Genomic DNA, 71,610 nt, shown 5'->3' with positions numbered 1-71,610 from the left:
CAACAGTCACCCCTGGCTCCTCAGGGCTGTGCCTTCCTAAGTGTCTTTAAGAGTTCTGAGAACAGTGTTTATTATTAGCAAAGCACTGACCCCCATCAGTGAGCTAACTCCAAGGCTCACCTGCTTGCTTCTCTAGAGGTTTTTTAATAGACAGAAATGTGTTAATGGCCTAGTACATCATCTGTCTGCGACAGTTTTGACAGGCAACATGGAAATGTGATCTTTTTTAAAGAAAAAATAATATTTTGATTTTATTCTTAAATAACCACAATTACTTGCTAATGGTACGTGTGTGTCTGTTGGGCACTGCACAGTCTCTCAAACCACGGAAACAAATTCAACGCTTCCATCCATGTTTCCTGTTCCATGTTGACTTTTGCACAGTATTTTTTATTTTTAAAATTTTAGTTATTTTTTCATTCATTTATTTATTTTTGGCCACACTGCGCAGCTTGCAAGATCTTAGTTCCCTGACCAGGGATTGAACCTGGGCCCACAGCAGTGAAAACGCCAAATCCTAACCACTGGACTGCCAGGGAATTCCCTTTATTTATTTTTAAAATATTTATTTATTTATTTGGCTGCGCCGAGTCTTAGTTGCGGCATGCGGGATCTTCGTTGCAGCACGTGGGATCTTTAGTTGCAGCATGCAAACTCTTAGTTGTGGCATGTGGGATCTAGTTCCGGGACCAGGGGTCGAACCCAGGCCCCCTGCATTGGGAGCTCAGAGTCTTAGCTGCTGGACCACCAGGGAAGTCCCTCCCTTTATTTTTAAATAAAAGAAAAAACAGATGAACACTTTGTTTTCAATATTGTACCAGTACTAACAATATCTCAAAGAATGTCTCGTACATATATTCTTATTCATGTGTGAGAGTAGAACTGCTGGCTCCCAGAGCATCTACATTGCCAATCTTAGCAGGTAACACTGAACTGTCCTCCATAGCCATTGTACTAATTTATGCCCCTAGCAGCACTGAAGAATTTCCCTTTTCTCCACATCCTTGATGAAATGAATATTATTAAACTTCTCCATTTCTGCCAATCTGATGGGTGTGAAATGCACCTCGTTTTTTAAAAATTATGGCAAAATACACATTTAAAACTTTACCTGGATCTCGCTTTTAATTTAAATTTTAATAGAGATAATTATAGATTCATATAAATTTGTAAAAAATAATACAGAGAGATCCCTTGTTCAATGAATGTTTATATATGAATACAGCAATGTAACTACCACCCAAATCAATATATAGAATATTTCCAACAACCCAGAAGGCTCCCTTGTGTCCTCGCCCATCAATACTCCATCAAAGGCAAGTTATAGTGGTTTACATCTTTATTTCATGATAAGAATATAGTGTATTCATTATAAAAGGGGGACTTGTATCCGGTGAGGTTGAGAACCATTGTGTCTAGAAGGACTTCCTATAGCTGGTGGGTTAGAGATAGCGGGAGATGCCCCTCCCATCCTTTACTTATTCCCATTGCCTGTCCTAGACTGTTGTCTCTGGCACTGTGCCCGGTAAGCACCATGTTAAAATGCAATGTTGAAGTGGGTTTTGACAATAATTGATGACGGCCTTGGAACCCCACCCTATCCCCACCACGACCACAATGCTGTTCCGCATTCACGCAGCTTTTGTGTTTCTACTGGGAAAGGAGACAGAGGAGGCGCGTGGTGGCCTGAGGAGGCCATCTCTGAGCACCAAGCAGCAGGCAGGCACCATGTGATAACACAGGGTGGCACAGAGGCTGTCTGCGGCCCAGGTCCAGCCAGCCTGTGTTCTCTGTATTGTGGTGTAGCAGGTTGGTCACTCTTGGTTAAAGAGAGAAGAGGTAACTACGGCTACGGAGAGAAGACTTTCTGGGAGTGAAAATGTAGAATTATGCACAGGGAGTTCTGCTGGACACCTTGTGTTGATTTCCTCATTTAATTCTCACAACTATAAAGCAGGTGTTACTATTCCCTTTCTCTGGGTAAAAGAAGAGCAGTTATTCTGAAATCAGGCAGACAGGGATTTGCATCCTAGCTCTGCCAGTTAACCAACCGTGCCTGTGACCTCAGCCGAGCCAGCCACCTTCCCCGAGACATGGCTCATTCACAACTCACCAAGTCGTCTCCCATCTCAAATTGGATAACAAATGTGAGGGGTTTTTACTCCATGAAGTGAATATATGTAATGTTATTAATCATTTATAAATATCTAAAACACAGCTTGCTAGAGGCCTAGCAAGGGCGTTTTGGGTTCTGGACTCAATATGTGAGCGGAATCCCTGGATCCAGAAAGCCTCCAGAGTTAGAAGCAACATGGGGCAAACCTGTCCTCACCAACACAACCTAAACGTGAAAAGAAACACTCTCTGCTGAGCAGAGCTGCCTCACCGGCAACCCCACCTTGGTGGCCCATCGCCACTGGCTGATGAGAAAGGCTGCATACTAACACTCCAGGTTTAGCTACACTTGGGGGGCCTGGTGCCCCCTTCCTCTGTGGATTCACCTCCAGCCCTGACTAGGTGTCCCTGATGGGGAGAGAGCATGTATGCAGTAGAAGTATCTTCAGAGCCAAACAGGACGAAATGAGCTTCCTCACCTCTGTCCATGACTCCCCTTCCCTCCCACTCTGCCCGCTCCCCCTGCTTGCTCTCTGGTGGCCCCGGGGCCCCCGAGTCAGAGGAGAATGTCCAAGCTCACTTTACATGAAAGGATTTTGGTCTCATCCCCTCAAGGACCTGCTCACTCTCCATTGGTTGGTTCATGTCACTCTTCCCTCTGTGCCCTCAGAGCCTTCTCTTAATTACAGTGCATTCTTCTCTCCCATGACCTAAAGCAGCTAGCCCTTAACCAGGGCCTCAAACTTTCACGTTAGCCCTTTGAGTTCACTGATAAAGGCACTCCCTCTGGGCACATGTAGCCCATTTGCTGTGGGACGTGCCTAGCGAAGCATCAACTGGATTTCAGCTTAAGCTCCTTCCCTTACTGGCATGTTTGGGCAGTGCACAACTTGTACAACCGTATGGGGAAGCCCTGTCACCAGCTGCTGTGTTTTACTCATCTCTGCATTTCCCACTGCCTACCATTCTGCTTGATCTCAGTGAACATTTGTTGACTGAATACGTGCATAAATTGATGACCTACTGAGTACCACTACTAGGCTTTGCCGGTCCACTCACTTTCTTATCCTCACAAGCATGGTTTTGAACCCTCTCTACTCTCCTCAGATTTCTTCACTCAGGAGGTGATCTTGCTCCTACTCTACAGAGAAATAGAAAGGGTTGAGACAGCAATTGCCCCCTCTTCTTCCTAATACCAGATGAAAGCCTGCCTTTTCTTCTCTGTGTTCTCTTGTTATGGCAGGGATGCCGTCCCTCCTACAAAAGCAAAGTCCTTCATTCCTGCCTTGAATCTTGGCCAAGAGTCCTTCGGAGGAACATAAAACTGTCCATTATCCCTTCTCTCTCCTGTTCTCAACCTCTGGCTTCTGGATCCTTCCTATTGATTCCATAACATACACAAGTCTTTTCCAACAAGAACAAAGCAACACACACACACACGCACACACACATACACACACCCTTACCACGTTATCTCCGCTCACTGTCTCGTGAATGAGACAGTGAGGTCAAGTACTGTACACTGGCTGCCTGGAGCCCACCCACATACAGCAACAGAGAGTTTGGGACCTGACCTTGGCTCCTAGACTGGGGAGTACCCCCCAAGCATCTGCTCTGCCAGGTAAAATCCAAGTTCCTTAGTTTGGAGTGAGAAACTTAGCACAATCTTATTCTACTCTATTTTCCCAGTTTCTCTCCTGTCTTCCTTCCCCACACACATACCCGCACCTAATAACCAACGTACCAATAGAGCTGGCCTTGCCATGTATACAGGCCTCTACAGATGCTAGTCACATTCTAGAATGTTCTTCCTCCTTTCCCACCTGACCAGCCTCAAGAAGCCGACTCAAATGTCATATTCTCATGAGTAAAAAATAAACTGGATTCTAAGTTGCATTTCACTGAGTTTTATCAACTCAGTTGTCATTGTGATAAGATTTTATCATCTCTGATGGGCAGTAATAGATATGTCTCACAAATATGAAATGTGCATAGTAAATTGCTATTAGTCACCACAAATTTCTATGAACCGGCATCCCTAAACCCCGACAGTGCAATTACCATTGACAGCAATGTAGAAGACACAAAAATTGTTTCTCGAATCCATTAAAAGTAAAGTTAGGTTGTATGAAAAAAACAGATGCTTTCTGACCAGACGGGTAGTTGCAACTCATTGCTAGCTGGGCACGCTGCTGCCTAGATAAAGACTACACTTCCCAGCCTTCCTTGCAGCTAGATGTGGCCACATGACTAGGTCCCTGCCCTGGAATGTGAATCAAAGGGTAGGTGCAGCTTCTGTGTTTCCTGCTTAAAAGGAAATTGCCTGCCCTCCTCTTTTGCTCTTCCCCTTTCCCGGGCTGAAGCTTGGATATTGTCATGACCCAGCTTTGACAGTGCAACTAAGGACAACATCCTACGGATGATGACGCACAACGAGATGGGAAGCAGCCAGATCCCCAGCTGACCAGTCTGGACCACTCTGGTTTCTGGTGTGAGAAATAAATAAATTTAATTTTCTTTAAGCCACCGTGTGTGTGTACGTCAGTGTAGATAGATGTCTCTTTAACATAGCAGCTTAGCCCTAAACTGTTTTCCTAGGTGGGGTAGGCAGTGAGCTTCTCCAGAGCAGAGATGAAATCTCTGTTATCTTTTTATTTCCAGGTCCCAGAAAAGCACCTGATAAAAAATCAAGTGTTCAATAAGCCTTTCCTGATTGATTGAATGGGTGCCTGAATTGGTAAGAACGAAAGCCATAAAAAGTGAATTGGATTAAATCTGAAGGGCCTGGGGTGTCCTGGATAGGAATTTGGAATTTGGACTTTACACTGCCCACATTAAGGCTCCATGGAAAGTTTTCAAGTAGAGAGAATGAACTTTGCGTTTTCTGGCTGCTCAGAATCGTGTTAGCTGGCGACGCCTGCTGGCCATTTGGAACACTGCAGCCTAGCGCAGGCTGTGACTCCAGGGAAGAAGAGATGAAGCAGTTGTTAAATACTGAAAGTTACAAATTAGAGGGCTAACACCTTGTGATAAATAACCCTTTGGAACTACTCTGGACCATTCAGTGTGATGGGTGCTGTAGTGGGGATGGAGCAAACTTTAGACATGGTTCCTGGTGTGGAAATTTTAGGTTTCTTTTTTTAGCGTTTCTGTCCCTTGCTCTTAAGTTTATAAAAAATGCCTCTTCAACAGCTGGCCCAGCTGACACAACAGCTGGCCCAGACAGAGCAACACCTGAACAGTCTGATGGCCCAGGTGGACCCCCGTTTTGAGCGTGTGACTACCCTGGCTGGAGCCCAGCAGGAGTTTCTGCACATTGAATCTGCAGAGCGAGCACCAGCTGCTAGAAGAGAGCAAGACAAAACAAGGGTGTGGAAGTTCCGGAGCCAGAGGCCAGCATACCCTTTCCTAAGGTCTTATGTATAGAGGAGGGCGAGGAAGGGGCTGGTGACAGTCAGACCCCAGAGGACCCCCTAACCTGGAGCACAGGGACAAGAAACCTAGCAACACCCAGGGAAATGGTGTGGGGGGCTAAGGAGCAAATGCAGGAAGGCGGCAGCAAGGGCCCCGTCACAGCCCCCAACTGGGAAGGAGGGACAACAGCTGAGGTTTAGTAAAACAATCTGTTCTTATGGAAAAAAAAAAAAAAAAAGCCTCTTGCACCCTCTGCTTCCTTCTGTAATTCTTTCTTGTCCATTTGCATCGACTTACGCTTTTCTCATTTCTACCAAAGGAGTAAGTTATTTGAGCCAACTTGTGATTTTGATTTTTTAAAAAAAGAACCACAACCAAACCAAAAACCGCACACTGTGTGCACCGCAACGAAGAGCAGCCCCGCTCACCGCAACTAGAGGAAGCCCGTGCGCAGCAGCGGAGACCCAACGCGGCCAAAACAAGCAAGCAAACAAGACCCCCCACTGTCATAAGAGATGAGCCATTTTCTCGGATGAGACGGTACACCGAGGTCTTTGGCTGGACCCGCTGGGGAGATTTTTCTCTGTTCTCAGTGTCGAGAGAATATGTTCTATTCCTAAAAACCAGTTAGATTGCACCTAAAGACGCTGTGCAGTCCCTGCAATGATCCTTTGCCCTTTAACTTTGGCCTCCGGAAAGAGACTTAGAGAAACTTTCTGGCCCCCTTTTAGCAACTGGATAAGACTGTGCTTTTCTCTGTGCCAATATCATACCTGAGTTTTAAAAATCTTCTTTACGTTTTTGTAAGCCACTACAGATCTCTAACACAACATATGACTAACCATCCGAATGACTGGCCCAGATAAAAAGCGTCTAGGAAACCACAGGACCGGAGAGGTGAAGGAGGAGGGCCTTAGGAGAGGGTCTGTACCTGGAGGGGCGGGGGGAGGAGGGCAAGGTTAAGCCTTGAAGGGAAGATGGTACATGGTAGGCTCTCTCCATTCCTAGCAATTCTCCCACCCTTTCCTTATAACTCTTGTCCTGGCTACTGCAGATGACAAAAGAGCCGGTTTCTGAGATGATTTTTAAAATACTTGATGAACTGGTAACTAGCCACTCCCATCCTCCGCCCTGAGTGGGCAGGTCTAAACGGGGCACCTGCGTCCTCCCCAGGTTGCCATCCGGACGCCCAGCAGTACTGGAAGCAAGAGGGTGGCCTTCCCTGAGCGGACTGTGCAGAGCTGCTTTTTGTGGGTTGTTGTTTTTTTTTTTTTTTTGCGTCGGGGGAACTCATGTGGGAGTTAAGTGAATTAAGTTACAAATAGCAGGCGGCTCCAGCAGAAAGGGGCCTTAGTTTTCTGCCAGCAAAGTGTTGCAATCTGTTTTGATGGCCGTGCATCTCTGTGCACGGAAAAGGTGCTTTTCCTTGCTTCCAGCTGCTAGAAAAAGGAGGGGAAGGAGCTGTCGGCCCTCGTTCCCGAGGCCAGGCTTTCAGACCTGGGCGGGAAGCAAGGCCAGGATAAGTCCTCCAGGTCTATGTCCCGCTCCTTTTGCGTCCTCCCAGACCGTTCCTGGGCCGGGCTCGCTGGGGTCCGAGGCTGCCCCACCGGCTCGGCCAGGCCTTCAGCTCATCACTGGCTCTGTGACCCCAACACCGGGCCACATCCCTCACCTCCCTCCCCACGGCGGCGAGAGGCTCCCCACTTCGCGCTGGCAGCCCCCTGATGCAGAAGACTGGCAGAATCGACTCTAAAGATTCAGAGTGACCGGTAATGAGAACAATGGACTTCTGCCTAGAGCAAAGTGTCTATCTCTGCCCTGAGGCCTAGCGAGCAGTGGGGCTGGGGGCTTGGGGTCGGGGAGGAGGCCCCTTGAGCCTTCCAAGGGCTCAGAGCAATGAGGCTGCAGAGCTGAGAGGGCTGTGGATTTGCATCTGAAGCTAGCATTGCCCCGGGTGGGCCTCCGTAGCCCCTAGCTACCTCACCCCGATGGACACTCAGAGGGTCGGGAAGGTGTAGGAGAGAATCAGGCCTGAGTGGGGGGCTTCTGGGTCCGGGCCTGGCGAGCAACCACTACTCCTCTCCTGAAGTCCTTACCCACATTAACTCCGAGGTAATAAACGTGTATCGTGTTAAGACAGTTTCGAAGTTACACGGCAGTTGATGACCAACACGTAAAATGAAGCTGGGACCTTCAGAGGACACGAAGGTGCCTCTCGGCAGGTGTGGCCCGCCTTCCTGTGGCGAACCACAGGAACTTTCTCTCCTGTCCACAAACCTCCCTCTGCCTCCGCATTTTCATTCACAGCAGCCCAGGGAGAGACTGAGATGTATTTCCTCCTGCCATTCTGACCCCATAGTTGTAGGAAAAGTCATCAAGCTCCTTCAAGACTCTGCTCTCCAGCACCACCCCTACCCCAGCCCTTCAGGAGGAATTTATTCCTCACCACACACCCACCTCAGGACCTCCTGGCAGCTCCTAGCCCCATAAAGACAGTTACTCCCTGGACCCCTGAGAGGTCCCCAGGTCTCGCACATTGAAAAGTTGTTGACAACATCCCGCTCACATTTTCCCCGCCAACCTTGAGCCTCAGCCTCTTATCTGAGGAGAATCTCTCCATCAGCAATCAGTTTTTTACGGCAGATACAACACCACTCTTTTAAAGGAGGTTTTATAAAAATATTTTCTGTATGAGAGTAATATAAGCTCAATTTCGAAAAAGTGGAGAATCCATAGAGCGATCACGGTTAAGGTGTGCGTGTGCTGTCAAAGCAAATTCACTATAAATAATGTATAAGAAACGAAGTGCTGAAGTAATTTATCTTGTTGTAGCCAAAGCTTTGAAATGAAACTGGTTTGCAACCTGGAGGCTTTGTGTATTGATATTTAAGGCATATTCTGGCAGACAGCTACTTATATCTTCCAGAAAAATAATGGATGCAGATATAAGGGAGGAAAGGGATTTTTGTGGGCCTCTTTCTGTCTGACCAGAGAGAAATGGCCACCAGGTGGGGAGGATGGTGGAGAAAGGAAATGACACAAAACACCTGTGTTTCAATTAGAACTTTGCTCAATGCCTGACACCTGTGATCTCTGTGGATCTCTCTCCCCCCCCACCAAATACCTCACTGCCCCTCACAGCGAGAGCCACTGTCCCTTCCCCCCACTCGAGTGCCAGAGCTCTGCCCATACCCGTGGCCCTCTGAGGCCACAGCTTCCTGTAATTAGTTTGCAAGCACTGCCGTAACAAACACCAGCACCTGGGTGGTTAAAACAACAGAAATTTACTCTCTTACCGTTGCGGAGACTAGAAGTCCCAAATGAAGGTGTCAGCAGGGTTCGTTCCTTCATGGGGGCTCCGGGAAGCATCTGTCCCAGGCCTCACTCCCAGCGGCTGCCAGCAGTCCCTGGCGTTCCTTGGCTTGTAGACGCATCCCTCCAATCTGTCTCCGCCCTCACGTGGCATTCTCCTCTCTGTGTATCTCTTTGTCTTCACGTGCCTTTCTTATAAGGACGACAGCGATTGGATTTAGGGCACACCTGATTCTAGTATGACCTCATCTTACCGAATTGCATCTGCAAAGACCCTGCTTTGAAATGAGGTCTTGTTCTGGGGTTCCAGGTGGATCTGAATTTGGGAGGGATGCTATTCAATCCCGTACATTAATGCCCAAACAGTCCACATTATAGTCATCAGCCATGACAGTGCCTGGGTTATCCCCAGTGGATTATAAATTGTGAGAAATAAAGGCAAAAGAAGAGATTGTGAAAAAGAAAGTCTTGAAACCCGAACTCTGCTGAAACATGTTGGACTAAACAAGTTTTCTGAAGGTCCCAGGAGAGTCTGGATGAAGATTTTGCTGTCTTCCTTGTTGCTTGGAGAAAGCAGGGAGCAGTTCTTTGCAGGAGGAAACTCTAAAACATGGGTAATGAAAGCAAATCTCCTGGAAACATAAGGGCTGGATCACAGCTACCTTAGGCAAGAAAACAGTGCAATGAATGTCACACAACCTATAAATTTGTCTTTAAGAAGAGTTCTTAAGGACATGGGAAAATGCTCATGCTGTAACGCTAAACAACAGAGCCAGGATTCAGAACTGCACTGCGGCGTGAGCTCGACTGTGCAATAAAGAGGAAGTACTTCCAGAAAATAAGGCTGGTGCCAACCGTGAGGTGAGGAGATGGAAGCAGGGAGCTATTGCCTTTTGTTTTACACACTTCCATGTTGTCCGAATTTTTTTTCCCAAAACATGGATGAAAATGATCAAAAGGTACAGACTTCCAGCTATATGATAAATAAGTACTAGAGATGTAATATAGCGTATGACTAATATAATTAACCCTGCTGTATGTTATATATGAAAGTTGTTCTATATGAACATTGTTAGGAGAGTACATCCTGAGTTCTCATCACAAGGAAAAAACTTTTTCTTTTGTATCTATATGAGTTGATGGATGTTCACTAAACTTACTGTGATAACTATTTCATGACATATGTAAGTCAAATCATTATGCTGTACACCTTAAACTTTTATAGTGCTGAATGTCAATTATATCTCAGTAAAACTGGAAGAAAAAATAAACTTTAAGTTTGAAAATAGGTTCAGATTTACAGAAAAGCTACAAAGATAATGAAGAGAGTTCCCATATGTCAAGTACCCAGTTTCCTCTATTGTTAGCTTATTTGTCACAATTAACCATTTTTATTAATGAACGTCCATTCCTTTATGGGATCTTTAAAGTTTTTAATCTAATGTCATTTTCCTTTTCCAGGAGCCCATCCAGGACACCGCATTATGTTTAATGATCGTGTCTCCCTAGGCTCCTCTAGACTGTTAGGCTAGGCTTTCCTTGTTTTTGATGATCTTGACAGTTTTGAGGAGTCTCGGTCAGATATTCTGTAGAGTATCCCTCAGTTTGGGTTTGTCTGAAGTCTACCCTCATGACTAGACTGAGATTATGAATTTTGGGGGAAAAGACCACAAAAGTTAAGTGCCATTCTCATCACATCATATCAAGAGATATATTACTTTAAAAAAAAGTATTTTTTTATTTATATAAAAATAAAATAAAATAAATAAAATATTTATTTATTTTATTTATATATATTTTAAAATTTATATAAAAATGAAATAAAATAAATTGTTTTTATTTATTTTTAATTTATTTTTTAATTTTTATTTTATTTTTTAATTTATTATTTGTTGCTTCATTTTTATTTTGGCTGTCCCACACGGCTTGCAGGATCTTCGTTCCCTGACCAAGGACTGAACCTGGGCCACGGCAGTGAGAGTGCCCAATCCTAACCACTAGACTGCCAGGGAAGTCCCTGTATTACTTTCTGAATGAAACATACAATAAAATATATTTTAAATAAGGATTATGCTAGAAAAATAGCGGTGTCTGAGTGTAGATCATGAGGGTTTTCTTAATATCTTTCTTTATAGTTCTCTATAAGAAGCATAAAATATATTTTATAATTAGAAAAAGGACAACAACAACAACAAATCCAACTGTAAATACACAGGAAGGGCGGCAGAGGTGCTTGGCTGTGAGGACAGGGTTAGGGAGCAGGAGTCGGGCCCGGGTCTGGTGCGGGAACAGTGTCAGCGTGATGGGGAACACGCCAGGCCTGGCTGCTGGGAGCAGTCAAGATTACTAATGGCAGGACAGACAGTAACAGCAACAAAAGGAGAGCGAGGTCCAGGGCTGGGAAGACAGCGCTAATGAGAACACTGAGAAACATTCCAGGCAAAAGGGTCACCCAAAAATGTAAGCAAGCCTAGAGCCAAGTTTAGTTATAGCCAAATAAGTCTCGCAGGATTCAGGGGTGCCGGCAGCTGGGTGAACGCTCGGGCACCTCTGCGTCTCTGAATCCGGCAACGCAATGCTTTGTGTAAATACTGACTTTTTAGGGAAGACAGAGAGGAGCCTCTTTCTTTTTCCACTGCAGGGATTAAGAAAAGTTTATTGATTTTTAAACAGGCTGTTTCTAATCTGGGCTTATTTTAGATCTAATAAGACTGTTATCATTTTTTAATTGGGTACAGGGAAGGGAATTCAACGTCAATCTGTGGGTAAAGTATTTTTAATTGCTTTGGAAGAGTTACATTAAAACTGAGATTGTAGGTCACACGCGAGTCCCAGGGCACTGGTCCCACAAGGATATTCTACTGGAAGCAGTACGTCGCCCCTGCTCTCAGCCCACCATTAAAATGGCTGGGCAGACGAGCTGGCAACCTTTGAAAGAGGCAACCTTTCAGTTATGCTGGGCAAACTTCTATTCCTCCTTCCAAGACCCAAGTCAAGTGTTGTATGACATCTTCTCAAATTCTCTCAGGCATCAAAATCTCTCTGAGGTGATAAAAATCACCTCCCTTTCTACCTCACAGGTTATTCTAAGGAATGAGCGAGCCCAGTTTTTATGGAAGTGCTTTGGAGTCTGCAAGGCACCATGTAAATGATGGATGATGTTATTATAAAGTATCTGCAGGGAATGCCCTGGCGGTCCCGTGGTTCGGACTCTGCGCTCTCACTGCCGAGGGCCCGGGTTCAATCCCTGGTTGGGGAACTAAGATCCCACAAGCTGTGAGGCACAGCCAAAATAAATAAATAAAAAATTTTTTAATAAAAAAAAATAAAAATATCTGCGAGTTAATGGTATGTGCCTGTCAGCGGGCTAGGTAGCTGTACCTTGGTGCAAAGACGCTTCTGGGAGGAAAAAAGTCGACCAACGTTGACGATGGATAATTCAACCTATTTAAATTCGGCAGGACATGTAGCTTGCATCCCATATTCCTGACTCTTTCTCCACCAGCTGCTCAGAGCTGGGACCGCTGGCTTCACTGATGCTCACCCCTCAGTGCAGGTTCCTTTGGCGCTCAGGCAGGAAAGGATTACAGAGCTTAAGCACCACCCCCCATACCTGTGGGTTTAGGGACCCTGGACCCCCAGCTGACCCCTGGGCTCACATCGTGGTCCCAGCTGTGCTTGGCGGCCAATCCCATGGGGTGTCCAGAGCCTCAGAGAAGCCCAGGGCTTTATCACCACTGGACAGGGCATCTGTGTGGCTCCAGTTGTAATTCTGGACAGGGCATCTAAGATCCAGACTCAGGACCGCCTGATCCCTGGATGTCCTGGGCTGCTTCCCCCTCTCCAGGTGGGAACTTGCTGCTACCACGGACCTAAATGAGGTTTGAGACCCGAGACTCTGTCAGTGGCCGGACGTGCCTTCCCTGTCCTGTTCCACGTGGCGGGCTGAGCTGGACCCCCCTCCTCCCCACCTGCCCTGTTTTGCCAAGGAAGCGCCCTGCTTAGTGCCGGTCTTAGGTTTTAACAAGTTTCTTAACTAATTTGTTGTTTGTCTCTACATATATTCAGGTGTGATCATCTCATTATGATCTCCCATTATACCTCTCCAAACTGCCAAACCTCTACCAATATTTGAATAGTGTCCTGCTCTAATTTAGAATCCCTGCTCTCATTTCAAATATACTGAGGACCCACATAACAATAACAACCACAACAATCAAATAGCGACTGTTTATAGCGCACATCCTATGTGCCTGGCACCAAGCTGAGTGCTGGACCCTCCCTGTGAGGTGTGTCATCGTCTCTTTACAGGTGAGGACCCTGAGCCCCAGGGTGGACAGCTGGTGGGTGACAGAATTGGGATTCCACCCAGAGCTGTGTGGTCCCAAAGCCTGTGCTCGTGGCCGTGATGTGACACAGGTGAGCAGACGACTCAGGTGCATAGACTGCATGGAATGGATAGAAACACAGCCGAGTTCCTGCAATGGACATAGGTTGTGGTACGTACTTTTGAAGGTTTTATTACATTTCCAAGTTACACGTTATTTTTTTCCTCTGGCAAATCCAAAGGGCCCACACGTCCATCCTATCCTGTCTTCTCCTCCAGCGCTTTGCCATTCATATCCAAAGCATCCTGCTAGGAGCTGTGGGAAACAGAAAGAGAAATCAGATGTAGCTTCCGCGTTCAAAAGGTTTTAATATAGGAGATAAATGGGAAACGACATGAGAGCTGAATGAAGCTTTAAGTCAGTCTCTTTTCTGTTTCCTTTCGGCTACCTAGAAATGGCTCGATTTCTTCTGTGGAATATCTCAAATTGGAGAAAGGCCTTGAATTCAACAGCGAATGGCTGAGTTTTAGGAGTCCAATTTTTATGTGTGCTTTAAGGGGCAAGGATAAGACTTGAAGGGTGAGGGTATGTGATACTGTCCATTGCTGTGAAAGGTTGCAGTCTGCCCAGGGATTCGGAGAGGGGAATCAATTTTACATTCGGTCACCCTGGAAGCCATTCCGTTTCCCAGTCCCTCCAGCCTGCCTTGAATTATGGTTGGGTTCAGTTAGCAAAGCTTTATTGACGGCCCACTCTGAACCAGATAGAGCGTGGGGAAAGCAGGGTGCTAAAGTTGCGAAGGACATGGTCTTTGACCCGGAAGGGTTTATCATCGAGATAGGAGGACAGATTTGTCAGTAAAAGCTGGTCAGTTCAGTGACAGAGGTTGGGTGCTAGGAGAGCCCGGGGAAGGGATTTAGCCCAGTCTTACAGTATGGTGCAGTATGGGGTGTGTGTGTGTATCTCTGTGTGTGTCTATATGTGTGTCTGAGAGTGTCTATATGCGTGTCTGAGTGTGTCTGTGTGTGTCGATGTTGTAAAAATTAATAAATAGAAACCTCAATTTCTTTTATTTCCTTTTTTTTTTTGGCGGCACTGTGTGCCATGTGGGATCATAGTTCCCGGACCAGGGAGCTAACCCGTGCCCCCTGCAGTGGAAGCTTGGAGTCTTAACCACTGAGCCGCCAGGGAAGTCCCCCTCAATTTATTTTAAATGGAGTTGGGAGACCAGAAAGGGGAGATCTCAGGGCCTGTGATGACAGCCGAGCCCACCAGGAAGAAGAAAGACTCCTTTCCTGGTTAGCACTCAGCCAATGAAAAGCCATAGACTCTTTGTTTACTGTAGCTCCCCAACTTCTCTCCTCCCTGCCCCATAAAAGCAATCTCCTTCCCTTGCCCCTGGCTCACCATGGCTGCAGACCCCAAACTGCAATTGCTGGGGAGCAAGAAATTTTCCTCTGCCCCTCTAGGTTCTTCTGGCTGGTCTAAGAATTAAATGCACATGAGACAGATTAACAAGAGAAAATCAAACAGAAGTCCAGTAACATGTATACATGGGAGAGACCCAGGAAAACTGAGTAACTCATGAAAATGACCCAAGCCCTCACCTTAAGTACCATCTTCAGCTAAAGACAAAAAAGGATGTTGAAAAAAAAAAAAAAAAAGGATGTTGGGGCTAGTGGTTTGGGACTTCAAAGGGGAGGAAGGCAATGCACATGGAGATGGAAAAGCAAATGTTTAGTAAATAAATGTTTGCTGGGCCTGCAGAGACAGTGGGACCCAGCGTGGACTCGGGTCTCTAGGCATTTCCCCCACCACTCCAGCCCGTGCTCTCTGCTGATGTCTCCGGTGACAGCTCTGTTCAGGGAACAGGCCCGCTATGCAAACTCCTTTAGGCAGTTAGGGAGAAGGTCAAGGATTCTGAGTTTTGGGGCCCTTGACTGTTCTCAGCTTGAAATAATCTGCCTGACAAAGAGGCATTTTGGGGTGGTGTCTTGCTCCCCTCCACAATTCTTTGCTGATCCCAAATAAACCCATCTTTGTTGGAGAAATATCTGGCACTCTATTTGTTTTAGGTCAACAGTGTATATACGTCTTCCTTGAAGACAAGACACCTGACCTAAATCTTGAAAGGGAGATTCCAAGCAAAGAGAAGGGCAGAGCCAGTCAGTACACAGAGGCAACAGCTGACTTGCCGAGACCCATCAACAGGGATGGGAGGTGAAGAGGGGCAGGGATTACGACTGGGAAGCACGTGGGTTAATCCTGTAATAGCAGAGGGCCCTGGGAAGCAAGGGAGAGACAAGGTTACATTAGCCCCTTGGAGACACTGCTCTGGTGGCAGCCTGGTGACCAGAGTGATGGCGGGCACGGGTGGCGGTGGGACACTGAGCTTAGTCACCAGGGAAAGCAGTCCAGGAGAGAGGCAACCAGAGCCCAGATTCCAGCAGGGGCGAAAGCGATGGAGAGAAGGTGCCACATTATCCTGCTGTCCCACAAGCCAAATGACATTTCCATCTCTTCCTCACTGGCCTCTCTGCCCCCTCCAGCCCTTCCCCAGCCTTCCATGGCTTTCCGTGATCCAGCCTCTGCCAGGCTCCCCTTAAACAGTGGGGAAGCCGGCAGTCGGGGAGGCGAAGAGACCGATCAGAGAGGGGGCAGAGCAGAGTCAGCCCAGCCTGCCCACCCCCAGAGTCCTTATCTGATCATCACATAGTGTCATTTGCTCTTTGCAGTTTATTAAGTCCATTACTTCTCTATCGGTCTAATAGAATTGTACACCTAGACACATATGAGGAGTTCTTATGCTGTTACGGGGATAGGGGTTCTAACCCTGGGAGTTTTTACAGCACCGGTACCTTTTAATGGAAACAAATTTTCCTTCTTCCTCCTTTCATTGCCCTCCCCTGCCATGCTCCGGGTTATCCAGGTAAAGACTGACCCCTCCCAGGGGGGGCTGGTGTCTGTTACCTCCCGAACAGGCTTCCATGGTGAGAGTTTCCTCATAAGAGCTTGTTCTTTGCTTCTAGGAATCTCTTCAATAAATACCCAGCAGATTAGATTCTCATGTAAACAGTATCTGTTGTGAGGACAGGAGAGAATGACAATGTAGTGAGGCTGTTAGGAAACCGATCTGTGACTCCAGCTTTCTTTTTCTGGTGGAAGCAAAGGCAGCAGGCATTTTTGAGCGCCTGGCCCGTTGAAGCATCGCACTTGGGAGTCGGGTAGGTAGTGAGTGAGGAAGGGGACAGCCCTGAGCTCCAGGAGGTAGGTCCACGGGCCCATGGAGCTGTTGACTCTGCCCAAGGGACTGGGGGTGCTTGTGATGAACGGGGTTTTTCAATGGTGAGTGGGTGTTTGACAGGCAGAGACAAGAGCATTCCGAGCTGAGGAGACAGTGTGACTAACGGCATGCAGGGGGGTGGGGTGCTGGGGCCGGGAGACACGGCGTGTGGCTGGAGACTGGAAGTCATCGAACATGTGGAGGCATGGTGGATTCTGTGTTTTGGGAAGATAACTAGAGACGGGAGAGTGATGAAAAGCAATCTGGAAGCCGTTACAGGATGAAGGTGATGAAGCCTGCTTCAGGCGGTGGGTGGGACGGAGAGAAAGGGACAGTGTCTCCAAATACTTAGGAGATAGGATTGAGCTGAGCTGGCTGGTGACTGTGTAGGAAGGAATAACGCATGACAGAAAGTTTGCTAGTTTGGGAGAACAGGTCCTTAAAGCCATGCACTTGGATACCTGAGAAGAGGTAATGCTTTCATAAACTGGTATCATCTCAGGTGACTCTAAGGATGCAGTTGCCTGGGGATTTGGCAGAAGCTACAAGGAGGAGCTACAGGAGGCACATGAAGAAAGGCTTGCTCTTCATGCCCAGATGGAATCTGCTAGTTTTCCTAACGTCTGCAATAGTGCCACTGGTGGCAGCCACTGTATAAACTGGGACGGAATCAAGTGGGACTCACTCCAGACCACCCACATGAGGCACCTCTGGGAGGCTGGTCAGGTGGAAGCACACGGTGAATGCAGGGCTAGGAGGCCATCGGGTGGTGCTCTCTAGAAGACGGCCGGAGCTTGGATATCAGGTGATATAGCCAGGTTGGAAATCCAGGCCACAATTAGCAGGCTGGAGGCAGCTGAAGCCAGGGGCATGGGTGAGATGACTCACAGAGGGCCCCGGATGGAGCAGTCGAGGAGGAGGTGCCAGTGGAAACGGGTATGAAGAGGACGAGGAGAGGGCAGAGGCTGGGAGTCTGCTGTGGGACGGACTGGGCTGGCTAAAGGGCAAGTAAAACCAGTGAAGCCAGTGAGGGGAGGCTGGCAGAGCGGGAGCAAGGGGAATGGGGCGGGAGGGGTGGGGAGGAGGGCGGGGGACGGGGTGTCAGCCCTAGCAACCTGGACTGTCGTGCCCCGACCCGTGTACTAACTCCTCTGCATCCAGGCCCAGATTAGTTTTCTCCGGGCCCATCCTTCACGGCTCTAAGGGAGGCCACCATCTTGACCTTTGGGGGCTCAAGCCTCTGGGATCAGAGGTAAAACAAGGAGGGTCTTAGAACCTCCCTTCACTCATCTCTCGGATAAGAGCTTCTGGACTACTGGGCCAACGCCACTCTTCCTTGCTTTGCACTGAAAAAAACAAAAAAATCAGCGTAGATAGCATGTAGCGATATTTCTGAGCGTGGCTTTTATCTTGGGGTAGGAACATTCCAGGAGAAAAGCAAGAAAAAACTTCTTAAGAATCTGTCGATTGTAAGCTGAGAGATTGGGTGTTGGGCTGATTGATGGAGGTCCCGCCGCTCAGCAGTCAGGGGAAAAAGGCTCTCCCCTCGCTCTCTGAAGACCAGCGTGGCATGTTCTAATCCTGGCCGCCAGCTGCTGCCCTCATGGTTAAGCACCTCTAACATCTACCATGTGTCAGCTGGAAATTTTACTTAAAGAAACAAACAACAATCCTAATAGTGAAATAGGGTTTGTGTATTTAGGCTCACATCACAGGTGGAATCATGTTCTATAAATGCAAACAAACTTTTTAAAATACATGTATGAAGTTTGATAATCATCTCTGAAGATTTTTAGTGTGGGGATGTGATGGGACAGGGTTGGAGAATTTAACAATGATGTAAAGACTCTACAAGTCAAATTGTTCTTTTACTTTCTCCGCTTTGCATAATCACAGTGTAAACAACACATATATTAGTATTAATGCTTATTCCTTTGGTTAAATAAAAATTCCAATAGACAGGAGGTAGCTTTTAGAGGTTCTTAACTGTGAACGAAGCGAGATAGGGTAGTTTTTCGCCTGAGATAAATCCAAGAAAATTACATTCACCTTGGTGGGTTGGGACCAAATGCAGGTTTTTTGAGAAAAAGTAAAGAGACATTGAACCCACAAATTTTCTTTTCAGGAAATTAGTATTTTCTATTTGATTAATGATGGAAATTGACCATGTCTACATTGCCTCCTTTCTCTTCTTATCAATTCAGAAAATAGAATATATTCCATCTGCTGTCCCTCCTCTCACCTCCGATCTTCTTAATCTCATTAAGACAGAATTGCTAAATAATAATAGCTGATGACAGTTTCTGATCAGATGAGGAGAGGTGGATGACCATAGAGATGAAGGGGCATCAGGCAGGTCTGACTGAAGCAGGAGGCTGCATATGTGGTGAAATCTAGGGGGTCTCATTTTGACAATTTTATTTGACAACTCATTCTCTTCTTTAAATGCCGTGGGGTTCTTTTGTTTTGTTTTTCTGGACTGAACTGGAAACCATTAGGGTCATTTTTGTTTGGAGGTTGTTTGGTTCTCATTCATTTACTTACTGAGCGTGGACCATGCACTGTGCTAGATACCTGGGGAAAGGTAATGCTTTTATAAACCTCCTTCTGGTATCATCTCAGGTGAAACAAGATGGACTCACCTAAGGATATGGCAGAAGGCAAAAAGGAAGAGCTATAGGAGGGCATATGAAGAGAGACTTGGCCTTTGTGCCCAGGTGGAATCCGCTAGTTTTCCTAATGTCTGCAATGGTGCCACTGGTGCCAGCCACCGTCTGCTGTATAAAGTGCGACACTCACTCCAGACCCCAACATGAGGCATTTCTGGGAGACTCGCAGGGACTGCACTAGGGCCGTTGGCTATACAAGTTGGTTCTCGAGGGCAGCATCTCAGATCCAGATGACAGATAACAGAAAAATCCTGTTTGGTTCGATTCTGTGTCTCTCTGACCTGCACTAGAAATATTTTTTGAGAGTCTTATTATAGTTGAAACCTTCCATTATATGTGATGGGAACAATGGAACTTACTCCTTTTTCTTATTTGTCATGGCTATCAAGAATCACAGAGATGTTTTGCAGACCAAAATATTGGGGACCTTATTGCCTCCAAATTTTCCAGTCAGAGATGGAAGAGCTAAACGTATGGGAAAAGGACATTCCTAGTTTAATCTTTTTTTTTTTTTTTCGGCCGTGCTGCTTGGCTGGTGGAAAATTAGTTCCCCGGCCAAGGATCAAACTCGTGCTCCCTGCAGGGAAGCACGGAGTTCCAACCACTGGACTGCCAGGGAGTTCCCAATCATTCTTTTTTAATTGCTGAAATGCAAGGCTCAGATGATCCTGAGTTAGAAGAGCGAGCTTGGTGCTGCACTGTACCAGAAGATTCCAATCCAATGGCATCTTGTTCCAAAATTATTTTAAAGCCTTAAAAATGAATGTAGCTGCAACTTCATGAGATGAAATAAAATGGGTATTTGAGAAATGTAATACTGGTTATGAATTATAATAATACTGGCTATGACTTATTAGCCCTTATCATGTTCCAGGTTTCCTGCTAACTGCCTTGTATACTTGCTCTTGAAGCCAAGTCTGACCAGCAGTCACAGTGGTTAGCTAGTTCTCGGGGTTAGGATGTCTGCTTCGCCTCATTTTCCCACTTGCTCTGTTCATGTCTACTTTGTTAATCTTTTTTTTTTTTTTTGGCTACGTTGGGTCTTCATTGCTGCACACGGGCTTTCTCTAGTTGTGGCGAGTGGGGGCTACTCTTCGTTGTGGCACGTGGGCGTCTTATTGCGGTGGCTTCTGTTGCGGAGCACGGGCTCTAGGCACGCGGGCTTCAGTAGTTGTGGTACACGGGCTCAGTAGTTGTGGCTTGTGGGCTCTAGAGCACAGGCTCAGTAGTTGTGGTGCATGGGATTAGTTGCTCCGCGGCATGTGGGATCTTCCTGGACCAGGGCTCGAACCCGTGTCCCCTGCATTAGCAGGCAGATTCTCAACCACTGCGCCACCAGGGAAGCCCCCCTACTTTGTTAATCTTAATGTGTACACTTTCTTTACCTTAACCCACTTCAAATTTCTTTTGGAAAAAGGCAGCATTCTGATGAATGAAATACATATTTGGAATGATTTTTTTTTTTTTTAATTTTGTGGTACGCGGGCCTCTCACTGTTGTGGCCTCTCCCGTTGCAGAGCACAGGCTCCGGACGCGCAGGCTCAGCGGCCATGGCTCACGGGCCCAGCCGCTCCGCATTATGTGGGATCTTCCCGGACCGGGGCACAAACCCGTGTCCCCTGCATCGGCAGGCGGACTCTCAACCACTGCGCCACCAGGGAAGCCCTGGAATGATTTTTTAGAGAGTGATTGATTGTGAAGGCTTTAGTTTGTCTCAACTTCTAGAGAATCTATGGTTTACCTGAAAGACAACAGCCATTCTTGTTAAACTATTCTGCTCACGTTTACTTTGTAAGACAGCGGTATTTTACGCAAAGTTGGAAAGCCCTGAGTTGGGCTCTGCAGGGGCAAAGGCCTTTCCTCTGTTACCAAGTACAGAATATGGTCCCCAGCTTAGTTTGACTTACAATTTTTCGACTTCAGGATGGCGAGAAAGTGATAGGCAGTGAGCAGAAACCATACTTCGATTTTGAAGTTTAATCTTTTCCTGGGCTGGCGGCATGCTCTCCAGTGACACTGGGCAGTGGCAGCGAGTCTCAGCTTCGGGTCAGCCCTGCGATCGTGAGGGTAAACAATCAATACACTGACGGTCATTCTGGACCCAGACAACCATCCTGTTTTCCACTTTCAGTACAGTATTCAATAAATGACATGAGATATTCAACACTTTATTATAAAGTAGGCTTTGTGTTAGATGACTTTGCCCAACAGTAAGCCAATGTAAGTGTTCTGAGCATGTTTAATGTAGGCCAGGCAAAGCTATGATGTTCTGTAGGTTAGGTGTATTAAATGCATTTTCAACTTACGGTATTTTCAACTTATGATAGGTGTATCAGGAGGTAACCCCATTGTAAGTTGAAAAAGATCTGTACTGTCTGGTGGGGCTTCAGAGGGAGGCTCTGTCATTTCCACACCTGCCCATGGATCATAAGGGACAGGTGGGGTGGATTGTCATCTAGAATGAAGTCTGGCTCGCTCTCCTTTAATATGTTTTCACGTACACATAATCTTTACACTTGTACTTTATGGACAGTCTACGTGTGTGCATATAAATATAGTATATATGTGATCATTTCTCTGTTTCATTTCTCCATGAGTCACCCTCCGTAATTATGCACAGTAACCTAATTGAAATATAAACTATTCAAAGAGAATTTACAGATTTCCAGAGAGGACAGGTGCCCATTGACAAGGACTCCTGCCCTTGGCAAGCGGTTTTTGAGGGAGCTGTCAGAAGTCTGAGGGGGTCAACGAACACCTTCACTTAAGGGCAGGAAAAGCCACCTCAAGCTGGCAGCTCCCTTCTGGCACTTGGGTGGTGGTAAGTCGGGATGGACGCTCCCTCTGGGGCTGGGATCCCATTATCACCCCAGGCAGACTGCCTTTGGAAGAGGCTTCGGGGAGGCAGGGAGGGGACATCAGGTCTGGTCAAGGCTCAGAAATCTGTATTGTTGACTTAAAGATCTTCTCAGGAATTTCCAGGTGCCTAACAAGCAAGGTTTAAAGGGAACTGCACATCAAAGCAAGTGGCCCATAGACTCTGAAGGGGAAGGCAATTCAGTATCCCTAAATGGAAGCTTTGTTATTAAAAGAGCCCTTATCCGGTGAGGCTCTGAGGTAAAACCAGTTAAGTCTTGACTACCTGTTTCTGTGTTTTAACTTTGGCGAGTTCTTGTTTTGACCTAGTGAGGCTAGGTGGGAGGGATGGACCTTAAAGTGATGGGAGGATTTTTACTTCTAATTTTCTGATAACCATACTGCCTGCCTTGCCTGGAAAATGCTTCCTTACAGTGTCAAGTAGTACAAAATAAAACCAAATAGTCCTTGTGTATTTACACTGGGGCCTTAGTTATATAAAATATATGGATAGGAAACATTAGTAGAAAATACGATTAAATGGTACCAGTGGTTTTCTCCTTATTTTGGGGTTGTGAATGTTTTTTTTCCCCCCAAATTTTATGTACTGAATGAGACATATTTATAATGAAACTGAAATATGGGAAAACAAAACAGAAAAAACAACCCTACCCTTGTTTTGCAATTTATGCCACACATTTTGTCTGAAAATTCCATCAAATGTGACAGTCTTCAACCTTGGAGGCTGTGTGTCACCTGAAAAGCTTTTAAATTTTTCAGAGACTATGAGGTCTGGCCTGGGGGGGCTGATGAACAGCCAAGGTAGAGGACCTATGAGCTTGTAAGCAGATAGGTTAGGGGATCCCGGGAGAAAGAGAACCAGGAATGGCTTTCCTGACATGAGAAGAAGCCATTTTGGGCTAAGCCATTTTGGGATCTAAGGCTGGCCACAATGCTCGCCCTTGAACATGTCTCAGTAATTAATGATGCTAAGGGAACAAAGGAATATAGGAACAGAGAAAAGGCAGTCAGACAATAGTGAAACGATAAAGCAGAGTCCTAGTTCTTCCTCAAGGGATATACATAATAATGTCTTTGAGTTCTGCAGGAACGAAGGCTCCCCCGCAGGTAGAGGAGGGAATGACCTGACACTCCTGACTTCAATCAACTAAAGCTCGGACTCCGTTGACCTCTGCCCCAATTCTGTGCTGAATTCTCCTCTGCTCAAGCCCCTTCATGAATATGCATGTACACTTAGCTTAAAACTTCCCCAGTTTTGTGGTTCAGAGAGACACTGCTTTGGGAAAGATCCCCAGTGTTCTCCTTCCTTGCTGCAAGTAATAATAAACCCTTCCTTCTCCTGATCTGTGGCTTGGTTGTGTCTTTTGGCTCGATGCCCAAAAAGAGGCAAACCCAATTTTCAGGTAACAAGCTGATGGTTTCCAGACTTCCTCACTAATCGGGGGGGATGATGACCCTCCTGTGAAGTCCATGACAGCAAGACTCTGGCTGGAATCAGAAGCTGAAAGGAGTGTCGACAGCCACCACTACTGTGAATGGTGGATAACGGGGTGGGTCTCCTGCGTGCGTCCAATTGAACAGATTCCCCATGGGGGCTTCCACGTCCATTATTAGCCTACTGGGTACTGGAAAATGGTCAAACTTAATTCTCAAAGCAATATTCATTTAAATTCATTAAAAAAAACATACAAATCTCACAGCACTCTTGGAAACAGGAGAGAGTTTGTGAAATAAAATATATATGCAACACTGCAGGTTGGGATTCACCTCTTCAGATGGTTGATATCAATCAACAGGCCAACCGTGACAACTTTTAAGCTAAATATTCAAGGAGGCATCTGTCTTTTTAGCTAGTGGGTATGTGGGTGTGTGTGGCAGTGGTGGTGATGGTGGCCAGGATCTGAAACTGTAACATGGAAAGTGACACAAATCCCTCAAGGCTTGGTTTGCAATAAAGATAACATAATGGAGATTTTGATCTAAAAGATCAATAAGTTTTCTCTCTTGATTATCATCTCCATAGGAAATGAGAGTATTTCATTTCAGATTCTAGAGACTCATACAAATGAAAAGTTCCTGAAGTTCAGGCATACGGACAAGCAAGTTCATGTTCAGTTGAGTGGAGCGGGAGACGCAGGCGGGGTGTCTCTCCGCCTCTGCTCCCCTTTCCAGGGGCAGCGTCACACTTGCTCCACAGGATGCTGCCTTCCTGGCTAGAGCTGATGGGATTAGCAGTGGGACTAACAAGAGTCTCAATCCTGAGAGTTTTGAATTGGGGCTGTGAGGCACTATTTAGTCATTCCTGCAGGGCAGTGAACGGAGGACGCGGAAACTAGGGAGTGAGGGCAGGCACGCCGGGTCAGGGGCACGCATGAGCAGTGGTGGTTGCTTCACTGAGAGATCAGCAGAGCGGATAATTTGAGAGAACTCGAGCGAGGGAAGCTAGCTGCCGGCTTCCTGGGCCAGTCCTCTGTTGGTCCCAGCCAGGCTGGATGCCCTTGGATTCCATTAGCCACATCGAGAGCCTTCCATAAAGTCTTTTTCCCTTAAACTAGTGTGAAGTGATATCTTTATCTTGTGACCCAGAAAGCCTTGACTAGAACAAATGGTAACCAAAGCAAAATGCATAACTTAACCAGTAACTAACATTGAGAAAGAAATGTTAATGGAAGCAGACATAAAGAATGCATTAGTCATTTTTTCCCCAATGAAAATTTTAGAGCAGTCATTCTTAGCTTTTGCGGGGGTGGTAGTGGTTAGAATTCTTTAAGAAATTCACAGAAGTTATGGACCGTGACCATCTTTTTAGGAAAAAACCCACAGTTTGCATATAATCCATGGACCACAAGTTAATTAGTGTTTTGATTTAAGCCTTAATAAATGTGCATATATAGGTGTTATTTTCATTATACCTCCCAATTTGAGTATAAGCTTCTTCCTGAGGGATAAAACCCGTGTTTCTCTGTAAAATTACTTTAATTCATTACCTGATGGCTCAATTAGTACTGTTCAATGCAGTTATTATTATCTGTTAAATTATTGGATGTATATTTTATCAAAATATTTTATAATGGGACTTCCCTGGTGGTCTGGTCGTTAAGACTCCACACTTCCAATGCTAGGGGCTAGGGTTCAATCCCTGTTTGCAGAACTAAGATCCTACATGTCATGTGGCCCAGCCAAAAAAACCAAATAAACCAAAACAAAAACAAACCACTCTATAATATTGAAAATACTTTTTTCAATTACTAAAATACTTTTTGCATGCAAGCCATGATCTGTGACCCAAACATCATTAGTCATCAAAGAAATGCAAATCAAAACCATAAGATACCACTGCTTCACACCCACTAGGATGGCTAAAATAAAACAGACAAATATTAACAAGTGTTAGTGAGGATGTGGAAAAATTGGAATCCTCATTCGTTGCTGGTGGGAAGGTAAAATGGTGCAACCACTTTGGAATACAGTTTGGTAGCTCCTCAAAAAGTTAAACATAGAGTTACCAGCAATTCTTCTCCACTCCCAGGTATGTATAAGAGAAATAAAAACTTGTCACACAAAAAAACTTGTGCATAAATATTCATACCAGCATTATTCATAATAGCAAAAAAAACAAACAAAACTAGAAGCAACCCAAATGTCCATCAACTGATGAACAGATAAACAAAATAAGGTATACCCATATACTGGAATATTATTCAGCCATCAAAAGGAATGAAGTACTGATACGTGCTATTACTTACATGAACCTTGAAAACATTATGCTAAGTGAAAGAAGCCAGTCACAGAAGACCACATATTACATGATTCCATTTACATAAAATGTCTAGAACAGGCAAATCCACAGAGACTGAAAGTTGATTAGTGGTGGCCAGAGGTGAGAAGGAAGGAGGAAGGACTGCTAATGGGTGTGGGGTTTTCTTTTTGGAGTGATGAAAATGTTAAAAAAAAAAAAAATTAGTCACGATGATTGTATTACTCTGTGAATGTATTAAAGACCACAGAATCATACACTTTTCTCATAAATCTCTCTAGTTTTTCCACTTGTCCATACCTTTATTGCTACATCCCAAGCTACCATCATCTCTTGTTAACAAAGTTTCTTTTCTGCCCTGTTTATTCATTCTTGCCCCTCTTCAATCTGCCACCCATGCAGCAGCAGGCAGTGCTGGGTTGCTCAACAGATGAACCAGGCTTGTGCTAACTACACGAGCAAAGCAGGCCACCCAAAAATGAGGCGGGAACACTGCCACCATGTCCTGCCTGCTGTCTGCAGTACACAGGGGGGTGTTGCTTCAGGAACTTGCTTCAGACATAAACTTAGAAACTAAGACCCCCATCCAGTGGAGGATGGTGACTACATGCTGACCACAAGCATGTAGACCCCAGACTGGTTGGAACCAGAAGACTGATGATTAAGATTTCCAAAACATCACCCTGTTACCTCACCACCAACCAACGAGGAGAATGTCCATGAGCTGATGACCTGTGACCCTTGCTCCTAATGCTGCCTTAAACAAACCCTTGCTCCAAAGCATCAGGGAGTTCAGGTCTTTTGAGCATATGTTGCCCATTCTCCTTGCTTTGTGTCCTGCAAATAAATGCTGTACCTTGCTTCACCACAAAAAAAAAAAAAAAAAAAAGAAGGAAAAAAAATTGAGGCAAAATTTCTTGAAAAATTTTGTATTTTCTGCAATAGAAACCCCAGCTAAGACAATGAGAAAATGTCTCCCCTAACAAGTTCAGGGTTAGGTAGGCTCTAAGGTTAGGCTCAGCCATGTCTTGGAGCACCTATATTTTTCCTATCTTTCCATTCTGCTGCCTCCCCTCATGGTGGTAAGGTGGCTGCCAGCAGCAAAGAGGCAGCCTATTCCCCTATACACATCCTGTGGCAGAAGGAAAATCTCCTCCCCAACTCTTAAGTTCTTCCCTGAGCTTGAATTAAGCAAATTTAAGTTACATGTGCAATTGTGGACCAGGGAAAGGGCAAACACGCATTGGCACCGACTGAGGTTTACTTGTGGATTGGGTAGACAATTGAACAAAATTTGAGGATCTACTCAGAAGGATGAAGCGGGGATGGATGCTTGCCCCTGATCTAATATGACTCTTCTTTTATGCAAAGCTTGAAATATAGGGAAGGGGCCCTTGTATACTGCAGAAAGAGGAAGGTGATTTAAGCAAAATGTCATTTACAGCATGACTTTTCCCCCTTCTTATTTCAATATTCAAAACTCAAATGCACTTGATTTTTTGTCATCCAGCACAAACACACTTTAATTATTTATAATTCAGTAAAGAGCTTTCTAATTTTTCTTACTGCATTATGATAAAGTTAAAATATAAAGGCTGACAGCGTATGGGATCAGGTGTGGGTCATTCTTTCCCCTATTAAAAAATATATTGAGGGGCTTCCCTGGTGGCGCATTGGGTGAGAGTCCGCCTGCCGATGCAGGGGACGCGGGTTCATGCCCCGGTCCGGGAAGATCGCACATGCCGCAGAGCGGCTGGGCCCGTGAGCCATGGCCGCTGAGCCTGCGCGTCCAGAGCCTGTGCTCCGCAACAGGAGAGGCCACGACAGTGAGAGGCCCATGTACCGCAAAAAAAAAAAAAAAAAAACGTGGGTGGGCCTTGAGCACCAGTCTTATTTTTCACAGAGAACAGAGAGAGACTGGTTCAAAGGTCTGAATCACAGGAAAGTGGAGTTGGTTTAAGAAACAGAACATCTAAATTCAGAGACTTAGCCCTCAAACTCACATGAAGTTAGTGTGGAAACTCTTTTGTGAGGGATGCTAACGAAGATTTGAGAAACCTTTCTTTGCTAGGTCCCTGGTGGGACCAGCAATGCTTCTCTGAGGGAGATGCCGTGCCCGAACCCCCATTTGGATGTGTGTAGCGTCACTGGTTCTACTCCTGGTAAATTCTCTAAAATGTTAAAATATATCTATCTCCCTTTGAAGGGGGCAGGCGAGGAACTGTTTCTAGTTTATGTTTAATAAAATATGTTTAAAGTAGCCTTAATATAGGTTGGATTACTAAGGATAATAAAATTCTCTAGGAGAACCCAATTGCTAGCCAAAAGCAGAAAAAATGATGCTGTTTCCCTCCTGTGATAAAACAGCAGGCCTGCAGCGGAATTATAAAGTTCTAAGATTAAATTATCTTCATTTACCTTCATTAGCGGTTGGATTGCACACTAAGAAGTAGACACTAAAATGATAAAAGTGGTGGTGCTTTAGGGTGGGCCATGGAATTAGAAGTATTTCCTCTCTATCCTCTTAATGTCTAAAATGAAATTATATTACTTTTATAAGTAAAAACAACAATAAAAATACCACCACAATTTACCACCACACTTAATTAGTAATAATAAGCAGAAGTAGTTCAAAGTTTTGGACAGAATGACCTGTAGCCTTATCATGAGAATCCCTCTTTGGGTAATTCTTACTGAATTCAGTGGGAAGACCAAACAATTCTTTTGAAATTTTCCTATTGTTTTGTCTCATGCGGTTTAAAAACTTTAAGAGAAACAAAAACTAAGCAAGACAAATCCACAGCTGTTTTCCTAACTAGCATTTAGGAAGCTCACCAAGCTATGGAATCTCTATCTTAAAAGGTTTAACCAGTCTTCCAAATGGCAGCATTGAATGGGGTTAAGGTTATGAACTCCGGAGCTGAAATGCCACTTACCAGCTGAGTGACCTTGGATGATTACTAAACCTCTCTGTGCCTCAATTTCCACATCTGCAAAATAATGGTAATAAGATTACCTACCTGATTAAGAGTATTAAGTAAGTTGATGTGTAGTTAATAAGTTACGTGTAAACTGCTTTAAACAGTGCCTGGCATGTAATAGGTTCTATACAAGTTTAACAAATACATGCAGATTTTTTAAATGTCAGTGAGTTTACTAAGTACATACTTTAGCATTTCTGTATGATTTTCAACATTCTCTCATTCAACATCCTTATCCTTCAAGATTTTTATTAGTAATTTCTATTAAGCCTAGACAAGTTAAACTGATGCTTAATGAAATACATGATAAATTTAGGACAAGTAATCTAAATGTCTAAGAAGACAGGGTTTGGGCTTCCCTGGTGGCGCAGTTGTTGAGAGTCCGCCTGCCGGTGCAGGGGACACGGGTTCGTGCCCTGGTCCGGGAAGATCCCACATGCTGCAGAGCGGCTGGGCCCGTGAGCCATGGCCGCTGAGCCTGCGCGTCCGGAGCCTGTGCTCCGCAACGGGAGAGGCCACAACAGTGAGAGGCCCGCGTACCGCAAAAAAAAAAAAAAAGAAGACAGGGTTTATAGGTTATGAGATGAAGATCTTGAATGATGTCACGTGTGTGCCCATCAATAAACAGCAGTCCTTCCTAAAGCTTCCCCACAGCATGGGGGCCCCTAAGAGGTGCTGATGGTGTACTAGGGAGGAACCCAGGTGGGAATGATGCGTGTGTATGCTGGCAGCTTTAGAACACGAACAGAAGTTCTTGGATGCTCCTCCCTTCAAAAGGTAGTGCCTAATCACCCCCCCTTGAGTGTGAGATGGACTTAGGGACCTGCTTCTAGCAGATAAAATGCAATGGAAGTGGTGGTGTGCAACATTAGAGACTAGGACTTTCCTTGCTTGGATCTGGGAGAAGCTGAAGGTAGCTGAGGGAAGCCAGTTGCCCCATCACGAGGACACTCAGCAGCCATGTGGAGAGGCTCACGTGTGCAGAGCTGAGGCCTCCTGCCGACGGCCATGTGAGGCAGCCACCTTGGAAGTGGACCTTTCAGACCCAGTTGAGCCTTCAGATGACTGCAGTCTGGCTTGAGTGAAACCTGAGGGGGCACTGAGCCAGGACCACCAGCTGAGCCGCTCCTAGATTTGACCTGAAGAAACCACACAAGAAGATAATACACATCTGTTGTTCTAAGCTGCTATATTTTAGGGTAATTTTCTACACTGCATAGATAAACCACTACAGTGTGTGTTAATGGATGAAGAAGACAGCAGGGTAAAAGGTACCCTTTCTAGACCTGACACTTCACCTGGTGAAAACCCATCATCTTGACCCAAGAACTATCATCAAACTGCGATGATAAAATGGTTTCTTTCTTCTCCCTGCTTAGTTGCTACTTTTTATGGCATCAGCATGTCAGGCTTTGTCCTACCACATAGCATAATTGCCTAGAATATTTGTGCTGAAGTTTGAGTACTGAATGCGGTCTCAGTGAGACAGAGACTGTCACCAGGAGAAGGCTGGGGGCCTGGCTATGGAGAAGCCCCAAAGAGTAAAGACTGCAATAAACTGTCTGGGCTTTGATTCTCTGTCCTGAAGGATCATAAGCTATTTTATCAGAATATTCAAAACTCACAGACTAAACTGACGGACATGGAGGCAGAACTACACAAACTAAATTCACATGATACTGATGTATAAATCAGAAAGCTTCTCTAAGTTTACTATGTGCAGAATGGAATTCTGATGCTCTCATACAGAGCTCCCCCTTTTCCTGAATGACAGCTTAGAGTCCGTATCGGCAATCAGAAGGTGGCTCAGTAAAGCTTGCAGTTAGAGGACAAAGTGGCAAGTCTTGAGGTATGCTCTTCCCAAGCCACAGCAAGTCTTCATAAACTGATACTACGGGAAGTAGAGAACACCTCTGGTCACTGAATGGCTCACATCTCTTGGATTCAGCACCTCCCCTCCGTGGGTTAACACTATATTCACACTGTCACTTTTGTTTCTCTAAACTCTGGGTAAATTGACATTTTCTTTCCGCAGATGAGTTAATAGTGATTAAAAGCCACAGTGCACCTGGGAAACGTTGAGGCTCTTCTCACATGATGATTAAAGTAGTCTGACTCTCTGGGGATATCTTATTACTGAGTCCTCAGGAGCGATCTCACTGCTGTCTTCACATACTACCTGTATAGTTTGGAGTACAGGGCATTTATTAGCATATCAGAGCCTGTCCAGAGATAATATTTCAGAACTGGTACAGTATTTCAAGGGCAGTTTTGTAATTTCTGATCTTTTATCTAGAAATTTTCATTATCAACGAAATCCTAAGTTGATCACCAGGGGTTGAAAAATGAATAAAGAGCAGTTATCAAAAACAGGACATTTATGTGATGTTCTCATTTTTCAAACCACTATATGTAGTAGTACAGTTTTCTAACTTGAGTCATGAATATTCTTACCAAAATCAAGTCGTTCACAACTGGAACAAAGGCTAATTTGTACCGGTCAGTTTCAGAAATTCAAAAATAGTTTTTTACTATCCACAATTAAAAATTAATCTTGTAATAATTTATAATGGAAAAGAATCTGAAAAAGAATACATATATACGTATAACTGAATCACTTTGCTGTATACCTGAAACTAACATAACATTGTAAATCAACTATACTTCAATGAAAAAAAAAGTTTCAAGAGAAAATATTTTAGCATTTAATGTCTTAGTATTAATCAACATCTACTGATTCAAAAGTTAAAAAGTATGTCCCATTAAATGTATGCACTTGAATTATTAAAAAAACTTGGAATTACAATAAAATCCCCAATATTTTGCCCATTATGTAATTAGGTAAATAGAATTATGACAAGGTCGATAATTAGTGATTAGTAATATGCCAAAATAATTTCATACATTTATAAATATATCAAAATCTCTTCTAGTTTCATTATTCTCAGAAACCTAAGAATACCACTCAATGGTCATTTTACTTGTCATTTTCATCAGACACCATTCTTTTTGATTTTGTATTCTACTGAATACATCTTTCCCTGATTACTTTTGTTTTACTGAAAAAAAACCCAAGTCTTTTTCTTGGAAACAAAATGAAGTCTAAATTAATTCAATAGCTGATGAAATTTCACTGAAATTTTAAACAGCTACAAATCCACATTAGCTTTAATATATAGCGAGTACACAATAAAAATTAAAAGAGCTATTTTGGGAGAGTTGATGCAAGTAGAAAAATTGATTAAAGTATATTCACTGAAAGTCCTGTCATCAACATTTTTATTTAGTTTAGTAAATGCTAGAATATAAATACATAACAATATGTTCTTTCTTATCATGGGTAGTCTTTTATATAACTAAAATTCATGGCCAACATTTTACATAACAAAACAACACAAAATAAGAAATCTGTAAATTATCAGAAATGGGACAAGGATATCAGAAAATAATACATTTTATATAAATTATAGAGGACAGTTACAATGAAAACCCATTTCTTTCCTCTCTAACTCAATTTTACAAGATAAAGTCAACACATATTATTCTGCAGACTGCTAAGAGTGCATAAACACTGTGGCTCTTTCAAAAGACAGTGGTCAAAGACAAATGTTATCTTGATGTCATATATTGTTCTTAGTTCTTAACTGGAGTTGAGCTTCCTTTCATAGTCTTCTTTAGGTGATGGTAGTTTGGCAAGATTTTCATCAGGAAATCCAGCTGTAGTGTCTGGGGCTAAAAAGATAAGAAAATTAAGAACTGACCAGCAGAAAGCAAAGAGTATCAGGTAGAGATGATTATCACCATGTCATGGGATTACAGGTGATTTTCACTGACTTTTTTTTTTTTGGCTCTGCCGTGCAGCATGCAGGATCGTAGTTCCCTGACCAGGGATCCAGGGATCGAACCTGTGCCCCTGCAGCGGATCCCATTCACTGACTTATTTTTGCTTCTGTTTTTTCAATTTACAATGAACATACGTTAAGTTTGGTAATAAGAAAAAGCCAAAACATTTTACATATAAAAATATATGTTAATCAGTTTTCAACCTTGCTTTCGTAGATTTCACCTTGGCCTCTAAGAACTGAGAAAGTTCCAAGTATAGTAGACAACACAAGTAAAATACCCCAAGGACACTGCTTTCTACACGACCTACAGAGCACACAGCTGTGACACTCACCTGATCTTGACTCTTCATATACCAGCTTTGCTCAAACTTCCCTCACTGTAAATCTCACTGGGAGTACTTGTGAAAATTATGGACTTTTAGGCCCTTGCCCTAAGAACTTTCTTTCCAAAAGTCTGGGTGAATCCTCTGTAATAAGGACCTTTACACGATCCTTACGATCAGCAAGATAATGGAAAACAGAGTTTCATACACACCATTATGTATTAAACTTCAGATATTCTTGCTCACATAATTCTAATCTCCCTTAACCCAACTCCAGCTTCATTTCTCCCTCTTCAATTGTTTTGCTGTTATGCAGAAAGATAGTGAAAAAATACTGGATTTGTTCTTATTTCCTTTTTGGTCTATAGAGGTAATACTTGCTTATAATAATAGTAATAATAATAAAGGCCAAACATTACAGAATTACAATAACCCAGAAAGAACTGGAATTTTAATTTCTGATAAAATATGGCTAAGAAGCAAAAGCGCTAAATGTCTTGAAAAATACTTTCTTTGGGGAAAGGGAAGGAGGGTGGGTAATATACTGAGTGTGCCAAACAGTGAGGCTCCAAACTTCAATCAGAATGTCTTCTGTCCAAAGGAAGTCCCAAATGCCCTATCTTACTTATCTCCTACTCTAATGTGAAACTCCAAATACATACTTCCCATTATTCTTGGTTATTAGGAGGGGACAATTTCTCATAAGACAGGAAAATATCTAAATATACCTGCATATTCACAAGCTGTGCTTATTTTCAAGGCATCTGTGTTAGTAAACTAATAGCTGAACCCAAGTTGGCTATTCAGTATAAATTTGGTAGGTTCATTCCTTACCCTCGAAGGTTGGTATTTTTAGGAGCAAATCCATATAGTTTGTAAGGCTTGGTGATGCACCTCCAGTGAAAATACATAAGATTAGGAATAACATCACTGGATTTTCTTTTCCCATAATCAATGTGTCATTGTCATCTTTGGACATATTTCTGATATTAAGGACTCAATAATTACAAAGAAATTATAGTTTTAGGAATGTTTCTCTCATGTTTTATTTTAATTATTTGCTTTTTAAACAGCTGACTTGCTGCCCCATTAAAACAATTATGTGGTATTTTGGGAAAATTAGCAGCCCTAGAAAAGACTCTTTTTAAAAGAGAGGTTCTAGTACCTGTGGTCGCTCAGTCTGCACCCGACGAAGGCAGTCTGCGCCATAAATCACTGTGTTCTCAGGGATGACTTCAAACGTGTTCAGGTTGCAGCAGGCCCCAATGATGCAACCACTTGTCAATATTACGTTTCTGCCTACATATGCTGCAGGAAAGACACAGAGAGGACTACCATGTAAGACATTCAATGACTAGAACACTATTTTTTTTCCTAAGATGATGCAAGTCTAAAAATACAAACTGCCCTTAAAAAAATATTAAGAAATCACTTTAGTCCAGAGTTTGTACAGCGCAGAGGCAGGCACCAGACTAGTATCAAGTGCATTCAAAACAGAGCTCTGCTGCTATCTGTGCAATCTTGGGCAAGTCACTGTAAATTCTCTGAGCAAGTTCATCTATAAAATGGAGACCATCCCACTTCACAGTTTGCTGTAAGGAATAAATGAGATAGTAAATGTAAAGTGTCAAGCACAGGTTTGACACATAGCAAGTACACAATAAATAGAAAATGACAGTGGGAATCATCATCATAACTGGTAATCCAAATTAAATAAAAACCATTAAGCAGATTAACAAAAAGCCTAATTTTTTTTTTTTTTAAAGAAAACATTTTCTTTCATGCCAGTCAAGACCAAGAAAGGAAAGGCACTATTCTAAAAAAGTCTTATCACTCCAGTTCTTTCTGGACAAGCTCTTGGAGCTGCTTCCCAGCAGTGATGGTGACTTACACGGCCCCCGCATTGCCCCACCTATGATAAAGTAGCTTACATTTGTTTCTGATGGGCTAGGGGAAAGCAGTCCTGAAATTCAAGAAAGCAAACTGCTAGAGAAACTAATTTTTTTTCTTTAATTCTACAATAACGTTAATCAACTAAATTACCACTGACTCTAGTTTGTTTTTTTTTTTGTTTAAAGGAAGGAAGGAAGTTTTTTTTGGTTTTAAAAAATCATTTATTTATTTATTTATGTTGGGCTGCGGTCGGTTTTCGTTGCTGCGCGCGGGCTTTCTCTAGTTGTGGCGAGCAGGGGCTACTTTTTGCTGTGGTGCATGGCCTTCTCATTGCAGTGGCTTCTCTTGTTGTGGAGCATGGGCTCTAGGCACGCATGCTTTAGTAGTTGTGGCATGTGGGCTCAGTAGTTGTGGCTCACGGGCTCTAGAGCACAGGCTCAGTAGTTGTGGCGCATGGGCTTAGGTGCTCAGCGGCATGTGGGATCTTCCCGGACCAGGTCTCGAACCTGTGTCCCCTGCACTGGCAGGCAATTCTTAACCATTGAGCCACCAGGGAAGTCAGACACTAGTTTTTAGGAGAAATCTTTTTCAAATCTTTCACCTGAAGTTTATGGTTTAACTCAATCCTGATTTAAATGTACATAGCTAGAATTTTAAATTAATGTATGAAACACATTACTAGATTAGGTTCCTTAAAGGCAAAGAATTCATCTCATGGCTGTGTTAGCCCACTTCCAACCACGCCTTCCTTCCAAGCACACCACTTTGCCGTGGTCTGTACTTAGGTTGTTTTCTGGAACACCACAAAGAGAAAGGAGGTAATCAGTTTTCACAATAAAGTTCCAAACATAACTTACCTTTTGATTCAATAACATTATTATCTCCTATTTTCATGGCTTGGGAATCTGTAAGCCAGAGTTAAGTAGCCATTGTGAATATGTTCATCTTTCTTCCCTACTAATTCACTCTGTCCTTATCCTGCACTGGGGCAGAGACAGAGGCATGGGAGGGGCCACGCAGGCTGGCCTGGCCAGAACTCCTTGCCCAGGGCAGTGTGCAAGTAAAGTTTTAATCTTTATATAGAAATATCTCAAGTATAAATAAATGTCTTCTATATTTTTAAAGAAATGAGCACCTTATACCCCGATTTTATGAGTAACATATTTTCACAATTGTTTTAAGGAAATGAAAACTAACACCCAATCACTTAAGGGTAGCACTGTTAATGGCTTGATATATCTTTATGTAAATATGTATAATTCCCTTTATATAACTGGAAATCAAACTGTACAAAATCAAACCGTATAAACGTCTGTAGCTCACTTTATGTGGTTCACTTCCATTTGCAAACCTTATCCCATACCATCAAAAATCTTTAAAAACATAATTGTAAATGACTGCTTAATGGTTCTAGTGGTCCATTTTATGCTTGCAGTTTATTTAAATATTTTGCTATTGTTAAACCTTTAGATTTTCTCCTTCAAGTAGTTTCTATTATAAAATAAGGTTTTGCTGACATCTTGAAAAGATTTTACTATCTTTTTAGAGTATGAAATCAGCAAAGGCACTGGTGACACTTGGGGGGAAAAATGCAAAGAATGAAATATTTTCATCTCCATCCACCACTTCCTTGTATCAGACAACATACTGTCAACCTAAAACTATATAGGAATCAAAAGGACAGAGTGTGGTTCTTAAACCAGGACTGAAGCCAAGATTACTCTATTTCATGTCTACTGCCACTCAGTCACTGTACCTGCCAACAAGATGTAGCAACAGGAGCAAGGTTCCTAAAGGTGAGTGTGAGTTTGTGTGTGCATGCATGCACACCTGAAAACAGCATACTTCTTTTACTCGGGTTATTCAATGGAACAGAGGGGATTATACTGTAAATAAGTCCTTTCAAAGAGCTGGATAGCCTAGTCCTAAAAACATAGTTTATAAATGTTTATATATACACATAATATAAACTACATAATATATAACATATATTACATACGATTATATTATGTGTTAAAAAATAATTATATATATATAATGTAAGTATTTGATAGATAAATTACAATAATTTCTACAGAGGAGATTTAGGTACCAAAAGACAGCTGGAAATGATTTATCTTAAATTATGGCAAAGGATACAACAGCCAACTTCAAACACATTATTGGTGCCAATGATCATAGGTTTGGGCTCTGGATCTTCAGCATCAGGAGTGATATTTTCAGGATGACTATAAAAAGAAGAGACAAATTATCAACAAGTTAACAGTGCAGTAAGCAATTCTGCTGTTTTGGAATTTGGGTTCATTCTCTCAATTTTGCCTCCATCAAGCTTAATATATGTAACGATGTAAGTAATTTCTTAATCCAAGTGAATTATTTATCCTCTATGCTGCAGAAGACTTTATTCTGAGTTGAAAAAGAACTACTGAAATGTAAAGAAGTCATAGGTGTGTACAGAAGGTCAGTCTTTCTTTATTTTTTAAACTCAAAGCCCAGTGTGCCTTTCCCAGGACAAGGTAGAAAAGATGCTGGCTAGGACTTTCGGCTTGTTGAAATGGAATCAAAATCATGCCTAACTTGAAAAATTCCCTTTCTTAATAATCATTCAAGATTGTGAAATGTAAACAGATATTCACATAAAATAATCATTTTATGCTGTTAGGTGGATAGCTGAAACATTTAGAACATAAGATGTTTGTGGTCTAAGAGGAAAAAGCCATTTAAAAACAGTGCTTTATCTCTGACAGCTGAGTTACTGCAGAATATAACTTGTTAATTGACTTACACTAAAAGTGCCAAAATATATTTTAAAAAGAAACTGCCTAATATAGTAAGAAACTCCCAAATCCTAAGTAAGCATTAAGAGAAATCAATCTCTTTATCACAGTTAAGTATTTTCCCAAGGTCTTTATTAAAAATTCCATACACTGTTGCTATAAACTAGGTATAAGCTTGAATTTCCTGCCAAAATTTTACCTAGAAAGCTTTACAAATGCTTATAAAAATTTCACAGGTATTATAGTCTAGTTCACTAAGATCATGTACATGTTCTAATATTTTATAAAGTTTAAAAATTGCCTCCAGAACCCCCAATTTTTCAAATATAATTCTGAGTGTTATCTCTCAAAGCATATGAAAATATATATCAGATTTAAGTTCACATGTCTGGGTATGAGTAATAACATTGCAGCCAGAACCAAGACATCCAACTAAAAGACTATCTGAGGCAGTGAGCACAGCACTGGGCCACTGGGGGTGTCCTCAGGAAATGTTCGCTTCAGGAACAGACGAGGCTGTCATACGTAAGGGGAAGATTATCAGACCGAGACTCGGAGATTCTAGTCATCCACCTACGAGCTATCTCACCTTGGACAAGTCTCTTTACCCCTCTGGTCTTTGCTTTCCTCATTTACTAATTACTTGTGTTGAAAAAGATGCTTAAGATGAATGGATGAAGAAGATGTGGCACATGTATACAATGGAGTATTACTCAGCCATAAAAAGAAACAAAATTGAGTTATTTGTAGTGAGGTGGATGGACATAGTCTGCCATACAGAGTGAAGTAAGTCAGAAAGAGAAAAACAAATACCGTGTGCTAACACATATATATGGAATCTAAAAAAAACAAAACAAAAAAGGTTCTGAAGAACCTAGGGGCAAGACAAGAATAAAGACGCAGACGTAGAGAATGGACTTGAGGACACGGGGAGGGGGAAGGGGAAGCTGGGATGAAGTGAGAGAGTGGCATGGACATATATACACTACCAAATGTAAAATAGCTAGCTAGTGGGAAGCAGCTGTATAGCACAGGGAGATCAGGTCGGTGCTTTGTGACTACCTAGAGGGGTGAGATAGGGAGGGTGGGAGGGAGGGAAACGCAAGAGGGAGGAGATATGGGGATATATGTATATGTATAGCTGATTCACTTTGTTATAAAGCAGAAACTAACACACCATTGTAAAGCAATTATACTCCAATAAAGATGCTAAAAATTAATTAATTTTTTTAAAAAAGAAAAAGATGCTTAGTGTTTCCCTAGTTCTCAAATAGTGGGCTTTCCAGATGTCAGTTGTAAAAGGTCCCTAGAGATGGGGCTGAAATGAATGGCAACACTGTGGCACCTGATTCAGAGCATCTGTAAGAGTCTCACTCACGCATTTATGATGAGCGCCTGTTCTTCTATTAGGTTACCTTCGCCGATCACTATGGGCCCGGCTTCCGCAATGATTCGTGCTTTAGGGTGGATCACTGTCCTGGGTCCTGTTAAAAGTATGGTGAAAAGAAATTACTTTTGGAGGCTGCGCTTCCAAGGAGGCTGTTGGGAGGAACGTTTCCTAAAGTAGGTGCCAGGCACCACACTAGGCACGTTACAAATGTTATCACTGCCGTTCGTGCCAAATCTCAAGCCGAGGTGAGTGGAGACAGCACACGCTTTGGAGCCGGACAGCCCTGGCTCACCCTCTGTTCTGAAGCCTCTGTTATCTCACCGGTGAAATGGGGGCGGTGATAATAACAGTCTTGCAGGGCTGTTTTAAGAATTAGATGAAATAATGTTTGCAGACATAGTATTCTGACATGTAGCCAGCAATAAAAATTAATTCCTTTCCTTCCTTTCCCTCATAAAGGTAAGGCTCTCTTTGCTTACAATGTTGGTGCTTTCTTATGCTAGTGCATTACAGACTTAGTCCTTTTAATTAGCTAATTAATTTATTTATTTTAATTAATTAATTTATTTTTGGCTGTGTTGGGTCTTTGTTGCTGCATGCGGGCTTTCTCTAGTTGCAGCGAGCGGGGACTACTCCTTGTTGCGGTGTGTGGGCTTCTCATTACGGTGGCTTCTTTTGTTGTGCAGCACAGGCTCCAGGCGCACAGGCTTCAGTAGTTGTGGCACGCGGGCTCAGTAGTTGTGGCTCGTGGGCTCTAGAGCTCAGGCTCAGTAGTTGTGGCACACGGGCTTAGTTGCTCCGCGGCATGTGGGATCTTCCCAGACCAGGGCTCGAACCCGTGTCCCCTTCATTGGCAGGCAGATTCTTAACCACTGCGCCACCACGGAAGCCCAAAATTAGTCCTTTTATTAAGGGATTAAGAGGAAATATGGGCGAGATGAGAGTTAGAAAATATGGAGACTAACCTTAGCTTTGTTACTCTGTCACCATCCCTACTGGTCTAGGATGTGATTTTAACCAGGTGAAAGGGGTAACGGCAGGCAGAGGAAGGAGCCAAGCATGGTTACTGGAGTCCTACGACTCTGATAAAAGGAGACCTGAGGCAGTGACTCCAACCTCAAGTCGAGGGGCAGGAAGGGCTCTCATCAAGCCCATTGGCGGGTCAGGGTGAAGGAGGCACTGCACTGCCTAAATCCGGTAACATCTCCTCCCTATAGGCCTAGCATTTGGGTGATAATGAAACCACAGAATCTCTCGCGGCAGCCGTTCTCTCCAACACCCGCCCACCCACCCACCCATACCAAGGCCATTTTTATCTGTAAACAAGCGGACAGGAAGTAACTGACTCTGAAAGTAAGAGAGGGTGGGCAGAAGTGCTGACAGAAAGTGGGAGGGGAGTCAGCTAGATGGCACCGTCCATGAAATTCAGTATTCTACTGTTTTAATAAAGTATATTAATAACTTGTTAATTTATTCAGTAATTATCTGCTTGTGACAGGGCAACCGAAAGGAATGTGTGCTACACTTGCCCTTTTGAGCTTGTTATCTTAAAAACTGGGAATACTTAACATGCTTGCTCAAAAATGTATTAAAATAGAGGCATTCCAGGTGCCCAGAGAATTGGAAGGAATCTCGGTGCAGCTTATTTTTTTCCCTAACAATGAAGAGCTTGGGATTGATAAAGAGGGTGGGGCCCAAGTCAAAGGATGCACAGAGAGTGGCTTTGTTATTTCTGTCACCTCTGGCTCCCCAAATTCTCAGCTACTAAAGTACAATTTCCCTGGCAAATTCTCCTGTTCAGGATAGGAGATTTCAGAATAGAAGACGGGATCACTGAGATCCCCGGGAAGCTTCTCAAGGCGACCATGACTGTGACCACGTGTGCCTTTTTCCTTTGCTAAACACACACACACACACACACACACACACTTATAAAAGGAACACATACTCATTAGAAAAACCTCAATCAAAGCCAAAAGTGAAAGATCCTCTCTCCTCTTGCTAATCCCATTCCCTAGAGATAACTATTCTTAAAAATTTGGAGTATTATTCCAGACTTAAGTACTACTATATACTTAAAATCTATAAATATCACTGTATATAAAATATACTTCATTAGAAAGTTAAAAAATAAAGGAGAAAAAATACGAATTACAAGTACATACTTTTTCAAAAAAACAAGGAATAGTACTTATTCTGCAATTTGCTTTTTCACCTAATAAGTCATGGTGGTTTTTCCATATAAGTATCTAGCTGGCTATTCTTTTTAATGGCTGATTATTATTTCACATCATATGAATATACCATAATTTATTTAACCAATCCCTTAATAAGGGGCATTTAGAAGTTAACACTTTTGGGGAGAGGTGCTAAAACATTTCTGAAACAAACACTGGATTCCTTTGAAATGAGAAATTTCTTACAGGTCTTCCAGCCATGTGAACCAATTTAAATCTGTAGTTTGCACAATACCAGATTTACATTTTACGTCAAAATATTCCATGATAAAGGGACACGATCTTTCTATTTTAGGTTCTTTATAATTAAAGCCCCAGCTAGCACCCCGCCCCTTGTCTAGAAAGTCCAGGCTCTGGCCTTTATCACTTAAAGGCTATGTACTTAATCTCTCAAATGCCTCAGTTTTCTCATCTATAAAAAGATGAGTATGATAACCTACCTCACTGGGCTGAAGTGTGGATTATATAAAATAATGTTTGAAAAGGAGATCATAGTTTTTCAAAATGGGAAGTTTATCATAACCCGACACTAAGAGCTAAGAACTTTATCACAGTAAACAAAATAACTCCTTCTGGTCTGAGAAACAGAAGAAAAGGGAGTGCTTTACTTCCCTGATACTCAGGTACTGGGGTAAAACCTCTTTTTAACCAGGGAGGAAAATTCTTCACCAGGAAAAAGATTAATAATTAATAAAATGAATAATTTTCCATTGCTAGCATTAAAAATCTGACAGGAGGAAGAGATCGTCATGGCTGTGACAGAAAGCAGATCCTTTGCCACAGCTAGATAAGTAGCCAGAGGCACTAGATATTCTGCTGGTACTCAGGCTGCAGCTTTTGACAACAAGCAGCCTTGCAAGAAGCTACCTGAGAAAGGGCTAATAAGACAAAAGTACCACTGGGACCTGTGCTCCTTTAAAAGTTCCTCTAAAGTACAGCTTTGAAAACAATTGGTATTTTCATCTTTCCCTTTCAAAAATAATATAATACATGTTAATTATACAAAAGAAACCCAAAGAGATGAGCACAAATTTTTAAAAATTAAATAATCCCAAATCCCATGTCTTCTTACACAATTTTTAAAAATAATGCTGGGGCTATTTTAGCCAGGTGTTTATTATTGTTATTGTTTTTATCATTATTAATAAGTTTGTTAGTAAGTAACTGGAAAACTGGTTGTAAATCTGATGGCCTTGCCTTGGGATATAAAGCATTATATGAGACCTGTGAGCAGCTGCTGTGAGACCTGTGTTTAGGACAACACCTCCACCTGGTGGCCACACCGCCAAACTACAAGTCTTGGAGTTCAGGGCTGAAATGGCTTGAAGCATGAAAACTATCTACTTCAAGTTGTGATGTTAACAACAAGGTCATGGGTGACAATAAACTGAATAGCTTCCCTTAACCTCTTGTAGGTCTTTTTTGGGCAGAGACTAGAGAGGTTAGTATGTGTATATGAACCACAGGACCTGTGACTGCTAAGACTTAAATTTGGTGAACTCCTTAAAGGAACTTTCTGACTTAGGTGAGTGAGGCTTTGTCTCTGCGCAGCACTGGAGGTCGTCACCAGACAGCCCGGCAACCTGAGCACTAGTCCAAGACACTGGAATGTGAGCACAGTCTGCTCCATACTTTTCTGCACGCAAGAAGCATTTTTACCTAGAATGGGTCTGAATTCAAACCAAGCTGAAGGGTCTTGAGGTTAAAATGCTTTAACAATAAAAATCTGTCACCATGGAAAGTTTTTTTTTAAAAGGCTGCTGTGAACTTTCTTGGCGCTCTTTCTGGCGGGGCAGTTTGTATATTTTCTTACCAAATGTGCTGAAACCCTATTTGGCTTATCTCCTTGTTTGGATAAGTGTGTCTAGAGTCGGAGCTGCCTCACTGGCTGATGAATTATTTTTCTAAATGGTTGGCCGGGCTTGACGCAACCCAGCCAGAAAGACATTCCTTGCATCAAATTTCCATTCCCCTCATTTAGTAAAGGGCATTTTTCCTGTCTATCTTTGCCACAGAAAGCAATCTTTGTGGACATTTTCATATGTCAATAAATAGCTCCAAAAGCCACAAGGTCTCTTTTGAAAATGAAAACAATTCCTTTGACCTGTAAGCTGAAGTATCTTTAAGAACTGCTTTATGTTCAATGAATTTCTCAAGTCAAAGCCACTGTTCTGCTTTATTGAAAAAGATTTCCATATAATGTACATATGAAACTTACATAATGTTATAAACCAATGTTACCTCAATTAAAAAAAGATTTCCACAATAAAAGGGAAGCTTATATTAAAAACTCTAATGGAAAGAATGACAGAATAAGTGGGACAAAGTGCTTCCATCACAAAGCTTTGCCACTGTACTCAGTTCTGCCTTCACATTACGATGTCCCACCAAGCCCTGTCCTAACCCCAGGAGTCTGCCTTCACCCTGTAACAGGACTACAGGACTGTGCTCAGAGCTACCTTTCTGAAATGTTTTTCAGCTTTCAAAAAAAATTTTCAGGAAATAATGCATGGCCCATGAATCAAGGCAAACTAATTAAAAACAGGCTTCATACTATGAAACCTTATTTACCCAAATTATAATTAACGAGAGTGCTGTTATTTTTCCCAAGGTCTGTTTCCTAGCTGCCTCTAATGAAAGGGTCAGGTTCCTGCAGAGCCACAGCCATAGGGTTTCTGGTTAAGGACAATACTTCAAAGCTTCGGACTAGTTACTTTGATAAACCAAATACCTGATTTTCTAGGAAAACAGAAGATCAGGTTTAAAGTTCTACTAACTGAAATATAGCAAAGGAAAAAATTACTTTCCTCCTCAAACATTTCAGAATGGAATAATTTGGTAAGAGTAAAACTGATAAGGGAATGATAAGTTATGTAAAACATCCTGAAAAATCTATTAATTAAACTACACTTAAATTCATTGCCACTTAAGCCAGAAAACAGAGCTTATTAAGTGCTCAAATCTCATACTGTAACAGAAGACTTACATTAGTTGTTCTGATAAATTAAGCAAAAACAAAAACAGCCGTAAGTTGAAAAATAGTCCATTGACAGAGGAATGGATAAAGAAGATGTAGTATATATATACATATATATATATATATACACACACAATGGAATATTACTCAGCCATAAGAAAGAATGAGATAATTCCATTTGCAGCAATAGGGAAGGACCTAGAGATTATCATACTAAGTGAAGTAATTCAGACAAAAACAAATATCATATATTGCTTATATGTGGAATCTAAAAAAATGGTACAAATGAACTTACTTACAAAACAGAAATAGAATCACAGATGTAGAAAACAAACAGCTACCAGGGGGAAAAGGGAGGGGGAGGGATAAACTGGGAGATCAGAACTGACATATACATACCACTGTATATAAAATAGACAACTAATAAGGACCTACTGTATAGCACAGGGAGCTCTACTCAGTACTCTGTAATGACCTATATGGGAAAAGAATCTAAAAAAGAGTGGATAGATGTATATGTATAACTGAGTCACTTTGCTATACAGCAGAAACTAACACAACATTGTAAATCAACTATACTCCAATAAAAATTATTAAAAATAAATAAGAAAATAAAAGTTTCCCTAAGAAGAAAATTTCACCCCCCCCCCAAAAAACACAACACTAAAAATAAAAAAACACAACATGGTAGGGAGAGTGAGATTTAATCAGATAACTTATCTCTACTCTCAGCTTTGATTTAACTTTATATCTCCCAGGAGCTTTTAAAATCTGATGTATTACATCAGAAAAATGAATTAATAGTATCAAAAGATAAGAGATAATTTTATACCAAATATAACATGATAGAAATGACTAAACACCAATACTGGAAAATTTCGATATTTATATATAAAATTAGAGATAAGAAACAGGCACAATGAAAATGAGATAAGAATTGTGTAACACAGAACACTGGGTAACTATATCACTTCTGAATCTTTTCCTTAATTTTCTTTTAAAATATTTATTTATTTATATTTTGGGGCTGCATCAGGTCTTAGCTGCAGCACATGGGCTTCTCTCTAGTTTGGGGTTGGGCATGGGCTCAAGAGTTGCGGCGCGTGGGCCTAATTGCCCTGAGGCCTGTGGGATCCTAGTTCCCCAACCAGGGATCGAACCCGTGTCCCCAGCTCTGGAAGGCAAACTCCCAACCACTGGACCGCCAGGGAAGCCCCTTTCCTTAATTTCAAAAATTGAGATGTTTCTGTAACGTGAGCAAATTTTCTTGTTCTAAAAAACTGGGTCAAAAATAAACCCAACAAATATTAACTTAGATCCATTCTATGATAAACTTCAAATCACTAGTTTTTAAAAAATTACCATTTCTTATGCTACAATCCGTCACTGAAAATCTGTGTTGAACAATCATTTTATATTTTAACCATCAAAGTTGTGCATGATCAGATGGTAATGAGCTTACATGGAAAGTAGATTTAAATACTGTATTTCTTTACATAATTTCAACATTTACAGAAGGCAGGAGGATAAAAGGGATAAACAAAGGGGAGAAGCACAAAGGAACAAAAGACAGAGGGGGAACAGAAAAGCGAGCGCTGATTCCTGAAGCCTCCAGGCCCCAGTCCTATGTAGTGGTCCAGCTCTCCTTTTCACAGGATAAAGCCTTTACTGCTATTCTAGGGATGCTTTGCAAGGACAGGACCTGTTATTTCAAATCTGAAACACACACACAAACACACACAAACATATATGTATACCTGTGCGTACATTTATGCCTGTAGAGACATTTATACCGTCTATATATCTACTATACAGTAGATACTGAACACTTATTGTTTAAAGTGAGGAAGAAGTAGAAATGAGAGGGAAAGTAAGTATTATAATTTATTTTCCTTCTAATTACAGAACACCTTGTGGGCTACTATTAGATGTTATTCCTCGAATCATGAAGAAAACCATAAAAATACTAGAATAAAAATGCAGAGGAGGGACTTCCCTGGCGGTCCAGTGGTTAAGACTCCATGCTCCCAATGCAGGGGGCTCGGGTTCAATCCCTGGCTGGGGAACTAAGAGCCCACATGAGGCCAAAAAAAAAAGCAGGCAAAATGCACAGGAACATTTTGATAAACATGTGACCATCATAATTTCTCCTCATAAAAAGTTTGCAAGTGTTAAGAGTTAACAAAGAGTTAATACAGCACTGGAAAGAAAGAGCCATCATCTAAACTTTGAAATTCTGTCCATTTAAAATATTATAATTAAATAAATCCAACCTGGCAAATTCCTAATGATGTTCCATAATACTGGCATGATCTTTTTAGTAATTTAATGCTGTATTTCCTTTATTTATTTATTTGGTTACGCTGGGTCTTAGTTGTGGCAGGCGGGCTCCTTAGTTGTGGTTCATGGGCTCCTTAGTTGTGGCTTGCCGGCTCCTTAGTTGTGGCATGCGAACTCTTAGTTGTGGCATGCATGTGGGGTCTAATTCCCTGACCAGGGATCGAACCCAGGCCTCCTGCATTGGGAGTGCAGAGTCTTAACCACTGGGCCACCAGGGAAGTCCCCAATACAGGCACAATCTTAACTGGTTTTATAAGACATGATGCCTGAAGTGGCTGGAGGCTTAGACTTACTAAAATTAAAAAAAATTTTTTTTTCTTTTACACATACTGTTAGTATAAGGGAACAAGGCATATCTACTCTCTGAAAGTGTACTTAATTCCCTGAAAGCTCTACTCCAGCAACACACAGTGGCTAGTAAAGATGGGCTCACATTAATAAAGCTACCAGGGCACCATGTCCAGTGAAAACACATGTAAAAGAACTAGAATGTGCTAAAATGTGCATTTGGGGGAATTTAATCATGTTCATATAAGCAAGTTGTCTCATGTTAAATTGTTCATTTGATTTAAATGTTGGACTTCACCTCTAACAAGGCTACACTGATTTTAAAGTGTGATTAGCCAACGTTTATTGAGTGCTTACTATCTGTTAGGTATTGGGCAATGACTTTCACAAATATTCTTTTATTTATTTATTTATTTATTTATTTATTTGCGGTACGTGAGGCCTCTCACTGTTGCGGCCTCTCGCGTTGCGGAGCACAGGCTCTGGACGCACAGGCTCAGCGGCCATGGCTCACAGGCCCAGCCGCTCTGCGGCATGTGGGATCTTCCTGGACCGGGGCATGAACCCGCGTCCCCTGCATCGGCAGGCGGACTCTCAACCACTGCGCCACCAGGGAAGCCCCACAAATATTCTTTTATTTTTAATCCTTCAAAAACCTATAAGGTAAAAAAAAACAAAACAAAAAAGCCTCTGAGGGAGGCACTCCTATTTTGCCTGTGACAAAAGCTGCTAACTACCACTGAATATCCATTCTTTCCTTTTGCCTTGTAACAGAACCCAATAAGGGGGCAGCAACGTGTCCAGTTCAGACTACATCTCCCAGCCTTCTCTGTAGCTAAGTGTGTCCATGAGACCGAGACCAAGGCAAAAGACCGTGTGGAACTTTCAGGAAGACTATTTTTTTTTTTTTTTTTTTTTTTTTTGCGTTATGCGGGCCTCTCACTGTTGTGGCCTCTCTCATTGCGGAGCACAGGGTCCGGACGCGCAGGCTCAGCGGCCATGGCTCACGGGCCCAGCCTCTCTGCAGCATGTGGGATCTTCCTGGACCAGGGCACGAACCCGTGTCCCCTGCATTGGCAGGCAGACTCTCAACCACTGCGCTACCAGGGAAGCCCTCAGGAAGACTATTTAAGGGGAGCTGATGCACTGGGAGGTACACCCTTTGTCTCCGCTCCTCCCCTTTCTTATCCAAGATCACTCTTCGTGCTCTAGCCATCACATCCTGGCCTGCAAGGCTGGAGTTCCCAGACAATCAACTGACAGGCCCTGAATTGCCTACCCCTGGGCTTTTTACGTAAGGGAGTAAACCTTTGAGTGTGTAAGCCACCACTACAAGCAGTTGAACCTAATTCTGATACACACAATTACACAGATGGGGAAAATGAGACAGGTTAAGTGACATGCCAGAGGTAACTCAGCAGGTTAAGAGCGAGGATGCTACCTCAAGTCTGTCAGGCTCCGTGGTTTATACTCTTAATAGAATGTAAGCTCTGTGAAGGCAGTACCTTTGTCTGCTGTGTTCACTGCTGGGTCCCTAGTGCTAGCACAGTGCCTGGCACGTAGTAGGTACACAATAGCTGTCTCTCAAATAAAAGACTTTATTATATTGCCTTGTTAGTTTGTCAGACATGAGTTTAAATATAGACTCCATCACACTAAATTCTTTTAGAAATATTAAACACTTAGAGAAATACACTGTTTCTCAATAAAATTAGGGCATCAGTCAAACATAGAAAATAATACCTAATGAATTGTAAAGCACTGAAATAAATCACAATTCTTGAGAAACAACACTAATGGGCTATTTTCTTACCTATAGTTACATCACCCTTGATTTCACTCTCTACACACACAACTGCTCCAGGTGCAATCTTCACACTGTAGGAAAAAAAGGTAACATTCATCACGCGTAAAGTTTAAAAATACTGTTAGAGAAGCTATCTTGACACTGCAATGAGAAAAAGGTTAAAACAAATTGAGGGAAAAATGAAAAATAAACTGTAAGATTTAATATATTATAAACTTCTCAGGTGGCACACCATCTACTGAGCTAAAATTATTTATCATGCATTCTTAAAATGCTTGAGAGGAAAAGAGGCTTTGGACTCTTTTAACACCCACATTGTTTCTAAATAGCAAAAAGCTCAAAACAATCTAGGTATTCATTAGTAGGGAACTGTTAATAAATTATGGTATACTATGAACTAATATACAGCATAATAAAGAATGAATAATCCTGTATGTAAAGAGTTGGAATGATCTCCAAGCTACATCGTTAAGTCAACAAAATCAAAGCCAGAGATGGACAGTAACATGCCAGTATTTTGGTTAAGAAGAGGAAAAAGAGGGCTTCCCTGGTGGCGCAGTGGTTGAGAGTCTGCCTGCCGATGCAGGGGATGCGGGTTCGTGCCCCGGTCCGGGAAGATCCCACATGCCGCGGAGCGGCTGGGCCCGTGAGCCATGGCCGCTGAGCCTGCGCGTCTGGAGCCTGTGCTCCACAACGGGAGAGGCCACAACAGTGAGAGGCCCGTGTACCGCCAAAAAAAAAAAAAAAGAAGAGGAAAAAGAATGTTCATTCAAAATATTTAACAATGCAGCAATGTAATATTAATATAGAAATCAATGTAGAAATTTAAAATTTATAAATATTCCTATTTATTCTCTATGTATATGATAAAACTGCTGATCAAGTGATAAACTGTAGTGCAAATTATTCAAAAAATTAATAATTTCCAAATAATTTATTAATGTTTTTGATATTCTGCTGTGGTCTTTTGTTGGACACAGCTGAATCTAGCTAAATGCTGCCCTAGCTGAGCCATGAGCTGACATGAAGAACTGTACCAAATGACTTCCCCATTAAACTGATAATCGTTAAGTAACTCGTAGTCATTAATAATTTTTCTTAGTAGTAATGGTATTATTCATGGTGTTAAATCTGCTCTCAGTTTCTATGAAATAACAATACCATTTTAGATATTTCTATTTTATATCTGTGTGGATTTTTCAAAATTTTGATTTCTAGCTGTTCATTGCAAGTTTATAGGAATACAATAATTTTGTATATTGACCTTGTATCTTGCAACCTTGCTAAACCCACTTAGTTCAAGTAGTTTTATAGATTCTCTGGGATTTTCCATGTAAACCAGTTTCATGTAAACAATTTTGTTATCTGTGGATAGGGACAGTTTTATTTCTTCTTTTCCAATTTGTATTCATATTATTTCTTTTTCTTCCCTTATTGTCCTGGCTAAGACTTCCAGTATGATATTAAGTAGAAGAGTGTTGAAACCAGACATCCTTGCCATGTTCTAGCTCTACAAGATAAACAAAACCTATCAAAGTTTCTTCTAAGACATGAACTTTGCATTTCAAGTAAATTACTAAAACCTGGTATACAACAGTTGAAGTTTTCTTGACTTGCATGTTACAGCCTTGATTTATAAATTTTTCAAAAAATTGTTTTCTCATTTCAGTAAATATCATATTTATATTTAAATATTTGTATCACCACCAGCAAGGACTAGAAATCTAGAGTGCAATGATTCACTCATATCAATATCATTAAGTTCTATAAATATTCATGTATGAAAATACTTATTTATTGATTTATTTTTAATTAATTATTTATCTATCTTTGGCTGCACTGGGTCTTTGCTGCTGAGCGCGGGCTTTCTCTAGTTGCTGTGAGCGGGGGCTACTCTTCACTGCGGTGTGCAGGCTTCTCATAGCAGTGGATTCTCTTGTTGCGGAGCATGGGCTCTCTCTAGGCGTGCGGGCTTCAGTAGTTGTGGCACTCGGGCTCAGTAGTTGTGGCTTGCGGGCTCTAGAGCGCAGGCTCAGTAGTTGTGGCATATGGGCTTAGTTGCTCTGTGGCATGTGGGATCTTCCCGGACCAGGGCTCGAACCCGTGTCCCCTGCATTGGCAGGCGGGTTCTTAACCACTGTACCACCAGGGAAGTCCCTACTTGCTTATTTTTAACATACAGTAGATACTATAAACAAATTTAATGGTACTTTCCATTTGTGTTTCATGTCTTTTTTGGATACTTCTTTGATTTTAAAAAATATTATTGCAAAGTTTTATTTTTTCAAATGTTTTACTCTGAAACAGATTCATGTTTTTAAAATTTGTCCTCCTTGATGACTGAAAACTTTCATTATATGTAACATGAACTTAAACAAGACAACCTTACCATTCTAATAAAATACTTAAGTGTTTAGCACATTCAGCTTTTCTGAAATGACTTTTGAGCATCATTTACAACTGGTGCAACGTGTACAGTAGTACTAGTGTGTAACTGCTTAATATTTGTATTTTCTTGGATATTTCCAAACTATCTCTGGAAGAACAGGTAAGAAACAATCAATACTCACTGCCTTCAGAGAGAGGAGCTAGATAGCAGGGAAACAAAGGTAGATGGAAGATTTTTTTTCATTATATATCATTTTTTAAATTGTTTGCATTTTGAATCACACAAATGCATTACCTATCCAATCAATCAATCAACAGCTGATCAAATTTTCTTAAGGCCAGGTACTAAAGAAGTCCTGGATATGTTTCCATAATCAGGGTGAAACTTTATCCACTTTCCTGAAAAAGTCCCCCTCAAATCATAATCCCTAAAAGGGTCTCCCCCTTTATCTAAAAATACTTTCATGTAACTTGTAAGTATCATTTAATGAATTTTAGACTCCTTAGTTTCCCTTTAAGACCAGTTTTTCTGTTCTTCAAATCATTTCTCCCACCGCTTCAGCAACAATCCTCTTTAACCAAGGAAAAAATGATTATTTTTCATTAGCATTACTTCTCATTACTTTCAGTCTCCAAATAAATAAACTGCTATCACAAATATAACCTGATTACACCACATGCACAATGGCATGGGTTAGAATATTTCTAGACCACTGTTCATAACTGTTCTGTGTCATATTACACCCAGGATGCTTGATATCGTACTAGCAGAAACATGACACAAGTCAATGGAGGGAAGAAATGAAAGGCTGTGTTATGAGATAAATGTGAATACTTGGAATATTCAATATGGTTATATTCTGGCCCATTTCTTATCTCATATTAGTTTGTTCAGGGTGATGAGGTGTTTTGTTTTTCCTTTAATGACAGCTATCCAATGATGATGCAGCTGTAATTTAACTGAGACACTAGGACATTTCTGGTGGCAGTATCAGGACACCTCTTTGAAATTACTGTACCAATATGCATCAGGAATCATAAAAATATTCATAATGTGTGATCTGGGAAATCTATTTCTGGAGTTCTATCATCAAGAATTCAATAGGAGGAAAATATATGTACAAATTGGTCATTATAATATTATTCAGAACAGTGAAACATTCATTGTTAATAACCTTGATAGCCATAAAAAGGGAGAGGTAATGAAATAAAATATTGCCACCAGCTTACTGGAACACTGTGTACTCCTTAACAATAAAAACAAGGTAATACTAGCTTTTCACAGAAAAAGTCAGCCCACCCCTGGTCTACATGGACAACTTATCTCTCCTTTCAAAATACCACTAAAACAACAGTAAAGGAATAAAAGAAGTACTATTCCCAAAGAGCAAGGGAGACGAGGTAACAGCAGATGAAAGATGTCAAGACTTTCAGAAGCCTGTAGGCAGCAGGAAGAGAGTCACTGAGAGGCTTAGCTTGGAGGCACCAGGCACTAGGGAAGGGGAGAAAAGTGAGGCAACCAAGCAGTCAGATGTCTGCCCCCGTCCCCATCCTCAGGGGCACAGCCGGGTGATGACTGGCCCCTCCATGAGGCGCTGCACTTAAGATATCAAGCCAAAGCCAGGTGACAATGACGGGCAGAGCAACAGTGAGACCACCAGCACCCCTTCCCCATGTGCCCTCCTGGCCTCAAACAGAATTTCAGGCAGCAAGGAGATAAGATGGTGATACTTTTCTACAGAAACTACCAGACATCCTGAGTTCTTCAATGAAAGGCTCAGCTTCCTGCCTGACTTGCTCTACCCTGAAACACATCAGAGGACAAGCCTAATGCATACACCTGGAGCTCCCAGCTGTGCTGTTCTCACGCTTAACAATGGACAGAACGGACAGAAGGCCATTATCAGATACATCCAGGAAGCCTCCAACGAGGAAGGAAAAAACCCAAAACAAACAGGAAGAAAAAGTAGTTTGAGGAAACACAGTTAATTCAGATAGTAGAAGAAAACATTAAAAACACACAACGCTTATAATTGAGAGAAATGAGACACTACTGCATAAATCAAGACAGAAGCCTATGAAAAAGGAACAGAGTCTAAGAAACAGGTCCTAGAAATAAAAAACATGACTAATATTTAAAATTCACTAGAAGGATGGAGGTTAAAAAAAGAGCTCTCCCAGAAAGTAGAACAAAATGTAAAAAAAAAAAAGAGAAAAGGCAAGACGGTTAGAGGACCAATACATGAAGTATAAAAGTAATCCCAATAAAAGTAATATTGAAAGGAGAAAAGAGAGATATTGGAGAATAAACTATGAAAGAATAACACAAGAAAATTCCCCAGGACAAAGGCTATCAATCTCCACTCCGGAAGGACTCAGTGAATGCAAAACACCCATGGGCAAGTACCATTATCATAAACATTTTGACCACTATAGAGAAGATCCTCAAAAGTTTCCAGGGGTGGGGGGTGGGACAGTCACACACGGAGGGGAAGAAATAATCGGAATGGCATCAGATTTCTTAAGAGCAATACTGGATACTACAACACCAGCAAACAATGCCTACAGAAATCTGAGTGAAAACTACTTTTAACCTAGAGCTGTTTATCCAGCCAAACTAGCAAACAACTACGGAAGGAAAATAAAGACATTTTTAGACTTGCAAACTCTAAAAAAAAATATCTCCTATGCACTCTTTATTATGAAGCTAATGAAGGATGTACTTAGCTAAATAAAAGTAAACCAACAGACAAGACAGATTCTAGAAACAGAGGCTCCAGCGTGCAAGGACAGAGGGAAACATCAGGATAACAGCCGTGCATCAGTCTTAGAGAGCAAAGTTGACAGAGGACTTCAAAGGGAAGATTTCTAGGAAAAAAGAAAAAAACCAGAAAGATTATGTGATGAGCATTTGTAAAAAATTTTAAATTTTTTAAAATTAAAAAAATTTTAAATATTTTTTAAAATTTTAAATATTTTTAAATATTTTTATTATATAGGAACAGCACAGCTAGGAGCTCCAGGTATATGCATAATATTTTTAAATATTTTTAAATATCACCACTTCCTTACTGATGTGAAAAACTAAAAAAAGACGTGCAAGAATTCTTCTTCCATAAATTTCTGTGAACAAACCTTCCTACCACAAAGTATTTTTAAAGCTCTAAGTAAAAAGAATATCAAACCAAAAACTAATAATCCCTGGGTCTATCTTCAAGAAATGTTGTTGAGATTAGACACAGCTATGTCTGCTCCCATCATTTTAACAGGCACTGACTTTCTACAAGGAACAAGTTAATAAAATTTTAAAATGATCCATCTGGGTTACTATGTGTCACTTGTCTGCTGAAACCACAGAAAATATAAAACCTTTCTACTGAATAGAAGAAAGAAAAAACTTCAGTAACATGAAGTAGAAAACAGAAAATGGTCCAAACCTCTCATTTTCTAGATGAGGAAACTGAAACCCAGAGACTTTAAATGTCTTGAAGCAAAGTTCATTTCCGGGACATCATTATCCTAACACCAGTCATCTCTTTTCTGTTAGCTTCAAAGTTTCCTGGAAACATCCTGTCATTTTGGATATTCTTTCTGTGACAGCTGAATGATGCTGCCCTTGAATGTATCAACATTTGTAAATGTTTTTTCAAGTTGGTTTGTGTGTTTAAAAAAGCAATTTTATTAAGCTCTGGACAAATAAATTAATCTCTATAAAACATCTCATTTTAGACATGATTTCCCAACCCAGTTTTCCATTCCCTCAGCCTCCCTCTCGCTATGATTTTTTTTATGAAAAAAGTATTATCTAACGTTTAACTTATCCTGGGCAAGCGACAACAGGTGAGACTCAAAAATGCCCTGTCTTCAGTTTTATGCAGAAGGAAGAGGCTCCAGGCAGTGTGTGTTACAATCAGCACACTTTGTGAGGCAGGAATAATTAAACTCACCGCTAGATCAATTAAAACGTGGTCCGAATATCTCCACGTAGACCTCACTGTACCTGGGAGTGATGGGGCGGACGGGGAAACAGGCAGCTGGCAGAAGGCTTAGCCAAAGACCTACCTATTAAAACAACAATCAACACCACCTTCATCTCCACTGCACACCACTATACACTGTGCATAATATTCCTTTCCTCTTTATCTTATGAAAAAGATTACAATTACCTGCCTAAAGAGAAGAAAAACCTAAATGTTAATTTATGGCACCCAAAACAAGGTTTGTCGGTTTTCTTTTTCAGGGAGAGTCACCAGAGAGTGCTCAACACTGCTGCTGTGGAAAACAGTTTAACTTAAGCGTGTCCCCATCCCAGCCGCTCCTTTCCACCCAGAGTGTCCAGCCAGTAAGACCACTGGAGAAGCAACCCCAGGGCCTGTCCCCACGCGTCTACAAAGCAGCTAGTTCTGGTCCAGGTGCGGCCCCCCTGGAGCCCGTCTACACAAACACAGCGCCCACGACAGGCACGAAGGGATTGGGGAGCGGCCGGCACTCCCACGTGTGTCGAGGACACAGGGCAGCTACAGGCGCCCCGAAGGCAGCGTCAAGAAAGGGGACAGGTCCTCTGTGTCCGGGGCGGGGGACAACACCCTCCTCCCCTCGCAGCCCCGCCCGAGACCGCTTCCGCGCAGGCGCGTGGCGGAGGAGAGCCGGAGAGGTCGCGGAGGGACCGAGAACCCGGCCCCATTCCGTATACCTTCCCGGGCCGCTCTACCGCTACTCCGTCGTCCCCTCCCTCCGCGGACGCCCAGGTCTGGGCCTTAGGAACCGTCTAAGCCGGGCGCCCGGGATCTAAGACACCATCTAAGGCCCCACCACAGGCGACCAGGAACAGGTTCCACCCCTGCGGAGAGGACAGAACAGGGTTTTCTCAGGCAGCGACCCACCTTTTTTGAGTCTTTTCCGCCATGGTTTGGGCCTGACCTCCAGTTGGATCTACACAACCGCCTGGGCAAAGCGACGATCTCTACGAACGATTGCAGAGGCTGGCAGGATCGGGAAGGGGCGGAGCCTGGGGCTGCTCGCGGGGGCGGGGGCGGGGGCGGGGCCGGCTCTGGTTTAAGGTTCCACTTCGCTGGGGTAAGCGGGTTTGTGCCAGGGGGCGGTGCATGGCCACCATCTGGTTTTAGAGCAATCCGGGGATCGATGGACTCGGATTTAAAACAGCCGTTTAGTTTGATCCAACGCACGTCATTGTGACCTCATTATACCCACTGTTCATTCTCAGTCTCCTTTCCTTAAGCATCTTACTGCTAAACGCTGGGCCCTTTTCCCTTTCAGTGTGAGCTCGTTATTCCCGTAAATTAAGTGCCCTCTACCTGCTGTCGGTCTCAGGTTAATATCTCTAATTCTGTCCTCCTTGCTGGGCTGATTATTCGATTGCCTACTTCACCTGTCCACTTGGGTGCCTCAAGGTCTTATGAAACCTAAAATGTCCAGAACAGAGCTTTTGATTTACGCCCTTGCCCTCTCTCCAGAGGATCCAAGTTGGTCATTTGATCTCTGTCTAGTAAAGGAGTCCGCCATTCACCCAGCTGCTCAAGTAAGAAACTCAACAGTCATCCTTGGCAGTCCTCACCTCTCCATACATAATTCACCGGCAAGTTCTGCAGCTCCTACATCTCATTCTTACACTTTGCATCATTTACTCTGCCACCTCTCTAATCTAACCTCCCCCTGTAGCCTGCCCCTTCCACCCGTGACCTCTGAAATCACACCCCCATCCAAGCCACTCTCCTGTAGCTAAAATCATCCTTTAAAAACCAAATTCAGTTATTTTACTTCCCATTCCTTTTAAAATCCAGCCCCTGCCCAGTTCTCTCTTCTTTAATTTCATGTTCTCTTCCTCTTTCTCTAATCACACTTTCATTCTCGAGGAAGCCAGGCTGAATCTCAGACCCCAACAGCTTCCACCTGCCCTCGGGCCCCCCCGCCCCCCCGCTTCTGACTCTAGTCTCAGATAGATGTCATATACTGGGCATATCAGCCAGGGTTCCACCACAGAAGCAGAACCACTAGGAGATAATATATTAAGAGATTTATTGCAGGGAATTGGTCAGCGTGATTGTGGGGCTGGCTAGGCAGGTGAGAAATCTTCAGGGCAGCCTGGAACTCCAACACATGGAGTGAAGCCCTGTCTACAGGTGGACTTTCTTCAGGAAGCTCCAGCTCTGCCCCAAGGCCTTTTAACTGATTGAATCAAGCCCACCCAGATTATCTAGGATAATCTCTATTCCTTAAAATCAGCTGGTTATGGCATTTAATCACATCAACAAAATACTTTCACTACATCACCTAGACTGGCGTTTGATTGAATAACTGAGAACTGTAGCCCAGCTCAGTTGATACAAGAAACTGACCTTCATTCTCAGAGAAGCCTCTCTGACCACTGAGTCAGAAATAGGTCACTCTTATATGTATATATAAAACTGAATCACTTTGCTATACACCTGAAACTAGTAAAACATTGTAAATCAACTATAGTCCAATATAAAATAAAAATTTCTTTAAAATAGGTCACTCTTGCTATACTGTTGGCTATCTCCAAGGGATAAGGGTAGCACCCATCACCAGCTGTATTTCTTTTACCACGTCCCCCAAAGACTAAGTTCCATGAAAGTAAGGCCATATGAGTTTGTCCCTACTCTTTACTCACTGACCACAGTACCTGACACATAGTTGATACTCAAAGAAAACATGTTGAATAAATATATGGATGAATTTAAAACATCCTGTTGTCTCCAAGCTTGTAAACACCTATTCATTTTTAAGCAATGTCTGTCTAAATTAATTTGAAAGACTTCCATGGCCCAGTCAGAATGGCCATCATCAAAAAATCTACGAACAGTAAATGCTGGAGAGGGTGTGGAGAAAAGGGAACCCTCTTGCACTGTTGGTGGGAATGTAAATTGATACAGCCACTATACAGAACAGTATGGCGGTTCCTTAAAACACTAAAAATAGAACTACCATATTACCCAGCAATCCCACTACTGGGCATATACCCTGAAAAAACCATAATTCAAACAGAGTCATGTACCACAATGTTCATTGCAGCTCTACTTACAATAGCCAGGACACGGAAGCAACCTAAGTGTCCATCGACAGATGAATGGATAAAGAAGATGTGGCACATATATACCATGGAATATTACTCAGCCATAAAAAGAAATGAAATTGAGTTATTTGTAGTGAGGTGGATGGACCTAGAGACTGTCATACAGAGTGAATTAAGTCAGAAAGAGAAAAATAAATACCATATGCTAACACATATATATGCAATCTAAAAAAAAAAAAAGTTTCTGAAGAACCTAGGGGCAGGACAGGAATAAGGACACAGACGTAGAGAATGGACTTGAGGACATGGGGAGTGGGAAGGGTAAGCTGGGACGAAGTGAGAGAGTGACACGGACTTATATACACTAAGAAACAGAAAGTAGATAACTAGTAGGAAGCAGCTGCATGGCACAGGGAGATCAGCTCCGTGCTTTGTGACCCCCTAGGGGGGTGGGATAGGGAGGGTGGGAGGGAGACTCAAGAGGGAGGGGATATGGAGTTATATGTATATGTATAGCTGATTCACTTTGTTATACAGCAGAAACTAACACACCATTGTAAAGCAATTATACTCCAATAAAGATGTTAAAAAAAAAAAAAAGACCTCCATGGCATGGGTGCTAGTGTTCTCCAGAGAAGCAGAAGCCGTGGGAGACACACATTTATTTTAAGGAACTGGCTCACGTAGTTACGTAGAACCCCAGGTTGGAAGAAGTTGATCTTGCAGTCTCAAATCCAAAATCTGCAAGTGGGAAATTCAGACAGGGTTTCTATGAGGCAGAATTGCTTTCTGCGGGGGGGGAAACCTCAGTCTTTGCTCTTAAGGCCTTCAGCTGATTGGATGAGGCCCACCCACATTTTGTTTATTTTATTTATTTATTTTTGGCTGTGTTGGGTGTTGGGTCTTCATTGCTGCGCGCGGGCTTTCTCTAGTTGCGGGGAGCGGGGGCTACTCTTCGTTGTGGTGCGCGGGTTTCTCATTGCAGTGGCTTCTCTTGTTGCAGAGCACGGGCTCTAAGCGTGGGGGCTTCAGTAGTGGCAGCACCTGGGCTCAGTAGTTGTGGCTCACGGGCTCCCGTAGTTGTGGCTCGCGGGCTGTAGAGCGCAGGCTCAGTAGTTGTGGCACACCGGCTTAGTTGCTCCTCGGCACGTGGGATCTTCCCAAACCAGGGCTCCAACCCGTGTCCCCTGCATTGACAGGCGGATTCTTAACCACTGCGCCACCAGGGAAGTCACCCCCCACATTTTGGATGGTAATACGTTTTACCAAAAGTCTATTGATTTAAATCTGATTTTAATCTCATCTCAAAAATACCTTCGCTGCAATAGTTAGACTGGTGACGACCAAACAGCTGAGCAGCACAGCCTGAGTTGACACAGAATTAACCATCATGGCATGCTTGTAAAAAGGACCATTTTATCAATATTAGCTACAGTGTCTAGGGCCTATAAGCCTTTCGGGGAACCTATAAAATGTTTGAGACCTGCAAATAAAATATGCTGATTCCAAAATGCAGAAAGTACAAGTAAGAATTAATAAATATTTAATTTAATGACAAAAAGCATAACCTTTTCCCTAACAAATTAAGTGCAACTCAATTCTTCTGAACCTAGCAAGTATATTTAATGGGGGTTGTGGTTGCATTTTAATATGCTTACTACGATGTGAGCTTATTCATTGCTTAGGGAGCCCTCTTCTCCCATTAATTGCTCTACTGTTTGTCTAGGTCTTTGTGCCATCTGTGGCCTGGAATAAACTATCCATCTGTTTGGAAACATCCTTCCAGAGCCAGTTTAAGCATTGCCCCTTCCCCACTTCCCCTGCATTTTAAAAATTCCTTATCTCTGCAGATGACCGCTTCTTTGTTTGTCCAGTGCAGTGTGCCAGTGGTATACTGCACCTATAGTTCTTTAATGCAAGTGTTTGTTGCCATTTCCTTCTCCCTAGTAGATTCAGAGCTACTTGAGCGCAGGAACCGTATCTTATTCATCCTTCTATTCCAAGTGCTTAGCACAGGTCTGTCATAAAATGGTAGCCCAGGGACTTCCCTGGTGGTGCAGTGGTTAAGAATCTGCCTGCCAATGCAGGGGACACGGTTTCGAGCCCTGGTTCGGGACGATCCCACGTGCTGCGGAGCAACTAAGCCCATGCACCACAATTACCGAGCCTGTGCTCTGCAGCCCGCGAGCCACAGCTACTGAAGCCCGCACACCTAGACCACATGCTCCACAACAAGAGAAACCACTGCAATGAGGAGCCTGCGCACCACAACGAAGAGTAGCCCCCGCTCGCTGCAACTAGAGAAAGCCCGTGAGCAGCAACAACAAAAAACCCAACTCAGCCAAAAATAAATAAATAAATTTTAAAAAATAATAAATAAAATGGTAGCCCAATAATGCTCATCATTTTTACTATTCAATTGTGTTACCTTCAACTACATTCAACCAACCAGCTTTATCCTCCATGCTTTTACATATGTTATCTAATCTTCATAACAGTTCTGTTGAAGACAACACAATTCTGCTGAATAACTGTCATTATTATATAGAATTTTGAGATGAAGGTGTTCAGTCTCAGAGAGGTGACTGATTTGCTCAGAGTGCCCTACCTAATTGGAGGCTTTCTTTCATGTTTTCTCTTCTGTGCAGAGCTGTCTCCAACTAACAGGGGGTCCTTGCCCTTAAGATGCTTTTGAATCAGGCTATACTCTCCCGTCCCTTATTTAAGGCTGCTTGCTCTTGCATGTGCCTTCAGAGATGAAAAGTGGCTGGTCTGGGATGGCGTTGTAATGCTCTGGGCTCAGTAGATGGACCTCTACCCGCCAAGAAATGGCCTCTTGTTCTTTTTTTTTTTTTTTTTTTGCGGTATGCGGGCCCCTCACTGCTGTGGTCCCTCCCGTCGCGGAGCACACGCTCCGGACGCGCAGGCCCAGCCGCTCCGCGGCATGTGGGATCTTCCCAGACTGGGGCACGAACCCGTGTCCCCTGCATTGGCAGGCGGACTCTCAACCACTGCGCCACCAGGGAAGCCCTGGCCTCTTGTTTTTGTCTTGCTTGTAGGCAGTGTCTCTTGGATTTCTTGTCCACACCCTAAAGAAGAGCTTCTCTTTAAATGTTCCTCTCCACACTTTAGCTTCCTTAAAACCTTTCAAATTTTAACAGGTACTTACTGAGTACATCGTACGCATCCAGCACTGTTCTATGTGTAGGGGGGTACAGCAATAAACATAACAAAGCTCCTCCCTTGCAGAGCTCACACTGCAGCAGGGAGACGGGCAATAAACTAATCGAGAAATAGGTATATAAAGGGTGGTGACTAGGTACTATAAAAAAAAAAAGAAGAAATAGCATAAGGGAATAGTATAAAGAGCCTAAGGAGGAAATGGTTGGGTGGGGGAACTGGCCTCCCTTCCTCACAGTTCGTTCCCCCTCCCCAGTCGGGTGAGTTGACTGTCCACAATTGGAAAATGAGATTTTCCATTTACTTAGTGAGAAGAATATGAAAGTCAGATGACTGGAAAGGCAAATACTGCAGTACATAAACAAAACCAGAACTTCTGAAAGCAATGCTTTTCATACATATCCTTACTAGGTAATCTAACACCAGATGCGTTTTGGTTTCTATAGTGAGTTCCCTTTATCAGAAAGCCAACTTTTATACTGCTTATCTCCAGTGCTTTTGTTTGCCTTTTGCTCAGCCAGGCCTTCCTAAACCGTATAAAAAGATCAAAGAGAACCTGGTTGAGATTTCCAGGAAAGCATCCGTTAAGGATTCTGGAAAGGACAGTATCTTTTGTTCCAGTTCATGATGGATTGGCCTCAGCTGTTCTTCCTCCATCCTGTATCACTTTATCAAGGGGCTGCTTTTCCTTTTGCGCTTCTCTTTAATTATCTCTGCATTATGGATTCATTTTCCACTCATGCCAGGTAGGTTTGATGGCTAATTTTGCTCTTACGTCTATGAATACTATAGTAGATCAAAAAGCCCAGGTTGGAGTGCAGATGTGAATATTAAATACTAATTACACTGGTTGTTTTTAAGTTATCACTGCCACCGATTATTGATTGCTTGATCATGATTATGTCTAATAGAGTGAATCGGAACTGGAAATTGACATCATGTCTGCATTGACTCAGCCAAAGTTTGATAGGGTCACATTAAGTAGGAAAAGGATGAAAATAAATTGGGGACAGAGGGATGTTGGGGTGATATAGGAATTCCCCAAATAGATGCATCTATAAATCAACCATATGCCCCAGATGTTCTTGAACAGTCTTAATTTCATGGAATTCTATCATTTTCAATAAAATTAAATTTTATTAAATATACAACTATGTGATTTTTTTAATGCCTTTGTATGATTTCTCAGAGAAATGAAAAAAGTCAAAATAAATTTTGTTCGATTAGTTTTATCTCTACGTGGGATCCAAAATTTTTGTCACTAGAGATTTGATAACTTGATTGAAATGATTTTTTTATACCTGGTAAATTCAATACATTAGAGACAGTCCCTATTTTTAAAAAAAGGTTCTATGGAATATCCTTTTGTAAAGTGAAAATCCATTGCCAAAGTTCAACGTCTTAATAATTCACTTATTTTGGAAACTAGGATTTTTATATATTGGGGATTCATAAGTAAAATCTAGCTGTTTCTAGCAACCAGGATGGCTGAGTTCGATTAAACTATGGTAGGTTATTACATCTTCACAACTGGTTGATGGCATTTTACCTTTGTTTAGGAGACGAGGGAAGCAGTTGTTAAAAAAAAAGTTTCCTATTGAGAAAGAATCACAAACAATAAAGCAAAACAAGTGCAAAAATAAGGGCTAATTCCCATAGGTTAAGATTGCTGGCTTTGGGAGTTAGCCTGGTGAGTCCCGGTCCCTCACTTCCTGAGTGTCCTTGTGTATGTGAATAAACTCTCTGAGTTCATCTGTAAAATGGAAATAATAATGCCTACCTCATGGGATTGTTTTAAGGGTTAAATGAAGATATTTCATATAAAGGAATTATTGGCCCAATGCCCAGAATAAAATCAGCACTCCAAAAAATCATGCATCCTGCATTGTACATGTGTAGACATAATAATGTTTACAAATCCCCAGGGCAGTTGCTTTGGGAAAGGGCACTGTTTCATGTTTCACCTCTGCTGTGTAAGGAATAAGTGTTCTCCCCTATTTTCCGATGGCAGGGAGGCGAAGGCTTGGGCGGGTAGAGGAGTCATCATCCCAAGCATAGTCTGAAGCTCAGGAATGGCCAGGGCCTGTGGAATAGAGCCTTGCACACTGAAGCACCTGCTGTCTCCCTCAAGAAAGAAAGAAATTCTTGCAAAGGCGTGTGTGTCACAGGCCAAGGAGCCATGATCTATACCCTGTGACATAGAGATTCATTCACTTTTCCTGTCCCTGACCATTCAGTCCCTGTTTCAGATTTTTTTTCTGGCCTCTTTGTTCAGATTTATTAACTAGGCACCAGTTAAAAGGAAAAAACAAACAAATCTCCATATACTGTGGAGAGAAGAGCTGAGTCCTCATAATATGGAAACTCTGGTGCCTCTGCAGATCCAGAGGGCATCCGCTGGCTTCCAAAGGAGGCATGCTCCACAAACCGCTTCACTGATGTATTTACAACATCATTTACAACATGTATTTACAATGTATTTACAACATTGCAAAAAGCACCAAGTCATGAGAACTTAAAGTACAGTAGAGAGGATTAAGGGTAGATATAAAGACAAATGTCATGGTATCACTTACATGTAGAATCTAAAAAATGATACAAATGAACATATGTACAAAACAGAGATAGACAATAGACTCACAGACATAGAAAGCAAACTATGGTTACCAAAGGGATAGCTGGGGAGGGGGTAGAGATAAATTTGGAGTTTGGGATTAACATATACACGCTACTATATATAAAACAGACAACAAGAACCTACTGTATAGCACAGGGAACTACACTCAATATCTTATAGCCTATGATAGAAAAAAATCTGAAAAGGAGTATACATATGTATAACTGAATCACTTTGCTGTACACCTGAAACTTTGTAAATCAACTATACTTCAATAAATTAAAAAAAACAAAATATTATACTAATGATAGAAGCTTTACTCAAATAAGCAAATACTGTATGGTTTTATTTGTTTGAATTTGGAGAATAGGCTAAACTATGTATGCAGACGACAAAAATTATTAAACGATACACTTAAAGACTTTGTAATTGAGTTCTCAAACACTTATCAAGGGGAGGCATTGAGGGCCAGGGTGTGCAGCTCTGTGGAAAGGGAAGAGACTCATCTGTATGAGATGATATCTAGAGTCCTCCTAGATCTTGGATCCTAGATTCCCATCACTTTGGTCGGGCAGCAAGCGCAGGGCTGGGTGTGACCCTACTGGGAAACATTCCAGACCAGTCCCCACGGGATTGTTGGGGGCAGGTGTCTCCCCACTGGTCTGGCAGACATCAAAGAGGGGTGCCCAGGGTCCCAGAGGCAGAAGTCAAGATTTGTCTCCTGCAGAAGTGGTTTACAAATGGACTCTGCCTCTACCCTCCATGTTTCTCTCCTTCAGAACAGGAGGAATACTGCAGAGTGACAACAGTGTGACTTCTGTAGGGGTGAGGGGGTGCCCACCTCCACTGGGTTCCACAGATGGGCTGCCACGGGAAGTGACTCATCTGTCGCACTGCTCCAAGGCGTTCTGTGTTCCAGGTACCTGTTCCTCCTGGTGGTAGGAGGAGCCCTGGCAGTAGCTGCCATGGGTTCCTTCGCTGTGCTGGTCTTCATCCCCGCTCTGTGCACCGTGGTCCTGATCCACTCGCTGGGCCCCCAGGACGTCCACAGGCTGACTTTCCTCTTTCAGATGAGCTGGCAGACGCTGTGCCACCTGGGTCTGCACTATACGGAGTATTATCTGCAAGAAGCTCCTTCCACGAGGTAAAGCAGCCCGTTCCTGTGTTCCTACGGAGCCCACCAGGGTTTGCTTGCACCGGGGTGCTGGTGGGGAGGACCTGGGCGTGGACTTTGAATCCAAATTCTTCCGCATCCCATCAGCGTGATCTTGAGTGAGTCAGTCAACCTCTCTCAGCCTCAATGTCTTTTCCTGAAATAAAAGGTGTGTGTAAGTGTGTGTTGGGGGGATAGCAATACCTATCTTGCAAGCCTCTTAGGTTAGAGTTAATGAATGAATGTAAGCGTCATTGTATGACTAATCTCCTAATAACTACCATGTACTGCCTGCATGGCACAGTGCCTGACACTAGCTGTAATTCACATTGTGCCCGAGAAAGGGGGTGAACCAGGAGTCCCAGGGCCCACAGATGAGGCCGGCCTGCAGGTGACTAAGCAGAGTGCACACACCTCAGTGTAGGTAGTTTAGACACATAGCCGGCAGCCTCCCCGCTGTTTCAGTAGGACAGGAAAGGTATAAATCTACCATAAACCTTTGCTGCCTTCCCACACACCTGCTCTGCAAGAGTTTTACTTTCACTGACACTCAGCTCTTCCATCCCCCAGAAAAAGGGAAGTCACTCAATCCAGGAAGAAAAAAAATAGGGTGCTAATTACAGTCTAGGGACGTTGTTTTCCTGAGCCAGTGAGATCACCAGGATTAGAGGGAAACAGGCGTCTCTGCCATCCTGAAGCCTGCTGTTCCTTGCTCTCGACGTGATCACCATTGGACTGGCTTCATGGTCGCACGGTGAACTGGAGCGGTGACCTGTCGAGGGGGTCACCTCTCTGATTCTAGCTGCCATGGGTTGCCTTACTCTGCCATCCCTCCCACACCCAGAATCCTATTCTTTATTCTGACTGTTTTCACCAAAGGCTCCAGGGCCTGCTTCTCTGAAGAAGAGGCAAGATGGTGGGTGGATAGGGAGTGGGGAGTACTGACCGCGATGTGGTGACTTAGGATTTCAGGAAGAAGCCCGGACCTGATAGGGGCTGGAGGAGAAACTGGCTGCACGGGAGGGAGGCTGAACCTGAGCTGAAGCGGGAAGATGTGTTAGTTTTTCTGGCTCTCATACAAAGTACTGCGGACAGGGTGGCTTCAACAGCAAACATTTACTTCCTCTGGAGGCTGGAAGTCCAAGGTCAAAGTGTTGGCAGGTTCAGCTTCTCCTGAGGCCTCTCTCCTTGGCTTGTAGATACCATCTTCTCCCTCTGCTTTCACATGGTCTTCCCTCTATGTGTGTCTGTGTCTTTATCTCTTCTAGTATGGAAACCAGTCATCTTGGGTTAGGGCCCACCCTCATGACCTTGTTTTACCTTAATTACCTCTTAAAGACCCATCCCCAAATATACATATTCTGAGGTGCTGGAGGTTAGGACCCCGACATATGAATTTGGGGTGGGGAAGGACACATTCAGCCCTTAACAGAAGAGGACTGACTGAACAGGGGTTAGTGGCATTTGGTGGCTACTTCGCTTACTGTTTGATAGGTCAAGCAAGGAGGTCAGTTGTCCTTAAGTTCTCAGACACAGAAGCAGCAACGGTTGGGAAACAGAGCCATTTTCTCCCCACAGGACAGTGTTCCTGATTGTAGAGTGTGTCACTAATTTTCATTAATTTTCTCCATGGTCAGCAGGATCTTCTCTACTGTGTGATGGTGATGCAGGAACAGGTCAGGTGACTGGTTAAGAACACAGCTCAAATTGCTAATGACTCAGCATACACCCTGAACCTCTAGCTTGACTCACCCTTCCTCAGCCCAAATCCCAAAGCCTTCAGAATCATTCAGTCAGGGACTGGTTCACAGTCCAAATCTCCAACTTCCTATAGTGTCTACAGGAAGAACTAAGACTAAACAGAACTAAGGTCTTGTTTCTTCTGTGACAAATTTCTCCCTGATTCTCGATCCTAATCTTTATAAGGTATTCTTAGAAATACGATAATCAACGTTTCACCATAATATTCCTCATCATTCATTTATTTGCCTCTCTAATGATTCATTTCTCCATTTACCTTTCCATCCTGCTCGGAGGAGCCTGTGGTTCTGGACTAATCCAAGAGTCTTTGTGGGGGAACTGCAGGCCATGAGATTGGTCTTAATTGTTCAGAGCCACCCATCTGCCACTGGGTCTTTTTTTTTTTTAATATTTATTTGGCTGGGCTAGGTCTTAGTTGTGGAACGTGGGATCTTTAGTTGCTGCATGCAGACTCTTAGTGGCAGCATGCATGCAGGATCTAGTTTCCTGACCAGGGATCAAACCCGGGCCCCCTGCATTGGGAGCATGGAGCCTTAGCCACTGGACCGCTAGGGAAGTCCCTGCCATTGGGTCTTGGGTGAGGCACTGCAAGGGGATAAAGTAAACGTGGAGTGTTTTTACATTAAAAAAAAATCTCTTTCAGGTTCTGCGTCACTCTTTCTTCCCTCATGCTCTTGACCCAGAGGGTCACATCCCTGTCTCTGGACATTCGTGAGGGGAAAGTGGCAGCAGCAGCAGCAGGAGGAGGCATCAGGAACAGGAGCTCTTTGTCTGAGCGTCTGTGGGGGGCTCTGCCCTATTTCAGCTACTTGCTCTTTTTCCCTGCTCTCCTAGGAGGCCCCCTGTGTTCCTTCCAGAGATTTCAGGCTCGTGTTCAAGGGCCCAGCAGTTTGTATCCCAGGCACTCTTTCTGGGCTCTGACCCGGAGGGGTCTGCAGATTCTGGGACTAGAGTGTCTGAAGGTCGTGGTGAGGCAGGCGGTGAGTGCAGGGGCAGGACTGACGGACTGCCGGCAGCTGCAGTGCGTCTATGTCACGTGGTCCACTGCCGGGCTCTTCAAACTCACCTACTACTCCCACTGGCTCCTGGATGACTCCCTCCTCTACGCAGCGGGCTTTGGATCTGAGTTTGGTCAGAGCCCCGGTGAGGAGGGATACATCCCTGATGCGGACATTTGGACGCTGGAAACAACCCACAGGATAGCTCTGTTCACCAGAAAGTGGAACCAAAGCACAGCTCGGTGGCTCCGACGCCTCGTTTTCCAGCAGGGCAGGACCTGGCCCTTGTTGCAGACGTTCGTCTTCTCGGCCTGGTGGCACGGACTCCACCCGGGACAGGTGTTTGGTTTCCTCTGCTGGGCTGTGATGGTGGAAGCCGACTACCTGATTCACACCTTTGCCAATGTGTTCATCAGATCCGGGCCGATGCGGGTCCTCTACAGAACTCTCACCTGGGCCCACACCCAGCTCATCCTTGCCTACATAATGCTGGCCGTGGAGGTCCGGAGCCTCTCCTCTCTCTGGCTGCTGTGGAATTCTTACAACAGCGTCTTTCCCACGGTGTATTGTATTTTGCTTTTTGTTTTAGCGAAGAGAAAGCATAAATTTAACTGACATCTTTCCCCAACTTTCATCTAATACACCCGTGAAACAGACTTTAGAAAGTACCAGATGGCGCCTTGAAGATGCAGGTGTTTGCACTTTTCCATGATAATTTTTTTTTTCTTTTAAGTATTGGATGTATGTACCTGAAGTATTGACTTACAATGTTGTATTAGTTTCAGGTATACAGAAAAGTGATTCAGTTATACATATATATATTCTTTTTCAGATTCTTTTCCCATATAGGTTATTACAAAATATTGAGTAGATTTCCCAATGCTAGGCAGTAGGTCCTTGTTGTTTATTTTACATGTAATAGTGTGTATATATTACTCCCAAATTCCTATTCACCTTCCTTTTCAATTACTTTGTAGTTTTGGTGTCTGGTTCCAAAAGTCTGTGGAATGAATAAATGCTGATGGTGGGCCATGTAACGTTTCAGTTGGGAATGCAAAACATCACATGAGATGTACAGTATTCGGTGTACTTTTCCCTTTCTTCCCATCCATGCAGATAGCAGGTTCTAGGTTCACTGTCTCAGGACAGTATGCCACAGGGAGAGAACACATTGTGGAGAAAGGTTTATCAGTAATAAGATTATTCTACGCGTCTTTGAATTAAGTCTATTGTTATAGGAAGAAGAGCCTTGAGGAAAAATAGTGTTTTCTCCAACGTTCGGTCCTGGGGAATCATAATTGGGTTTGGGTGCAAAAAAAGTAAAATGTTCTGTGACTTGACTCCATCAGCCAGGTTTTGTACAGCACTCGGTGTGACCTTCTGGGCCAGTGGATAGCTCCAGTACTCAAAACTGTAAGCATGGAGCATCTTTTCTTCTGTCAACTGTTTCCTTCGTGGTAAATTCTGTGAACTTGTTTTCTTCCATTGGGCTCTCCTGAACTGTTCGGTTATTCCTGCCTGGGAGCTCCTCCCCTTTGCTACTGAGATCCCCTGGGTAGACCACCTGCTGCCCCTGCCTGTGCAGCCCGCCTAAAGGGAGAGGCAGTGCTTTCACTGCCAAAAAAGATGTGCCACTGAGCAGGGTACCTTGATGGCTGGTCTTCTGGACTGGGTATTCTCATTCTTGCTGCTGGAGGATACGGGTTTTCCCCACCCTAGAGGGTGTGAGACAGGGATGTGTGTGTATGTGATGCAGGTGGACCTGCTGGCTTGGCTGTTCCCACTACAGCGCCCCATGAAATCTCCCTGTGAGTTGCCCAAGCCCGTCCTGGCCCCAAGTTCCACCACTTGCAGTGGTATGGGGCCTCCCCAGCATGGCGCCTCCCTGGCACGGCTCCCACTTTTAGGGTAGTGTTCGCTCATGCACCTGCCACCGGTGTTTCAGGCTGCAGCTTCTCTCTTCAATTTGATCCCTGATGTTTTCATTTTCTCAAGGACTTCTTAGTTTCAGATTCACCGTGACTTCCCCTTCTTGTTTTAAGTCTGGCAATATATTGATATTTCTCTGTTCTAGAAAAAAATGTGTACCACATCTCAGTTCTGAGGCAGAAGTAGGGGGTGGGAGGATCATGTGTCCTTAGTGCATTGGAAGCACGTGTCACAGCACCATGCAGTGTCTATTAGATAGTCAACAGACCCTCTTGATTACCTTGAAGTACTCAAAACAGACAAGGAACAAGGTGGTTACAGCATTTCCAAGAGATACTATGAGGCTGACAGTGACTCGTGTCTGTAATATATTCTCTAGAGAGACTGGATTGTTAAAATGTATTTTTAAAAAGAGTTTGTCGGGCTTCCCTGGTGGCGCAGTGGTTGAGAGTCCGCCTGCCAATGCAGGGGACACGGGTTCGTGGCCCGGTCCGGGAAGATCCCACATGCCACGCAGCGGCTGGGCCCGTGAGCCATGGCTGCTGAGCCTGCGCGTCCGGAGCCTGTGCTCCGCAACGGGAGAGGCCACAGCAGTGAGAGGCCCGCGGACCGCAAAAAAAAAAAGTTTGTCTACTTGTGTGAGAAGAGGGAACTGCTTAGCAGTACCGAGAACTGGCAAGAGAAACAGTAATGATGGCTAACACTGAACAAGCGCCATCACTGTGAGCTCTCTGTACGTCACACTTGAACCCTACCACCACCCTGAGGTAGGTACTGCTATCATCCTCACTTTACAGATGTGGAAATGGGACCCAGAGAGGAGAAAGGACTCACTTGAGGTGACACGTCTAGTGCAAGGGAGAGCCTGGAGACCAGGCAGTGTGACTCCAGAGCCCACAGTGTAATTGCAAGGACGAGGTGGTGTGCTACCATGTCGCCCCTCAAGCAGTTTATAAAGCACATACAGGGCAACATGTCAGCAGTACTCTCTTGTCTGGTGAAGACTTTAAACATGGCGAATGATGATATTTCTAGGTAACAAATACATATGACGAACCAGTAGTTTGGAAGTGGTGTCCACCTCAGTTGTCTTTTTCCAACTCTCCCTCATTACATCTTCTTCTCCCCACAGGGCCCTGACAGGGACAGCTGAAAACGTGCTCGTCATGCTTGACTTCTCTCTTTCTCCCACACAGTTCATCAGTGAATCTGCTTGATCAGTTCCTTTCAAAAAATTTTTTGATTAATTAATTAATTTGTTGGCTGAGTTGGGTCTTCATTGCTGCGCGCGGGCTTTCTCCAGTTGCAGCAGGGGCTACTCTTTGCTGCAGTGCATGGGCCTCCCAGTGCAGTGGCTTCTCCCGTTGTGGAGCATGGGCTCCAGGCATGCGGGCTTCAGCAGTTGTGGCTCGTGGGTTCTAGAGTGCAGGCTCAGTAGTTGTGGCGCATGGGCCTAATTGCTCCGCAGCATGTGGGATCTTCCCGGACCAGGGGTCGAACCCATGTCCCCTGCATTGGCAGGCGGACTCCCAACCACTGCGCCACCAGGGAAGCCCTGATCAGTTCCTTTGAAATATACCCTAAGTCTCACCACCTCTCCCATCTCCACTGTATCTGGGACCCAGAGATGAGGGTGTCAGAATCAAGAAGTTCCCACGACCACTGCTGGTGCGCTCACCACCTCCCGAGCCCCAGGGAGCTGAAGAACCGCCACCAGGACGTTGCTCTGGACACACCCTCGTGTCCATGACCCTGCCTGCCAGCAGAAGACCGGCCAGAGCAGAACGGGAAACTCCCTCCACCTCACTTTTGCTTCCCAAACCGTTTCCTCCTGTGAACCCACAAACTTCTCCTTTGGCATGTATAGGAATCAGCTTCCTTTGGTCCATTCTTGTGTCTCGTCTTAGCTCACTAGAC

At 43.2% G+C, this 71,610-nt stretch overlaps 2 protein-coding genes and 1 long non-coding RNA gene across 5 annotated transcripts; 1 reads left to right on the top strand and 2 right to left on the bottom strand.

Moving 5' to 3' along the window:
* Positions 1-12,182: 12,182 nt before the first annotated feature.
* LOC149744440 (uncharacterized) lies at positions 12,183-20,589 on the bottom strand. Its single transcript, XR_016391162.1, has 3 exons — positions 16,140-20,589; positions 14,577-14,653; positions 12,183-13,484 (listed from the first exon to the last, which is right to left on the bottom strand). It is a non-coding gene; the product is annotated as an uncharacterized LOC149744440 (long non-coding RNA).
* An 11,409-nt stretch (positions 20,590-31,998) lies between these two features.
* Positions 31,999-55,997, bottom strand: DCTN6 (dynactin subunit 6). Of its 3 annotated transcripts, XM_089903701.1 has the most exons (9): positions 55,885-55,960; positions 54,949-55,063; positions 53,753-53,869; positions 48,620-48,684; positions 38,953-39,058; positions 36,937-37,025; positions 35,655-35,702; positions 34,070-34,212; positions 31,999-32,468 (listed from the first exon to the last, which is right to left on the bottom strand). In XM_089903701.1, the coding sequence occupies exons 3-9, from the start codon at positions 53,821-53,823 to the stop codon at positions 32,370-32,372; spliced, it is 621 nt and encodes a 206-aa protein (XP_089759827.1). In that variant the 5' UTR covers positions 53,824-53,869; positions 54,949-55,063; positions 55,885-55,960; the 3' UTR covers positions 31,999-32,369. The 3 variants fall into 3 exon arrangements, with proteins under 3 accessions (XP_089759827.1, XP_089759826.1, XP_022426847.1); XM_089903700.1 differs by lacking the exon at positions 54,949-55,063 and having other exon boundaries at positions 55,885-55,985; XM_022571139.3 differs by lacking the exons at positions 53,753-53,869; positions 54,949-55,063 and having other exon boundaries at positions 55,885-55,997.
* A 5,798-nt stretch (positions 55,998-61,795) lies between these two features.
* Positions 61,796-69,496, top strand: MBOAT4 (membrane bound ghrelin O-acyltransferase MBOAT4). Its single transcript, XM_022571138.3, has 3 exons — positions 61,796-61,981; positions 64,772-64,996; positions 67,410-69,496. The coding sequence occupies exons 1-3, from the start codon at positions 61,860-61,862 to the stop codon at positions 68,377-68,379; spliced, it is 1,317 nt and encodes a 438-aa protein (XP_022426846.2). The 5' UTR covers positions 61,796-61,859; the 3' UTR covers positions 68,380-69,496.
* Positions 69,497-71,610: the final 2,114 nt, after the last annotated feature.

Source organism: Delphinapterus leucas, chromosome 21, assembly GCF_059928025.1.
Source record: "Delphinapterus leucas isolate spDelLeu-1000000601 "Yukka" chromosome 21, BTC_Dleu_Yukka2, whole genome shotgun sequence".
Lineage (NCBI taxonomy): Eukaryota > Metazoa > Chordata > Mammalia > Artiodactyla > Monodontidae > Delphinapterus > Delphinapterus leucas.
This window is presented reverse-complemented; position numbering and strand designations above follow the sequence as displayed.

Coding starts and splice junctions, on each gene's coding strand:
- DCTN6 (XM_089903700.1), bottom strand. CDS start 55,907: ATGGCGGAAAAGACTCAAAAAAG. Junction 53,870..55,884: donor GCGGAAAAGACTCAAAAAAG/GTGGGTCGCTGC, acceptor CTTTTTTCCTAG/AAATCTTCCCTTTGAAGTCC. Junction 35,703..36,936: donor TGTGTTTGAAGTTGGCTGTT/GTATCCTTTGCC, acceptor TCTGGCTTACAG/ATTCCCAAGCCATGAAAATA.
- MBOAT4 (XM_022571138.3), top strand. CDS start 61,860: ATGATGGATTGGCCTCAGCTGTTCTTCCTCCATCCTGTATCACTTTAT. Junction 61,982..64,771: donor TCATTTTCCACTCATGCCAG/GTAGGTTTGATG, acceptor TCTGTGTTCCAG/GTACCTGTTCCTCCTGGTGG. Junction 64,997..67,409: donor CAAGAAGCTCCTTCCACGAG/GTAAAGCAGCCC, acceptor AATCTCTTTCAG/GTTCTGCGTCACTCTTTCTT.